Source organism: Nansenia antarctica (genome assembly GCF_963989245.1).
Source record: "Nansenia antarctica genome assembly, chromosome: 5".
In the NCBI taxonomy this organism is placed as follows: domain Eukaryota; kingdom Metazoa; phylum Chordata; class Actinopteri; order Argentiniformes; family Microstomatidae; genus Nansenia; species Nansenia antarctica.
The window spans coordinates 65,475,942-65,548,030 of record NC_137690.1 but is presented as its reverse complement, the minus strand read 5'-3'; the positions used below and the strand labels follow the sequence as shown (position 1 = coordinate 65,548,030).

General features: G+C 42.8%; 1 protein-coding gene across 2 annotated transcripts; it reads left to right on the top strand.

Moving 5' to 3' along the window:
• Positions 1 to 30,543: 30,543 nt before the first annotated feature.
• On the top strand, positions 30,544 to 49,508 carry LOC308157537 (E3 ubiquitin-protein ligase Midline-1-like; the record flags this gene model as incomplete). 2 transcript variants are annotated; one of them, XM_080531117.1, is made up of 9 exons in its annotated part: positions 30,544 to 31,122; positions 38,428 to 38,523; positions 42,840 to 42,947; positions 44,043 to 44,191; positions 44,287 to 44,414; positions 45,149 to 45,292; positions 48,415 to 48,576; positions 48,707 to 48,914; positions 49,160 to 49,508. In XM_080531117.1, the coding sequence occupies 9 exons, from the start codon at positions 30,544 to 30,546 to the stop codon at positions 49,506 to 49,508; spliced, it is 1,923 nt and encodes a 640-aa protein (XP_080387243.1). The 2 variants fall into 2 exon arrangements, with proteins under 2 accessions (XP_080387243.1, XP_080387242.1); XM_080531116.1 differs by having other exon boundaries at positions 30,544 to 31,236.
• Between the last annotated feature and the right edge of the window lie 22,581 nt (positions 49,509 to 72,089).

Below are 72,089 nucleotides of genomic sequence, written 5' to 3'. Positions count from 1 at the left end.
TGACAGAACAGCAAAGTGGAGTTAAGCATGCTGGCCAGGATATATAATAACATAACATAACATAACAACAATCTGACTCTAGCCATATGAATGTTTGTTCTGTATTTGTTTCTGAGCAAAATGACAAATATTGAGAACAAGCATTATGAAGGAGATCATAATGAAAAGCATTGCATACAAATTAACCCATTCATTCTCAACCCCCCCCAAAAAAACTTTCCATTGAATCTATACTATTATATTGACATGTTCCAACATGTTTAAAGGTTCTTGAATGGTTAGTATACACCAGCCATGGCATTAAAATGCTGCAATTTCATACAGGACACCCTCGAAAATGAGATGATGCTTCTCGAGGGATTTATTTCTGTAGAGAAGAGGGCATGGCTGAGGTGGCTCTAATGATGTTGCTGTCCTGCAACTGCAACGAGGCCCGCCTTGTCATGTTAGGACATTATATGAAACACATGTTGGTTGATCTAACATAATACATTTTTGGGCTTTATTTTATCTTATGGTAAACCCACCAGTGAATGCAAGGTGTGTCTTCAAAAGGAGGAGATTCAAAATCCCTTTCTTTTTAGTAAAACGTACTTTTCGCTTGTTACCCTTTCAAAATGTTGTAACAAACATAACCTCACCTTTACGTAGGCATTGTGACAGGACTCCTTAAACTAAAATGATACACTCAACAACAGCTTGCCACAGACTGACAAAAGGAGACAGTGTATTTAAGGACAAAAATGTAACTTCCAGAAGGCCTCTAGTTATGAAATTGTGGTGGAGTTAAAACAGAACACATGCTGTCATTCCTCCCTGCAATGACTTCCAGAATGATGAATTTCACAAGGAAAAGTGGCATACTGTTTTCTTGCACAAACACCACACCTATCTTCAAGTTTCTTATAAATTCTACAGCTCTATACAACACATCGAAAACGTTACAGGTAACGACAAGACACTATAATATGTGACCTTTCCAACACACACTGTAGATGGATGGTCATCGGACATCATCAACAACTAATATAAATGTGAAAAGGGTTGCAGGGTTTGTAGTGTTCCTTGCTTCTGAGAACTGAGGACCAATATCCATGGTCATTAGTTGACAGATGTTTGGTTTCCCCCCAAACAGATTTGAATATCTATCCCACAATAGTTGATTTACCTCGCTCCAGAGTTAATGGGTCCCAACTGCCAGGGCTGATAACTCTGAGGTGATTTCTTCCAGGAAGGGAGTGCTCTGTAGTCTGTACCATACTGGGGCAGGGCTGCAATGCCTCTAGCAAGTGTATTTCTCAAGGGCAAACAGTGAACTTCCAAGAATGCCTCTAGTTACGAGATTGTGGTGGAGTTAAAAAATAACACATGCTGTCATTCCCCCTCTGCAGTGACTTTCATAATGATTTCCACAGGGAAAAGTGGCGTACATTACATAATGTTTTTTTCTGCAAAAATACCACACCTATCTACAGGATTCTTATAGGTTCTATAGCTCTATTCAACACTGTTACACATGTTTTGTTTGTGTCTTGTGTTCTGTTATGTTTCCATCCCTCTACCTATCTAAACCCTTCTCAGGCATTCTGGCAATCAGGTCAGTTCAGCTTCACCTCAATCCTCATCACCTCTATAGCCAGAGAGGACGGCCCGACGTATTTAAACCCTGCACCCCCCCCAACCCCCCACCCCAATGAGATCCTTTTGTTTCTGTCTGTCTGTTCAGAGTGTATGTGTGTGTAAATGCATTGTGAATATCTGTTCAGACCTCATTCCTTCATAATTCATCCATTGTATTTTCATTCCAGTTAGAGGAGATACGTGATATAGGTGAGAGCAGCACATGGGTATATTATACCTTGGATATATGTGACAGCAGCAGGTGAAACCGGGAACAAGTCGGCAGCCGATCAAATGTTCAGACTTTTATTCAGAAAAATTTAAATACATTTCAACTTTGTTGAAAATCAATGACACACTCACTAGTCAACTAACGCAGCTTGTTTTGTGAGCCTGTTAATGTAAAGTAGTATTATAGTTAACTAGGTAGTAGTGGGGTTTACTCACCGAATCCATTGCATTGAAATATTTTGGCTTGACCACTGGTTATAAATAAATATTATTTTCCCATTGACAAATAAACCCAATTATAAACCCATTACAATGGGTACCTTAATGTAAAGTGTTACCAGTTGGTCTTTATTATCATCATCTACACTCTTCCTCCTCACTCTGATACAGGAACAAAAGATATGTTATGCACCATTTTAGATGAATAGTAGGTTCAACCTAAGATAACCAAACAACATTGTATTACCCACCGCCAATTTTACAGTTGTTGACACACATGCCATTACCACCGTGGGAACAAGAGTAGAACAAGACAAATAAAAGAAACATTACACATGAAAAGTGTTCATCCCTCTGTAAAACCTCGTTCTCAGAGTTGGCTCTCCTCACTAAATGAAAATGTGTTTGAGAAGTGTTTAAGATTTCATGTGGCTCTGAAAGCATTTCATTCTCCTCAAAGCGTGATTGTTCAGATTCCTCTGGCAGTGCAAGGTTCTAATGCTTCCTAAGAGCCAAAGCCACATTGTTCAGGGACCCACTTGGCCAAATAAGAATATATATTTATATATAAAATCGAAAGAAAAAAAAACCATTAAATATGTATAGAGAAAAGTGGATGCAGTGGTTTCCCCCCTTTTACCTGAAAAGGCCTCAACATGATCTCCTTTGGGGAATTACAGGCAGCTGATACAGAACATATAGAAATGCTCTTTACCAGAGAATTACAAACTACACGGCACTGCCAACCTTTGTCTATTTATTCTCCCTTCTGAAATAGTTCCAGAATTCAGTAACAGTGAGTTAAATACCCATTAATGAACGCAAACACATTGCTATAACATCATACAAGTGGCAAGTGTCTGTTATTTATGTCATCAGCAACCGTCATTCCACAGCACACCGTGCGTGTCAGCGCGTGCTATGGCCAACTGCTTTTCCACAGTCACTACCGGGTTTACTCCAGGCCCATCCGTTGCTTAAAACTCAGGCTTCTAGCCTCCTCTAGACGGAGCGGTTTAGAGCGAGGGTGGGATATTCCTATCATACAAGTGCTTTAGCTGGTTAGCAAACTTGGTCGGTGGCAAGCATAATCCAAGTTAGCTCGCTATAACTACACAATCAAATGGATTTGAATTAACTTTGTACAAATACAATTGTTGTAAACCAGAAATATATAAGAAATATATGTTTTTGTTGTATATTATCCCTGTCAAATGAACGTAATACATTGGATAGCAACACAACTGAGTTGGATGTACATAAGTCACGCACATTGTCATTGTGACAATCATTTATAATGATTCATTCTCAATCCAATACTGTTTGAATAACAGTAAATTCAGTACATCTGTAAAAAATAAAATAATAATCATTACATGGGGCAACTGTCTGAAATTGAATTATGTAGATCCAATGTTTTATTTTAACTTTTTCTCAGGAGCAGCTGTTGTTATTAAGTTGAGAGCACATTACCCTCTATTTTATAAAGAGTCTCTCTCACTCTCTTTGTTTCTGTCTCTTTCTCTGCAGAACCAGCCACCAATTCAGGACGACCATATTTTGATACCATTCCAAATTCCATTCCATTCCATGTATTACAATGAGCCTTGTACTCCAATTTCTACCTCCACCAGCCTCCCCTTCTACAGTGCTAGTCCCACATCAAGATCTGGGTTGCCCAGCCATCATAATTATATATTTAAAGTTGACCTTGTGGACCGTCATCCCAGGACATCGTCTGCCTGGGGAGATTATCCCGCAAGTGACATTTCCGAAGGATGGGGAACAATGTTACGTCAGTCCGCCAAGAGGACCGCCATGATTACAGTCCAGTGGTTAGGTAAATGTTTCCTCAGGAGCCATTACTAATGCTGTAGATCACCACTGGGAGACAAACTCTCTGAGACCTTATTATTTCGCTGCCTGCATCTAATCTCCCTTGTGTTTTTGAAGTGTGATCTACAATATACATGTATGTTATAATAGCAAGTTAAATATTGTCTGTTTGCTAGTGAAACAGTGCAGGAGACTTGAGTGGGCTAGTGAATGTGCCTTGATATGAAATTGTCCTCATTTTAAATTGTCCTTAAATTTCATCTCAATAACGGTTGAACTCAACCTGGTGAGACCAGCAAAATGTGTACACACAATAACCCATGTATGATGCACACATTAAACACATAAAGATGTGGTATTACAAAAATCCACCAGAGATGTAGAGCAAGAGGGGTTAGTAAGTGCATTTCCTAAATGCACCACTGCCCTTGACCACACAGCTGTTTCTGTGTGTGTGTGTGTGTGTGTGTGTGTGTGTGTGTGTGTGTGTGTGTGTGTGTGTGTGTGTGTGTGTGTGTGTGTGTGTGTGTGTGTGTGTGTGTGTGTGTGTGTGTGCGCGTGCATGTCAGGGCTGGAGCCAGAACATAGGCCTACTCAGCAAGGGGGCATGGACATTTTTTAACAAATGATATGACAATATCTATAATTAGATACACTGTAATATGTATGCAACCAATCATCACAAGCATCAGTGCATATGAGTTTAGAAAACAAAATCCACTAGATTTTAGAGGAAATGTATATTCCATTATAGAGACATTTTGTGGGCAGTCAGCCATTGTCTGGAAAAATGTGGGCATAATGACTGATGGAGAACCGTTTTATATTAACCCCCCTGTCAGGATATTGGGATTACTCTGTGTGGGGTGAGTCGGATGAATTACTTTCCAGGGATCAAGTATGGGTATTTATCTGATTGTCATCATAGGCACTAACCCCATCTAACAAACTCATTGCCCACAAGTATGATGAAGCCTATTTTGTTATGACCATTTGAGACTATTGTAAGAAAATAACTTTACAATACATTGCAGAGAGACATGAGACAGTAGGCTTCTACTTTCTAAGACAATACATAAATTAACGTAAGACCGTATGTGTGATTCAATTTGGGATCTTTTAATGTTTAGTGTGTCCTCTTTCTTCCTGTTATCTTTATTTCTACGGTGCTGTCTTACTCTGTTATAGAATAACCTAGATGTATCTATAATGTTAACACACTGATACTGAACATTATCTTCAGAGCATGTGTCACACAGCCATCTCATGTCTGTAGTGTAGGTTTCTCTCTCTAGATCACAGCACTCTCTATACCCCGATGCAGTGAGCGGACCCATGGGAAACAGAGGCCGTCTGCAAATCAGTCAGTCAGAAAAGAATACTGAAATCACAATTGAGCAGCCATTATGGACAACATCATTAGCTATCAGTATAACAGTACATAATGCTATAACCGAAAACCAATGGCATATGTGACACGGTCTGGTGAAAAGGGCTGCATGTCGGCAATTCTCAAGTCACGCAAATGAGCAAAAAGCTTCTTAAAAAAAAGAAGAAGATGTTGAAGAGCCCACTTGATACAACAAGTAACAGTTTTGAATTGAATTGATTGTGAATTGGATTCACTGTCTCGTCTGCCATAGGCTACTGGCAGTGGCGTAGCGGACGGGCCCGCAAGCAACGCACCGCGGGGGGGCCCCAGCCACTAGGGGGCCCCCTAACATTGGTTGCTAGCACCCCCTCTCATTGCTCTCACTTGTTTGTACCTTTTGCTAAATCAAGCATTTAGAATGTAGAGTGCATATCGGACTCTAAAAAACGCACGTTTTTTTTTACCTCCGTTGCGAAAGGGCCCCCGCCGCCACCTTGCGGGGGGGCCTCGGGATTTTGCGGTACGCCACTGGCTACTGGGTAAGTGATACAAGGCTTGTAAACAAACTTACATTTTAGGACATGCAAAGAGCAACTGTGTGATCATCTAATTATGTATAGTTATGTGTTCTTAGCATGTTGATGTTCTATGGGCGTGTTGTGATGTGCTAAACATGCAGTTAGATGTTCGTAGTGATTTTTCGTAGCCTTTTTAGCGCTAGCTATTAACAGCTGTTTTGCATATGTGTTTTGATTCAGAGCGCGTTTCTCCGCTATTTGGTTTGAGGTGTAGGCTACCAACATTCAAATAAGCATATCTTCTACAACCATTTTATGTTTATTTCAATGTATGACACATCATTTGAAATCTGCACTTTCATAATCTGGAAGAAAACAGAAAAAAGACCATGCCCAATCAAAATGTAAGATTATATATTTTTTCTGAATTAGTGATATTTTGTTTTTGTTTTTACTGTGGGTCCATATGCTATGTCTGTTGATCTGACTCGCACCCCCCCGTCGACCACCACCCAAGGTGTTGGTTCTGGCGCCTGGCCAGTGATGAATGAAAATGGGAGTCAATCCTTAACAAATGTTCGATGGATTTCTTTTTACTACTTATCGACAATGATGCCTGTGATGTGAGTACCAAATCCACTCTATAGACATTCACCAAGAAAGCTGTTTACTATCCCTCATACTTAGTATCCACAAACATAATATCTGCTCTTGGGATCAAACAACGTTTGAAGGGCTTATCTAACAATGAAGACATTGTAATAAAACCAGTGGAAAAGGGTGGAGCAGTTTTAATAAGTGGTACTTTACCAATTGAATAATTTAAACTATTATCAACAATTTAAATCGTGTCCACTGAATGCCATGGACAATGATTTTACAAGTCTCTTAGACAAAGCCAAAGATGAGCAATTAATACAGACAAGGAATCAACCCGCTACTGCTGCTGGGTTTGCCATGCTCCCCAAAGTACTCAAGGAGCTAAAAGACAACTCCCCCTGGGAGACCCATTATATCGGCTAATGATACACTCACTGAACCAGCTTCTAAGAGAATTTGTGAATACAATTTTATTGAGCAAAATCATTCATCACAAATCATTACAGACAGGTTTGCTGAATGGGCATACAGGCCAGAGGTAACATACAATCTCACATATGCGCCCCAAAGCACACTCATTCAGTAGCTCTAAGACACCTTTTTGGTCTGCACCTTTTTGGTGAACGAAAATCCTCATGCATCTTTTTTTGTGACACAATACAGTACTCAATCGTGACAAATCAAACAAATAATAACATCTAATTGGTGCATTATCCAAAAATGTCCAGACTCTAAGGTAAATTGTTCTTGAACCATTTTCTCAAAGTGCTGGCATTTGAAAAGAAACAGCAAACAAACATTTATAAATACAAACAGCAAACAGGAACAGGAACTTTTTTGAGTCAGACAGTCTCACACATATTTCTTTAGAGACAGGGGGGAGAGACAGCAAAGTAAGTAGGAGAGGGCATGTCAGCAGGGCATAGGCCGGATTTAAACCCATGCTGACATGGGCATACATGTGCACTGTAGGCCATGTTGCTAGACTACTGAACCACCCCAGGCCACATTCCCCCATTTTTTAATATTCATATGGAAATGCTGCTAAAATAACATGATTGTCCATACATACACCCTATTCAAAGAGCACATGTACACCTCTATCTCCCTATCTCCATAGCTATACATTCTTTACCCAGTTGAGCACAGCAGCTTTTTACTTCAACCCAAAAGACCTTGGCTGTAGCCTAAGGCATAATATGCAAATGACTTTTGTTCTGTATAACTGAAGAGGAAATTGATTTGACTTTTCTAAATATGAATCATTTTGGGCTTAGGGGAGTAGCCTACTGAGCCAGCTGAATCTAGAAGCAGCGAAGGTCAGAGGATTCACTCTTTAATTGTGTTGGTTTTGCAGTTGACTTTTGGAACAGTGAATTTGATTAAATTGCCGTGCCCCCCAAAGAACAACATTGTAGAAAATAGCACACAAAACACAGTAAGCCATTTAAACTAGATAAATGAAGCTGCACTTTAAGGGTGCTTTAGAATCTTCTGAATACTAAGATTGAATTATAATATTGGGGTTGTGAAAAAAGAAAGACAATAGTATATACTGTAAAGCGTGTATAATCGGAAACAATTGCAACGTGTAGCCGGCTGGTTGTTGGTTTAGTGCATGGTGTTTATGACAAGTCGACTGAGTGCGAGGCCTGACGGCTAACGTTTCCACCCCCTACTGCTAACCCTGGTCTTCTGCCCTCCAACCCAGCAGGGGGGCTGAGCATAGGAATTATTTTTCCAGGTCACTTCATCACTCATACTTACTCCTTGCAGCTGACTTGGCCCTACTGTTAGCACAAGTTATTTTGTCGAATTATGAAGCAGTCCAGGGTCACAGGAATTAATGTTGTGTCGAGAAGCAAAGGCATGAGGCTAGTCATGACATGTTTCCCTAACCCTGACACTGAGGGCCCGAGGCATCGCCTGGGGGTGAAGAGGCGTGTAGGAGATGCAGACGTAGGACAGAAGCGCTGTAAAGCTTTACTGCATTGGCAGGGGCTAGCTTCCATCTGAGCACTTAGCTGCGTTGGCCATGTCTTGCTGTACAGTACCTACTTTACACAGCCATTGTTGGTTGACACTGTACTATGATCTTGAAATGTGTCACTACATGTGTGAAATCATTGATGTTTCTTCAGTTCACCTTCAACAAAAACACCATTTGTTATCGGGTCAAAATAAAGCTGTGAACTCCCAGCCTGTGAATGCATGTGATTTCCAACATCCTACTTGATACCGGCGTTAACAATTGAACTCATCAAACACAAATAAAATAATTGAAAATGTACTCAATAGTGACTGTATATTCAGTACCGGTACATTTAAACTATTTCCTTTTAATGAGCGAATGAAATATACAGTTCAGTAAATTGATCATTTTTGTATAGCATTCGTCGTATACTCTTTACTATGGGCCAGAGGCAGATTCCATTGGTGCTAACTTAATGAAGATGAATCCACAAAGACAGAGTTTGGTTGGATGGATGTGTGTATGTGTCCCCTAGGCAAGACACTCCATTGTAGAAAGCACTTTTTCCTGGACCAAAACAGTATTTGTAAATGTATCTTTCAAGGGATCTCAGTCCCTGATTACTAACGATTAAATATAGTCATTACACCCATTAGAAAGCTTTTAAAAAAACTTGAAAGTTACATACTGGAACTTTAAGGCTAATTAAATGTATTTTCTTTTTGCAGTCTTTCATTGTTCCTTAGTGTTATGTAAGAGCCATCTATGAAGGAGGAGGATGGCCATGATGGTCCAATGGCTTCGCATTTAGAGAGGCTTGTGTTGCTCCACTTGCAGGGATCATCCTGTCTTAGTTCTTCAGCTGAGTAATTACTGATATGGCCAATCTGAAGATGTTGTTTGGCTTCAAGGCCAGACTGCCCAATGTACACAATTCACTCTATCACCCTGCAACATGGCTTTGATCCTGTGCTATAGTTATATGTTTCATGCTGACACACACAGCTTATCTTGGCGGGTGGTGCTCTTTTTCCATGTGTACAGCCTGGTCTTTCATAGGATGTGCGTCGCTGCAGATGGTAGTAGCTTATTGGTAAACCCTATGCATTCCCAAATTAGGAAATGGCATCCCTGGCAGGGTTTGCAAAGACGCTTTAAAGCAGGTCTCAAACAGCCGGCCCACGGGCCATTTACGGCCCCCCCTCCCCCTTCCAGCGCCCTGCAACATGATATCAGAAGTATAATATTATCAGACGCAAATGTTTTCATTTTTATTTCATTATTCTTTCTAGTTGTTTTATACCTATTTAAACTATCCCTTCATACACAATTGAAATACAATTTATTTTGGTTGGCATGAAAGGACTATGTTTGAGACCCCTGCTTTAAAGATTTGTATTAATTGTTATTCCATCAGTGTTATAACACAAGCATATTTTATTTTTATTTTTTTGGAGGGGGGGGGGGGTTAGTGCCTGCAACACACTGTTTGTTAGCCCACATATTTAAAAAGAAAAAAATCTGTGTGCCTCTCCCAATAGAAATGCTATGCATAGTGTATCAGAACTCCGGAGGCGAATGATCCACCAGAGTATGGATTCCGGAACAGGACTGCCTCAATGAAGACTAAATACAGCAGAGCAACAACGACCCCCGCAGACTTGGCCTCATGCCTCCTGTCCCACCACCAACCGCTCCAGGCACATCTAAGCAGAGGGATTGGCAGGTATTTTGTGTATTCAAACAGAATGATAGACATGACTAAATTAACAAAACTATATATTTTTTTGAGAATGAGTGAGAATGAAATACTTTGATGACTTGGTTTAGAATTTGGCATTTGACAGTAGTGCTAATAACTCATAACAATGCACTCAAGTGATTATTTTTTTCCTGCTTCTACTCAATTGGTCATCAAACCAAATTGTTCTCAGTCCTTTTCCTCACCTTTGGTGGTCGAGCACCATTGATTTGCTTCCAACAACCAACAAAGTCACTTGTTCTGCAGTAGACATTCGGGAACTTTGTGAATGGCTATGCAAGGTCTACGGTCTGAAACAAGTTTGCTACCCAAGCTTCTTGTGTCTGCTGTGTTTACACGTCACAGCAGCTGAAACTAAATTCTCCTCATGCTCTACATCCTGAGTGAGCAGGCTTTTGTGTGAAGACATAACAAGGCCCAGCTCTCATGTTTTGCTTTGAATTGGTTGTTTCCATTGCAACACACAAGTAGGTTGGCGACCACTGGAGCTGCAGCGATTGCAATTTGACAGCGATTTGACATTTAAAGGGACTTCAATTCAATTCAATTCAACTTTATTCGCCATGTGCAGTGCACTAGGAACATGATTTGGTATTCAACCACACTAAACAAGCCACAGTACATACAACAACAAGACGACAACACGACAATACTCAAGACAAAAAATACAGTACCAATATGAGTGGATATTATAAATAAATACTGTACAACTAAGTGCAAGAACATGTAAAGTGCAAGGTACAATGATCAGTATAGAACTTTTCAGATAAGGAAGGTGACATCGATGGACACTTTCACCCTATCCTATCCTAAGAGTCTGAGATCATGAATCATTGATCCATCGATCATACACCTAATGAGAAGGGCTACATTTGGGTTCAGCCAGAGGATGAAATGTGTTTGAAATGTATTTTATCATATCAGTTTTTAAACATATTTTTTATTGAATTCCCATGTTTTTCTTAATCCAATATATCCAAGTCCTACACTGCTCTTTCCTAACGGAGCAAAACCATGCAAACAATACAACAAGCTCTCGTCTAATCAGAAGCAGCTGTGTCTTCTTAGCCGGCATGGCTTTCAAACTGATCCAGATATCAGTGTCTTTATTCCCTAACTTGCATCCCCCCCCCCAGTAATGCCCACAGTGAAAAAAGACGTTTATGTTGGGTGGGCCTATTTGGTTAGCTTTTGTTGGGATAAGATTAGACCAATCACAATCTAGGTGTGCACATTGTTGGATTATCTCTCCCTATATGTGCGTGTGTGGGTGGAGGGAAGGGGAAATAGGTTGCATGTCCTGTCTAGTCATAGGGGCAGCTTCTGCTGTCTGCTGCAGCTTGGCTTTGCTGCTGGTCTTTTCGTATAGGCGGGGTTAGGGTAGCAGCAGACACAGCTTAGGTCATTTAAATCCCCGGCCAGAGTCAGCAGGGGTGTCCAAAATGTTATTGCCTTTCCTAGACGTTTCTGATCCTACCATATGGCTCTTGCTGCAAGCCAGTTAAACACTACAGGCATGCTGAGGTGGAGTGCACTTCAAACTGATTTAAAATCTGTTTTAGTCAACAGTCATTATTCTTACGGGACACCAGGGGAGACTGTTGTCTGTCAAAACATTGACCTCATTTGACAATGTGGAGTTCGCTTGGAGAAAATAATAATGGCTAACACCCGACAGAATGGGATGGAATCCGCGTTGATTCGTGTTCAAAGAGAGACAGATGGATAAACAAAGCTATTTCAAACAAAGCTATTTCACCCATGTTTTCTCTCTGGGCTGGTTTCTCTGATTATTGTGTGTTGGTTACATACTGTAGGTAACAGTCTGTTGTAACAAATGATTCCAAAGACATCAGTCGCCTATGTAGGAAACACAACTGAACACTGTCTGTCTCCACTACAGCTATGAGTGAAAGAGTGATGGAGGAGACTACCATTGGCACCAAGGCACCATGTAAAAACACAACCTGGCTATCTGTAGCATTCCCCCCAACCCCTGAGGTTTCCCGCTCTTTTGTCCCAGACTGAAGTCTGAAGTAGAGGACAGGACTGAGCTCAACCTTCTGCATAATGGGAGTGAGGTCCCCACCTCTGGATAAAGCACTCGGAACGCCGGTCTCCCCCAGCCTGCTTCATGCTTGCCTGAACATTCGACAACTACGAGTCAGGGGTAGGGGGAGGGCGGAATGTGTTGAGGCGCGTGAGATGTGTGGAGGCGTCTCTCTCTCTCTCTCTCTCTCTCTCTCTCTCTCTCTCTCTCTCTCTCTCTCTCTCTCTCTCTCTCTCTCTCTCTCTCTCTCTCTCTCTCTCTCTCTCTCTCTCTCTCTCTCTCTCTCTCTCTCTCTCTACCTCTCTCTCTCTCTACCTCTCAGGCTTGTTTTTTATTGACTTCTCAGGATGGTCATTGTATGCTTCTCTCTCCCAGTTGAAGAGCCATGTAAGTACTGCTTTAAAAAAAAGAAATGAAAAAATCTATTCTCATTGATGGGAAATGCTTGTAGACAATTGGAGTGTGTTTTGTCAGTGGAAAATGTTACACATAGGGCGATGTGTTTGGGGGGCTTGCCCCATGTGCTTGGAACTGCCTGCACGTGTGAGCTGTTGTCATTCTGTCTGTGGTTTTTACTCTTTAGATTTAACTTTGTCATAGATTTGTAGAACCTTGCAATAGGATTAAATGTATGTTTGACATTGATACTGTTACATTTGTATTACATTTAACTCATTTTGAAATAAACCGCTATGACATAGCCTACTGTAGTTGTATGTGAATCTTTGAAAGTTATTGATTAGACATTATTCATTGAAAAGAGGGAACACAAATACTATGTACTCAATAATATCACTATTATATTGGTAATTAGCTTTACAACTAAAGGACATGGTTGCATGTTTGTTTAGCTGAAAAGAGGTTTACCCTGTTTTGTATGCTACAACAAAGGCTTAAACAGTACTCAGGAGCATCCTAAAAATGGAATATTAAGAGTAAAAGCAGGACCTTTAAAGGGGCTTGGACGTGAGCGATGCAGGATCAGTTAATAACATGACTCCCATCCTACATCATCCAAGCATCATGGCAGATGTAAACAGAGAAGTGATCAGATAAGGAACATCTTGAAACAGTCGTTGAAAAAAGAAGAACATTTGAAAAGTATGAATTGCAGTTCAAACTCATGAGTCTTCAACTGTCTCTAGTAGTTAATAGGGGCTCATTTTTGTCAGATCAAAAGACCTTATGTTTGATTGATGACCTTCCATATCAAAGTTTAATTCTGCAGTGTTTTAATGTGAGTGTGCACGTCCATTATTGTTTGATATGATATGAATGATTAAAGGATAAGGTTTCATAGATTAAACTTGTAGTAGTTCAAGTAGAATCAAGTTTCAAGCAAGAGCACACACACACACACACACACACACACACACACACACACACACACACACACACACACACACACACACACACACACACACACAATTAGCCTGAGATAAGGGAATATGGGGTCAGAGAAGATCTGATATTTAACAAAAAACAAATAAATTATAATAATTAACTATTAAATCAACTCTGACGGTGTATCCAAACCTTGTTTTGGTACAAACCAAAATGATTTCCAAATACACTAATAGATGTAGATAAGGGAATAGGGGGTAGAGAAGCTCTGAGATTACTGTACTGCTATGGGAGTGAACCGTCATACCGTGTCCAACCCTTTTTTTGGTTACAAGAGAAAAACATTTTTATTCTTGGGTCCCAGGAAGAGTAGCTGCTAAACAGGTCATGGCTGCTGAACAGCTAATGACGATCCTAATAAAATAAATTAAACTAAAATGTTAAAAGAAACAGGCAAAATATTCAGTGTTTTTAGCTCAAGGGAGACCTCCACTCACAAATCATGCAGTCTAGATCCTTATCAGCACATTACAGGGCAATACAACTGCAGGCTGCATCACTCCTTATTCTCCTAGTCTCTCTCTCTCTTTACATAATACATGCATATTATGCAGTCTCAATGTGAGTCTCAGTTCAAACTTCAACGCATTGAATAAATGTTGCAAATGTTGACTTAGAGGAATCGATTCCTTCAAAAAATACCAAATGATTCCGCGCAACAAACACTTTGGGTTGTGTTATGTAATCCTGGTTCTCTGAAGCGGATGATAACTTTAGAGGGGTTAAGTTGGTAATCCAAAAAAGTTGGCCATCAAAAAAAAAGGGTGACATAAAAATGCTTCCAGAGTTAATTTATTATAAAGTGTCACATCATGCCCCGTGGACCACCGCTGGGACAACCAATGTTAAATGACTTTACAGGCCACGCTATGCAACATAGTTTTGTGATTACCATATGAGTCTATTATGGTGAGCTTTCTCTGATCAGATTCTTTTGTAATTTAAATACGATGATTGCATAGATCTCTGACTCCCTTGTTGCCATGGTGGTACCCTTTTAGCGGGCCTTGGCAGGAGCAACAGGCAGTGTCTCAGATCCATTCAGACCCCGGCCAGTCCTCGACATTCCAATTGACAATCTCCTCTCTCCCCCTGCTGTGGCTTCCAATGCCTGGCATCCATTCCCTGGCACTATTCTCTGGCACCCCCACATCACAGCATTCTTTGTCTGAGTAAAGAATGCTGATGTTTTTAATAGAAGGAAAAGTAGTTGGTTTATGAGGGCCTTTTTCTCCACTGTGGGGTTACTGGACTGTGAGTAAGGAGGTTTGTGTTCCGTATGAACTGACATGGCACTTGAACATACCTCTTAGAAAAAGGGTTAGGCTTAAGAGCAGCATTCAACATTTACGGTAGTGGTGGGAAATGATTACGTTAATGTACTCCATTCTTCCGCCCATTCTGTTGGCTCTAGTTCATAGGGTTTACATATAAAGTGTGTGCCCACCATTTCCCCTGCTCTGTACCATGGACAACAGCAGAGGACACTGTATGGCTGCCTTAGGCATATAATCTTATATATCAGATACCAAGTTACCATTGCCATCATACAGTTTAACTTAAAATATCAACCAAATCATGAGTTCATTTATTGTATCTGAGTAGAATAGAAAATGATCAGGTACTGTAAACTAGTGATCATCTACCTGTGTCTTTAGCTCACACACTGTGTGTTTGATTAACATTGTTTACACCTCCAACCCGCTCTACCCATCATTACCCAAAACCTTCTCCAACCCAACCCAACCCCCCCCCCCCCCCCTCTAGCATTACCCAATCAACCCCCCCCCCCCCCCCCCCCACACACACACACACACACACACACACACACACACACACACACACACACACACACACCCTCCCGTGTTCCCCACAACCTTGGTCTTACACTTACAAACAAAACAAAACATCGAATACAAGAATAAAACAAATAAACCACAGATAAAAACTGAACAAACAATTACATATTCAGTGAATGTACAGCTCAGCCTACAGAAGAATGACAGATTGCACAGGTACACTTGTAGGCCCACCAACACACACACACACACACACACGCACACACACACACACACACACACACACACACACACACGCACGCACGCACGCACGCACACTGTCATACATAAACATAGCTGTATGAACAACATACTGTACATTAGCCGACATACTGATAAGTGTATTCTTAACAAAACTCAGGCATAGACACATTGTGGTGATTCCCCGCTCAACAGTGATAATGTACTGCCAATCAAAGCCACCTTTTGTCCAGGGAGACTGCCTTTATCAGGCCCATCTTTCCACACTATTGACTTTGGATGTGTTATCTGTACAGCTCGATGAAGCTGCTGTTTGCTATTGTTTTCTGTTCGATCCATTGTGTCTAATTTGATCTCCGTTCCATACAAGAGCACATATATTAAAAAGAAGCGCCAGGATTGCACTTTCAATCACCATAGCTCATTCTTAGTAAGCAGATAATATGTTCTGAGACAACAAACCATAGTTTTGCCAGGGGGAGTAATGTAAAATCAATGTGTGGCCTAGGAATTCTGTAATACATTTTTTGAACAAATGCCCCATATTCTGTAGTTTAAGAGTAAAACATGGACAAAGGCTATACTGTGGGTGGTTATTGATCGTGTTCAGACTACGAAGGTGAAGGTTAAAATAAATAAAAGGTTAACATAGAGAAAACAAAGCATACCATGGATCATTGTGTTCTCGAGTGATGTCTCATGTACTGTCGGCTATGACTATTGTCTAAGGACAATTTCAGCAATCAAACAGAAAGTACAGTGCTTAGAAACTACAGTACATGTCCTTGTTCCACTCAGTTCGAAGGGGACATCATGAATGGGTAGAAATGAAAAAACGTCAATTAGATGATTCAGACTTTACTATAAGGTTCTTGAGAATGAGTAGCGGGCATGCTTTTGTGACAAAAGGGTTCTAACAATACTGAGCCTTTTTAGATCTACTAGAACCAGGCCTGAGTCTGAGGGCTTATTAATGGGTCATGTGACCTGATGCTTGCCCATAACTCATCTATTCTATCACTCATTCTATTACTTATTCAAGCCTCTGTCATAGCTACTCGTATCCACCCATGTAAAATGCATGACTGTGATGGATATTCCGACGCCTTCCATCTCCTATCCCCTCCATTGTGGATATTTCGCTGCCTCTTTGATGGCTAAAGATGATACATAACTTTCGTATTAGCACCGAGCAAAGTAAGATGTTCCAGTCCTGAGAGCCGAGATTAGAGCCCTGAACTCCCTATTTTGGCTGAGGCATGAATCAAGTTGGGTTCCTGGCAGACCAGTACAATACATTACCCATTGCATTAACCTCGCTGTGGGGTTAGGATGACTGACGTTTACTGACTTATTCATCACTTTGCTTTATACACCTGAGTATTTTGAAGTTGAGATCTAGTGGGTGCCTACAAGATAAACAGTATAGCTTGTCTTGAATCATGGTCCAAGGCATCCTATTGTATACCATGTTGGTCTTTTCAAAAAAGGGGTTTCTGATAGTCTGAAGTAAAAACAGGTACACAGCAAGCTAAGAAATGCAAAGCAACAAGGTTTGGGCCATGTAAGATGAACTCTTCACCAACCTACATGTCTAGCACCTATGCATTTGCTAGTAAGGCCATATAAACTTGATTCATTGTTTAACGAATGACCCGATTCATGTTTTTTTCACACATACAAGGTAACATCTATATATATTTATATTATTTATAAAGATAAATTATTTAATATGGTTAATGAGTTTTCTGATCTGAACTGCCCAAAGCATGCAGTTAAGCATTTCCAAACCACAAGAGTTTAATTGACATCCAATGTAAACTCAGTCACCCATTCTGATAGGTGACTGAGTTTACATTGGATGAAAATACACTCATATAACCCATACAGCTTAACATGGACACTTGACATTAAACATGGTGCCTATTCAATGGGATTAGCTGTCATGAGATTGCTATATCATGGTTATGCTTACATAACATGTATTAGTGTCACTAAAGCTATATAGTAGGATTAGATGACAGCATAGAGAGAGTCCAAACCTTTTTTCGCTCACACAGAATATGCATAGGTCCTTGTAACTGGGGTCAGTGATGATGCGGATGGTGTGTATGCATGCATGTGTGTGCGTGTGTGTGTGTGTATGTGTATGTCCGTGGGTATTCTATCTGCCTGATGTACTGAATTTCGATTGTATGACAGAATGACCTTGAGCTTCTGCTCTGGGTAAATCAGTTCACTTCAGTGGAGGGGGAAGGATGTGGATCTGTGTATGCCTGCAAACACTTCCAGCATCACCAATTCTTTTTTGCTGAGCAGTGCTCTACCTACTGCTGGATTTCATCTGCCCGTACTTACAATTGTAAGCCTCAACAATGGCCCCCACAATACAATGGGAGAGGCTTTGTGTAGACTGTGCCTTGCCACTTGTCAGGGTTCCCAAAGCAGACAAACAATTGATCACAAACCCCACAGAGAGCACACTTGACAGAGGGTGTTCATACGCTCCTATTCTGGAGAGGAAAAAGGTGGGGAATGTAAATGGGGCAGTACTGCAGCATTTCTGCAGCAAGCCATGGAGATTACTTTAGGAACGAATGCTGCGTTAGGGCATAATGCAACCTTAGTTTCACTAGGGGCAAACTCAGTGCATGTAGAATGGACCGACAGCACATGCAATACACTCAAATGCTTGGCCTAGCCAGGGCGAGTAACAGTGCAACCTGAAAAGAGCATCTTTACACACCAAGAGTGGTTTGAAGTGGTCACTAGCTCCTCAAGAACCAAAGATAGTAAGTAGGAGAGAATCCCTGAGAGAGGACTTTCAAATGGCACAAAGTTGTGGCTCTCACACCACACCTTAAACAGCCTCCACTTCAAGTCCTCAATGCCTCTGGAGGACGGTTGCCCTAGCACTCGGAATCATGGCAATTACTTTCGGAGGCAGGCCGCCTTCTGAGATTTGGTTGGATCTTTCATGGGGCCAAACCCACAAATCTATGAGCTCAGGATGAGGGTGGAACAATTGGCCCTGCGTTTAGCAAAATCAATCCCTAAGCAGGAGCTGCCAAGGGGGGGGGGCTGGAGTAGCTGAGCTATCTACAGCATCCAAGATCTTTTGGGCCAATTCGAGGCTATCAGGAGGAGGGACAAAACGTTCCTTCTCACTCTATTGTGTTTTAGTTAGGGATTAGTTCCACAGGGAATGCATACAGGAGTGCATGTGGCCACTAGTGGGCAAGAGTGTCTGTGCCTAGTGAAGTGCGGTGATCTGTGATTGCGAAGAATAACAGACATTGCATGGTTTTTCTGCGATGCGAACAGATCTACAGTTGTAAACCGTGGTGTCACCAAACCTCTTGGATGACCTGTGGGTGTCATGTGATCACCATTGTGGAAATGAGCACTCAGCGTTATCAATGACGAGACTTCTCCACCCAGGTCGTGATCCTGAGACCTCCTCTTCTGCACTTCAATATCCTGCAGCAACAATGTCCTTGGAGTGTTCTTGGGGTGTAGTCTCTTGGATCTGGATGAAACCGGTAGCTAGCCAACAGCCCCACTGATTAGCTCACATTAGGGACCTAGGTTTGTTACACTTACTATCTTGGAATACTAGTAAGAATTACTAGTAAGTGCTCAAGTAGTCTCAAGTAACTACAAACGTGAACTAGACAATTCTCCAAGTGCTAGCCATAGCCTACACAAGGGACCTAGCAAGTTATAAGCCTATAACTTGAGGAATTATCGTTGAGCTAGCAGGGGTTCAAACAATTCATAAGAAATGTGAGCACACATGCTAGTTACAGACCTTCTTTTGTTAGCCTGCTAGCTCAGAGAGAGAGAGTTAACAGGTGCTCACAATGTGAAAAACTCTGAACTTGGCTGACCAAATTCTTCGATAAGCTTCTTTAGAATGTCAAGCTAAACCACAGGATTCCAGTAAAGACAACCCCAGGAGAATCATAGGATTTCCAGTAAGTTTCAACTTTCAAGTTCAAGTTCAAGTTTCAAGTTTATTGTTACATCCCATTATACAAGTAAGACAGTTAAGTTAAGTTGTAGCTAGATACAAGAATACACTACAGAATACAGTCAGTGAGTGAAGAGTGGAATGGATGAGATTTTTTGGGACGGGTTATAGATGGGGATATCTCCTTGCAAGCTTCACAGGCCTGTACCCAGGTGAATAGGGGCATTCAGTGGACACAAGAGTGTGTGTCCAATAGTAAGGGTTCGTCGAACCAAGTCGAGTGAAAGAGAACTGTGTTTTCTAGTGATTAGATCAAAAACAGAGGGTCATCCCAGGAAGCAGGACCTCTGTGTCTGTACCAACTGCCAAAGAAAGCCATATATCTCCCCTAGATGAGTAAAAACAGCTCATTAAAGGCACATGTGAACTCACTTAAAAGGGCAAAGGTCAACCAAGTGAAGAAATATGTTTGGGATTTGCCCAAATGCCATGACGGCTCACAGCATGGTAGAATGATGCTCATAAGGTACACAGAATATTGCTATATGTCTAGAGTTACCTATTTTCTGTGTCTACTTTGCGAACATACCTACAGAATTGTCAAGATTGTTCAATAAAGGCTTTAGGAGGCCTTTCACTTTCAGACATTTCAGGAGGGGTCAGGATATGGGAGTCGTAGAGATGCTGTGTGCGCACATGCGTCTGTGCATGCGTGCATGTGTGCGTGTGTGGCACAGGTAGAATGTGCAGGCTACCTATGGTGCTTTGTGTCTTCTAAGCGATCAGGCCATAACCCTGGCCTGGCTTAGCCCTTGAACGGGCTCGGTGAGAAAACAAGAGACAATCTCCGGAACATTCCAAGCATTCCAGCAAGGTTAAAGTAAGGCTCCGAGAATTCAACATAAATGGTGGGAGACCCAAAAGAACAGCTAGGGGTATTAAAGATTACATTTCAAATAGACTAAGAGACACAACTGCAATTTGTACAAACAATGACTTTTTAAATTGTTGTACGATGCTCACATCCGATCGCTATAGGCTACATACATTGACATCTGAATTGTATGTGTTCGATTTTTCACAATTACATTTGATACAAAAAAAGCTTAACAAAACGCCACTCGCATTGAAAGCTCAAAGAAAAACCTTGCGTAAACCACCACCTTCTTGACTTGCATGTGAGTGCTGAGGCCTCTAGAGAATGTTCAGCTGTGTGTAGGGGCAGGCGTCATTGCGCTATAAAGGTGACGTCTGCATTTCTGTGCCAGGCTTTGTTACTGGGGGTCTATTGTGGGTTTAATTAAAGATGGAGTCTTGGCTGTGGTATTCATGTGGATTCTGAAGAGCCCTATACTCTAAACAGCGTGTCGCAAAGTAGCTATCAGTGGTTCAAAAAGAGGGCTTTTATTTGACTTTCTGACAACTGAGGATCTTGCCAATTGGGTCACTGTGCAGATGGACACTTATTTACAGAGGAAATCCTTACAGTGACTTAGCCTTTAGTACATATACCATGTACCATGTTTAACAAAATCTGCTTTATTGATGTATTAATTATCTATAGGACAATTGGTTGTTGGATGATATATATGCCTTTAGCTTTTTGTTTTTGAGTGGTGAGGAGTAAACAGTCCAGCTCTTGCCTGAAACTGACATTAGATGGAAATTCGTTCCTTTCCCCCCCCCAAAAGTAAATTCTTTAGCTGTGCCTCACTCACATCCCATTCCAACTCTAAAAATAAGTCAGAATCAGCATCGCTGCCATGGTCAGGGTACTTAACTAGCCAAGTGCCCCGATTCAGTCAAGCAGCTGTCTTCAACTCTCCCTGCCTAAGGAGTTTACAGTCCTCCATTTTAACCAAACTATTTCACTCAGAAATAAGTAGAAACTGAGAGTTTTTAAGGAGAAAATGGCAGCCCTGATAGACATTAAAAGTGATTCATTTGTTTGTCAGAGTAAGGGTAAACCTCTGGTCTTTAACTCCTTGAGTACTCCAAGACAGGGGTCAATTCCCTCTATGCCCCGCTGAAAACCTCAGAACCTCTTGTTTATTATCTACTCACCATCCCTTAAGTAAAACACTAATGGATAACCAATATTGTAAGCAAAGAGCAGGGAAATTCATGAAGGATCTCTCGTAAATCAGGAATCACAACTGTTCCTCAGTTGGAGAGAATGGTAGCTTTTCTCTGCTCATTTCAGTGAGGGGGGGGGGGGGCAGAAAATGACAGAGAGAACTCTCTCAGTGAGTCACTTGATACATATGTTTTGGAGATTTTCATCAAAGGGTTTCTATAAGGCAGAAGGCACGGTGGAGTGCAGGAGTAAATTACTGGGCTGTAAACTTACAGATTTATCTAAGCTTCTTTCCTTTGGAGAGTATTATGAACAGCATATTTCAATTCAAGTGTGAGTGACATTAAGAGCTGTCTGTGTGTGTGTGTGTGTGTGTGTGTGTGTGTGTGTGTGTGTGTGTGTGTGTGTGTGTGTGTGTGTGTGTGTGTGTGTGTGTGTGTGTGTGTGTGTGTGAATGAAATGAAATGGTAGAACGAAATTTACTGAGGATGCTAAAGGTTAGTAGACAGCACACATTTAAAATTCTGAATCTTTAATCCCACATCAGACATACCCACAGAGACAACACTGCATGGGTATTCAGTCTCCACCCTGCTGCTGTGTGATTGGTCCAGCAGGGTAAAGCAGGGCAGCCCACTAGGCAAATTTTGAATGCACAGTTGGAGGGGAGGAGAAGGGAAGGGGGAGAAGGGGCGGTGTGCTATTTTTCCCCTCCTGTGTGTTCTCACTGGGCTGGGAGGAACGGCTTAAGGGGTGCGAGGAAATATGCCACGAGAGGCGATGTCACAGCCAGAGAGCCAGAGACAGACAGCCCACTGACACAAAGTTCTAGAGGGCTGCAGCCATTCTGTTACACTTGTGAAGGGGGGATCCTCTGACCAGGTGACAGCTCTCCCCTCCGTTTCTTTCTCTCTTTTTCACTCTATTTGTGGATGATGGGATTTTAACCATGTGGCAGGTAAGGAGGACTGTGATGTGCTTGTAGAGATGGACTGCTGTCCTGTCCTGAAGGGTTCTTCACTTCATGCTTCCTTAGTTGAGTTCTCTGAGGCATTTTAATTTCTACTGTATCGCTTGCTTCACAGAGAGGGATGAGATCAGAATTATAGAGTTACAGTACAAGCTTGAAGAATTATCTCATGTTCCAGATGCAGATACTACTGCAAACTCTTTGGAAACTCAGTTACCAATGGAGAATTTGATCATGATGCACTAGTACTTCCAAACTGGATTTTTTTTTGCAATTGTGACCTAACTACTGAGCAGTGATGAGACTGGTGTGGGACTGCTATTTGAGAATAAAAAATAGGTGGATGTCATTTTCAGATTTGGTGTAGCAGCGTTATGCTGAATGAATATGAGATAGGATACAGTGTGACAGTCTAAGGGTGTTTGATTTGATGGTATCAGGGCAGGGGGGTGACGCGTCTCACTCCAGAGTTGTGTTCATGTGACCCAATTTTGAGCTTTCTCCTGCCATTCAGACTTTAAATGAGAGGGGGGTGGGGGGGACGGCCCCTGAGGGCATCTCAAAATGTGTGGGATGTGAGAAACTTGACTTGTTGGGTTTTATTTAGATTAAGACAAAGAGTTTGAAACACTGGCTGTGAGAGGTGTGTGTGTGGGTGGGTGGGTGGGTGAGGGAGGGGGTGCAGGGGCATTTCCGGTAATGGTACCAGCTCAACTAAAACATGTATGTTGTGTGTGCATGTGTGCATGTGTGCGTGCGTGTGTGTGTGCGTGGGTGTCCATTATTTTATTTTATTTTTGGGTGTGTGTGCATTTTCTTAGTTATCCAAAAACCTTTCAGCGCATTCCTCTCAACGTATGGTATGACACAGAGGAGGTGCCAAATGACAGAGGTCACATCTGCCATTCACCAACATCTCCTCTCCTGTCAAGCATGCCTTTAACATCTGTCTGCGGACGTCTCCAAAGGCACAGACCTATCATGGACACTTAGTTCGCTGTAATATTGGTCAAATGGACAAAAAATGGTCACGTTGGACGCATCTCTATTCTATGACAACCTTGAAACCAAAGATGTGTCCTGTAGGTTTGTGTTGTCCTGTTATTAACAAGTCTACAATAGACCTGGTCAATGTAGAGAAGCGCTCGCATGATAATAGCATGATAACCCCTCTCTGTGCTACTCCTGTGACCTGTGTCACAGGACAGACCGTGGGAACCAGTCTCTGTTGTGGCTTGGTCTTGTCACTAAGCACAAATATAGCAACACAAGCATTGTCACCGCTTTCCTGTTTCTTTGATCCACGCTGTAGGCCCACAGTCTGTTGTGTTTGCAGAATTAGATGGATGGGAACTGTGCTGTTATCTCTTCGTTAGTTTCGTTAAAAAAAAATTACGTCTGAGGATAAGCAACTAAAGCTGCTCTGTTCTGAGGCTAAACGAGTTATCTGCTAATTGCAATCTGGACTTCTCCCAAAAGGAAATGTGTCATAAACCTTGTTGTTTTTATTTCGGAACAATGCAATAGATATCTGCATAACATTGGCATGGTAACCGTAGGCCCTGACAATGAGATATGTGTGATGACAATGGGATTTTGTGTTCAATCAGGATGGTTGTGTGGAGAGGAATGCAGTTTTCTTTTCTTTTTTCTTTATACAGCCAAACAGCAACTCAGAATGGGTACTCAAGGTACTCAACGAGAAACGTGTCATTTTAGATTGGTAATTTCACTTTTGGTGCATTTTATGTGTGTCCAGGTACATGATAATGAAAGCCATTTTTCATATTCCTGACAAGAAGATGCAAAGATTAGAACAGAATTTCGGCCTATGCATGGCAGCATTTCTACCACTAGAGAGCGTTCTTGAAACTTTTTACAAAGTAACAGGATATATTTCGATATCCTATAGATATTTTGATATCCTATATTTCTATATCCTATTCAATTTCAAATATGTATATTGTAATATCAATTTCAAATGTATACAAAGGCATATTTATCTTCCACTACTGGAAAAGAGTGTACATACTCTTGATGGTATGTGTGTGAGAGAGCATTTTCTCTGTGACACATTTTCTTTTATTTCTACAATGAAAGATTTTAGTTCATTACTTTGGGAAAATATGACATCTTCTGTCCTGTCTCCAAACACATACCCTCAGTGAAATTCAAGAGACGCAGGCACGCACACCTTTTCATTTTACCTATAGGACAGTACATTTTAGTCACTCGGGACTGCATGCTCCCTCATCCCATATAACATTCCTCAGATCCCAGGTAACTTTTTCCCCCTCTCTGCTTAGACTCCAGCATCATCTCTGCCAGAACAGGCCTAATGAGCGGAGAGGCATATGGCACCCCTGACCCCATTCTGCTCCCCAGTGAACAGTCTCTCTCTCTCTCTCTCTCTCTCTCTCTCTCTCTCTCTCTCTCTCTCTCTCTCTCTCTCTCTCTCTCTCTCTCTCTCTCTCTCTCTCTCTCTCTCTCTCTCTCTCTCTCTCTCTCTCTCTCTCTCTCTCTCTCTCTCTCTCTCTCTCTCTCTCACACACACACACACACACACACACACCTTTCATACTGCATGTGTCCCATCTGATGGGTCAGGGCTATTCTCACCCCTCATCTTCCCACAATCGACTCCCCAAACTACAATCATTTCTCATATCTGGGTCAGGAGTGGGTGGGGAGTGAAATGGGGATCACTGCCATAACCCCCTGAGTCAGATCCGCTAGATTAGGCTCCCCCCCCCCCGTCCAAACTGCTTGCTTTAGACCCCAGCCTCCAACCAGCACCCAATCCTGTTAGGCATGACAGACTCAATCTCGACATGAAAGACACTGAATGGTCGCAGACACACTGTCTGTCAGGAGAGGATTATGGTTAAACGGCCGGGGTGTCTGGGGTCAGACAAAGAGAGGTAGGGTCGAGTGTTAGGGGGGCGAGAGGCTAAATGTGTAACACTAATGAGGCGGACGTGGGGTCTGTGGGTGGCCATCATTAGGGATGAATATGGGAGGCTGCACGTGAAGAGAGAACGGGAGCGAAGAGAACCATAGGGTAACATCATGTATCTTAACTGATCTCAGAGGAGGATTCTGATGCTGTCAATTATGATAACGATAAAATAGCTTTCGGAATTGAGATATTCCCCCCACTAATTGACAAAAGGTCAATGCTGATCTGAAATCACATTGAGACATCAACAAGTACGTGCAGTCTGTCAGTATACTTACGTGGTTAAAATTGGTGATGACATGAAGAGCGCAGAAACATACTGCATCACTTCCATACAGTATTTTTGAGTTATCCATCATATTTGTGTTTCAGAGAACAGTAACTTGAGGTAAACAAAGATGACTGACCTGTCTGTCTGAGGGGCAGAGATTAGCCACACGATTCTATGAAAACAAGCCCCGTTTCTGTGCTACCCTAAAGGGTCAAGGGTTAATCTCTGATGCCACAACGTTATGTGTCTGACAGAGATTAGGATTATGCTTAACTGCCAATCCTGTAATCTGGAGTAAGGTTCCGAGAGAACAAAACAGCACAAAAGCATAACAATATTTCTTGCCACAGTTGTGTTTGGAAAATATTGCAATTCAAAAGCCACATGTAATGGATGGATACGACATCTTACATATATTTAATCACTTCCATCTCCTCAGTTTTGGAAACATTGCACACATTTTTTAGAAGTTAATTTCTTTTTGTTGATAGTGACTGAACTGCTTAAAAGGTCACCATTGTATCACATCTAACAACATAGGACAGGACGATACAACAGGGTCTTATCATGTTTGTTTTAAAAATACAAATGGTTATTTCTCTAGGGCCCACATTTTTTTGGGGTCCGTCTCAGTTCATATGGAAATGAAACTGCATACACATACGCACACTGATTATGTTAGCTAGGTCAATGCCTTTGACCTACTTTGAGTGTTGTGCTCCGCGGGATGCCACAGTCACTCATGTCAAACCACCGGATGGGCAATTTCCCCTCCATTTTGTAAGAGCAGCTTTTCGCTGGTTATTTCTTTATTTATTTTTCTTTCTTTTTTCTATTTTGAGTGTCCTCTGTTCTGGTATAACAAACTTGGATTATATAAGATACTGTTCACAGTACTAGATTTAGCTTGTTCAACCCTTCTAATCTAGGGAATCTAACAATTCCCAGATAAGTTTGACCAGGCTGAGATATTTATTGCACAAAATAAGAAGATACTCAGCTTGTATTTGATGTAACCTTTTATGTTAATAGGGAGTCAGTCACAGCCTACTACTGGATTTGGGGTATAATAAACCCCAGTTCTATGCAATATTATACCCCATTCTATTATACCCCAATATCATACCCCATTGTATGTAATATTATTACATAGAATAGAAAAAAGGCCACATGTAAAGCCACTTCCATGAAGCTTAAATGAGATAAACAAGGTAGAATAACCATTCCTGCTTTTCATCTTGGAGCACCAGTACTCAGCATTGATATACTGTACAATGCCTTATTCTTTCATTTTTAATATACTCTTCAGAGAGTAGCTCTTTTTAGAAAATGGAGAGAAAGAGGTCAGATTAAACATTTAAGTGACAACAAGTGAAGAAAAAAAAAACACAACCTCGACTGACTGTGTTTGATTAAAGATGTATCCAGTACCACCACAGCTGTGATACCCAGAGAAGAGGATGGGTACATTTATAACACCGAATGTTAACTGATATAGAGGCTGGCTTACTTCATTCAGACAACCAATGCGATTTTAACAGGTTCTTGCTTCAATGGGCGTATCGACAAAGAAACCCACCTGTATTGTGCTTTTATTGACCAGAGAGCAGTTCAGAGTCATTCAGTCATTGCACCCTGTGTAAGACATTTGAAAGGTATAAGAGGCAGTATATCTTGGTAGAAAGTCAATGGGGAAGAGAGTAAGCAATAATAATTAATAGGGCTCATATGTTTCAGAGAACAACACGCCTATAAACTGTACCAGAGCATCTAACATCTACTTCATAATTGTACATTGGGTAAAACCTTGCCTTTCATTCACAGTCTGGTATGTAGATTTGCGCTTTAATATAGTACTAAATGGCCATGGTAAACTGGCAGCAATCATGGAATGACATCACATGATAAAGAACTTTCTTATTGAGAGCGCTGTTTTGGTCCAAACAAAGTGCTTTGTAAAAGCTATAAAGGTAGAGCCTTTACGTACCTATTTTACATTGTGTTTGTTTACAAAGATATGCACACATTTGCACTATTAGAAAACAAAGCATATGTACGTTTTACATTTCTTTTGTGGCCAAAGAGGGCAGCAAAACACAAAACTACACACTTCACCTATAACAAACTACAATACATTATTTGTATGTTGTGTACTCACTATGAAATATGTATTACAGCTGATGTTTCATTGATTTTGTATCTTTTCTCTGTAATCTTTAAACTACAGTATGTTTATTGAATGTCTGACGTACAGTGATAGAGCTGCATCACGAACAATGTGAAGGGATGATGTTGTTCAATCAAAAGATATGTTGGTAGTACTATAGTATAAATACTGATCATTCAATTAGTTACTGTCTTCAAAAACAATAGTAAGAGCTCATAGAGTGCTGTGTGTGTCTGTATGTGTGTGTGTGTGTGTGTGTGTGTGTGTGTGTGCGCATGGTAGAGAGAGAGAGAGAGAGAGAGAGAGAGAGAGAGACAGCACATTTCTATGGGTACAATAACCTGTCATTCGCCTCCTCCCTCCTTCCCTCCCTCGCTCCCTCACCTCCACTGTGATGTCCCTCTGAGTGTGGTGTCACCACCAGAAGTGTTTCCTCAGAGGCGTCACACTTTTGTGCCACCCGAGTGTGTGTGTGTGTGTGTGTGTGTGTGTGTGTGTGAAGTGGGCTTGTCTTCACCCCCCCCCCCCATTGCCCGGGGTCCCCTACAGAGCTGACACTACTCTGGTGAAGCTCGCTAACTTTCCTGGAATTGTCGGGGCAGCAGCTTTTTCCTGTTGTGCTTTGTACCTCCTGTGAAATGCCGGTCAGGCACTACTGCTAGACGCCTCTCCATTTGAGTGTGTGTGGCGGAGAGAGGCAGAGCGATGCCGGCTGGGGTCCAGTGTTCCGTACGGCTACTTTTCCATCCTAAGGACCCTGTCCTCTGAGTCTTTGCCTCTGTGTTTGTGGTTTGGGTCGTCGGCATCCTCCTCAGCAGAGATGTCTGTGAAGAGTGCACTGGATCAGAATCCATCGGTGGGTACAGGGGAATCTTGGGCTAGGGAAGGATCTGTCAGAGCTCAGTGATTATAGTCAACCTTTCTTTGCACAGGACATTTAGCAGAGGAATCATTGTATAATGTGTTAGTTATCTGGTGTGACTCTCTAAGGTTGTAGACAAACTGAACAGTCTCATAATGTAATAGCTCACATAGAAAATAAGAGACCTAGGGAACACATTCAGTTGTCATTGTAATTGCAGAGTTGTTATGATGATAGTATGAATATGCTTTAATTGATGCTTTAATTTAGGGTTTCATATCATATCCTATGATGTACTGTATGTGTGTGTACTGTTATATATGTTAATGTCTCCTGAGACTTCTGAAGGTTCTGCCTAAAGGTTCTACTGTTCTGTAGTGGACTTGAAGTGAACCAACATACTGTATATATCCTTGATGAGAGAAATACCAATAGGGGTTACATATAAGATAGGATTGTCTGTGTCACCCTTCCAGAGGGTAGAGGAGTGGCATCTGCATCTAAGCCATTGAGAAGTAGGTCAATGAGACGTATTAGTTGGACACTAGATTACAGTAAACTGTGACATCCACTGACAAGTTTTCATTCTGAGTCTTTACTTTACTGAAGTAGGGCTGAATCACGGCCAACCTGCGTTGTTATCTAGGGATGTTTGGACGAGTTTGATCTTGGTAAAACCAAAGACGAAGAGAACAGGTTTAGCATGTGTGACTGTATCACGTTTCTTGATAAAGCGAAATGACGATGTATGCGGAATGAAAATACAATTCATGATAATTGCAAAACTGTTGAATTCAACAGCATAAGCTCTCTCTTCAAGAGCTTTCGAGCAAAATGCTAGACAATAACATGTTGTATGTTTGTTGAAGTAAGTGTAGTAATCCACTGTGCAATAGACTCACGCACTACCTAATCATTTTATTGACCATCATTTGGTCTTTTTGTGTTTAGCGGGTATAGGTTATGGTATTGGTGCCCCTAGACAAAGGCATCAGTGTTTCGCTGACCTTGTTTAGACTGAGTGGAAAGGAAGCAAGATTGATATGTCTGTTCTGCTGTGTGATCATTTGCATATGATACCAATCAGGGAAGTGCCGACACACCTGAAATCCAATTATTTGACTCATGCTTCAGAAACATTTGATATATTGTTTCAGAAAAACTATATTTAGAATGTGAAGCATAAAGAAACATGACTGTGTGCTAATGCAAACAGAAGAATATAAGCATTTTTCAATTTTACACAGTATTATCTTATTTTTGAAGATATGTTCTATTTCTGTGTTGTGTTTATTATCAACAATTTTCTAAGATAAATGAATACTGGGAACAGAACTAACTAATGAGTTACATGCTAGATAGTTATTTCTCTGTTTGCACATTTTCAAGAACTAAATCATTGTGATCAATGACTAATGTAATTGAAAAACCTAACCTGATGACAATTTAATGAACCCGTTTACATTAATTTATGTCTATTATCTATTCACCTGTGCATTTTTATAATGTGTTCAGTTCAAAACCCTCTCTCAAGAGTAAGCACTCTTTTCACTTCATTTCTCCCTGTGTTTCTCCGGCAGACAGCTGAGCAGCTTCCCTGGATTTTGCTGACACCGCACCCGCTTGGTTCTGCCTGAGAGGATGGACACGTTGGAGTCAGAGCTGACTTGCCCAATCTGCCTCGAGCTCTTTGAGGATCCACTCCTCCTGCCCTGTGCCCACAGCTTGTGTTTTGGCTGCGCCCATCGCATCCTGGTCTCCCATTGCGCCTCCAAAGAGCCTGTCCAGTCCATCGGAGCCTTCCAGTGTCCAACCTGCCGCTATGTCATCTCTCTCAGTCCACAGCGTGGCCTAGAAGGACTGAAACGAAACGTCACTCTGCAGAACATCATCGACCGCGTCCAAAGGGCCGCGTCCTCCGGTCCCCTGCAACCCAACTCTCAACTCAACTCCCCCAGTGAGGAGGGGTGTCTCGCCTTGGTCCCCACCGCCATGAGCAGCCCCGGGACCCCACCCGAGCCTGTGCAGTGCCAGTTCTGCGAGCAGGACCCGCCTCAGGATGCCGTGAAGACGTGCGTGACCTGTGAGGTGTCGTACTGTGACGACTGCCTGCGCACCACACACCCCAACAAGAAGCCCTTCACAGGCCACCGCCTGATCGAGCCCATGCCGGACACCCACCTGCGTGGGCTGCAGTGCCTGGAGCACGAGGAGGAGAAGGTGAACATGTACTGCGTCACCGACGACCAGCTCATCTGCTCACTCTGCAAGCTAGTCGGGCGACACCGAGACCACCAGGTGGCAGCCTTGAGCGACCGCTATGAGAAACTCAAGGTAAGTGATGGAGTTTCAGGGTGTCGGCGTGCACCTGGAAGCTTTCAACTGCTGGCGGATTGAAAGCAGAATTGCCAGCACTGTTCATGGTTTCCATCAGAAGCAAACATAAGTGAAAATAGGAGATATTAATTTGCTTACTTGTGGTGTTAGGTGTTATTTTGTGGTGATAGACTTTAATGCATGAGTTTTTGTGTAACTCAATTTGTTCCAAACAAATGCAGTTTTAGTTCTTTAGATTTTTCATCTATTCATATAAATAATATGCATTATGATTATCTTGACTGAGCACTCTAATCATGCGCCTCCCAGATTACAGAGAGGGTCTTACCCCGTCGCTCCTGTGCACACAGTGTGAAAATGCAGTCTCATTAGTGATGTTGATGATGGCTCCTTCCAGAGGCAGGTTAAGCAGTGCTAATTGCTTGCTGGCTAGGTGTTTGTCTAATTGAGCGTAGTAGTCGGGAATGTGTTAGAGAAGGCCCACTGGGAGTGTGGACCTAGTATTACCCCCTCTGTCTCACACCAAAAGCCCAAACAGGGGGGTGGCAGGGGTGGATTGTTCCCAGGTAATTTGGGCAATTTCCATGTTCCCATATACACTGGAAAGGATGCATTAAGTCCAGCAACACTAATGGCAGGGTTTGAAATTGCATCTTTTTTTGTAGCTGATTGATTGATTGGTTGATTGATTGATTGAATGATTGATTGATTGATTGATTGATATCAATCTATGGACGAAACATTATTTTGCAAGTATGTTCATCTTTCTCTGCCTGTGGTTTAGATCATTTAATTGAAATAGATACGATCCTATGGTTAATTGAAAAGATAGAGAGGACACAACATATTGCACTGCTTTGAAGATTCCCCTTTGTTGTTTATTAAAGCCTAATGATAATGATTTCATTCCAGTTTCTATATTTTACTATCTACTAGGACTGCCTTCAAATAAAGTTTTTTTTATAGCCATAGGACATAGGAATTCCTCAGACAAATCTATCTTCAATTGAACTCATAGAAGATTTCTCTTGGCCACCAGAGGGGTGGGATTTTGAGGGAGAGGGTGGGATTTTCCAAGTGTGTAAAGTCTGGAACGTTTATGTGGCAAGATACACGTTTTCAAAAAGGGAATATCAAAATGTGTGTGTGGAGCCAGAAGTACCTAAAAGGCATGGAGCGCAAGGAAAACAGAATAGAACCAACATTGGGAGCTTGCAATCAGGAGCCAGTTATTAACCCTTTATAAATGCACTTATACATGTTTTGAAAACGAACCCTGATGTGAAATCATGCAACATTATTTGCAGTGGTTACACAGTAGTTGCACAGTTGGGAAATGTCCTGACTTGTGAGGATGATTTGGCTGGCACCAAACCGATTCCAGAAATGTTTACATACAATGTGAAGGTTTCCCAAAGTACAATACAACTATTACCATGTTGTTTGCCTCATCACCAATACTTGAAATCCTGATGTCATTGTCTTTATTTTAATGGAAGATGTTTATATGTCCACCATGCAGGTTCCCAGATTCTATATATCTATAGTATCCACTACTTACCCCTTCTCTGTGTTCACTGATATGCGGTTGGTGCACTGAGCTGGTTTGGGTTAATCAATGAATAGACAACATTGATAATTATGTCATGTGACTACTATTACATTTATTAAGAGTTACCAACATATAACATTATTACTGAAGAAATGTTTTGTAACACTTGACACCGTGTTTAATGTTAAGTGTATGTTTTCATGGAGATAACACATTTAGAAAATGTAGAAAGAAAAAAACACTTTGCGGGTTATACAATAATAGTATGACGCATATGTAACACTAGTGGTTTCAACAGAGTGTCTGTTATCTATGGCTCTATGCTTGCTCAAAATATGTGGCTACTCTATGGGTGCATACTCAAGACTTGCTATGAAACTTTAGCTTTTTGACTGAGCTAGTTCCTGTTGCAGTGAGAGTAAAAATGTGTGCACTTCGCTTACTGGATAGTAGCTTTCTTGCTTTAAAGAGTAGATACAGGAATAATTGCAGTGAGATAGATCGTTGTATATGTTATGTAGTATACCTACATTAGTATTTAAAGAAATGTTGATGGTTAAGTTAAAAGCATGATGAAATCAGAGTGACTTATGGTGAAGACATTCTATCTATCCCCTTGATTATCTCATTGGAATAAAGAACTGCAGTATGCCAGGTGTAGCTTAGAGTATAGTGATTAATCAGTCTCCTTGACATACCTGGAATGAAGTGTCTTGTCTTTCTTTTAAGCCAACCTCTCCACTTCACCTTTTGAAAGATTTAAAGAAGCATGGGGGTGAAGCTGCTGACACCTTAATTAGTCATGGAAACTCTCCTTGCACCACACTGTGTATAATTCATGGAGCAGATTTCACTTTGAATCATCACTCATGAAAGACAACATTAAAGAGCATTAAACATTTAGTGATGTGACACACTCTCTAATATAAGCATACCTAATTTGCTCAGGAAAATATCAAACGATTTACATTTTCATTTGAAACAGTATTGCATCTGATAAGATGCTGGGTCATTGTGTGACACTTCCCTTTGAGTATATAATTACCCTTTATGAGGAAATGGATAGTGAGGGGGAAATGGTAGAAAATAGCCTCAGAGGTTCCATGGGTCTGGGTTAGAGAGGAAGCTCTGATTTAACTTCTCAAAATAAGAAGAAAACTTGCAAAGATCTTTGCCTGTCCCCTGCCTTCCTTCCCAATGCCACAGCTACTCGTGACGTTAGAATTATAAGGTTCTATCTCCATTTTTGTCATTATTTTTTTTTACATAATCTGATCCATTAGGTGTTTATTAATGTCTGTGTGGTGTTATTTTGAAAATGTTGACATTTTTGAGTTAGTAATTAATAAAATACAAAGGTTCCATCTCACAAAACATAATGGAATGTAAAAACTTTCAAAAACGCTCAATATCTCTGAACTACCCTAAACGGAGATAGAACCTTATCATTCTAACGTCACGTACTGGCTGGGCAGCTCTTCACCTAAGTTAGCCGACCCAATCACACCAGCTCAGACCAGTTTCCTCAGTCATTCAGTCATAGTAGAGTGGTCATGACCCTTTGTCTTGGAGCAATGTGTTCTCTTAGGTCAAGGCTAGGGCAGCAGACAGTACCCACATTGAATGTATTGTAAACAAGGTGATAATAAAGGTGTTGTACTGTATGCAGGATGAAGCGCTGCATCTGCATATTAATCATACTAGTTTTAGAACCAATATTGGTTGATACTGTAACGAGACCATTGGGGATAGTCAAGTAGTTTATATATAGGAAAATATTCAAGAAGTTTCCCATGGTAGATCTCAAAGCCTAGAGTCCATTAGCAGACATACAGTAGTACCTCTCTCTCTCCCTCTGTCTCTGGGCTATTTGAGTCAGATCCACTGCTTCTACAGAAAGCTTAACGCTGCTTGCTTCTCTCCATGAATACAATCACAGTGTTTATATCTGACAGAAGCAGCTGGGGAGAGTTAAACAGGATGGAAGGAAGGTAGAACAGACAACAATGGCAATTAGCAAACACATAGGTATTAGGAGAATACTGAGACATAGGGAGGTAATAGATAGAAGGGTAGAGAAAAAAGTAAAAGAGGCACATAAATACAAAGGTACAGTATACAGAGGATGTAAAGGCAGCCGATACAAATTGTATCACAAAAAAGCGCTCACTCTTACACTCTGTCAGATAAGTCTCCCTATTTCTATTTCCTACAGAGGGTGCTTCGTAAATTCGCTCTGAGAGCGCCGGAGTGCACATTGGGTTCAACACCATATGGCATAGAGCGACCAAGTAATTTGAGCGAACGCAGCAGCCTATGTTGTAATTATGACATCACGCACTGGACATATTATAGCTCTGACCTTGTATACATTGTCATGGGAGAGTCCTGAGGCAGCATGCATGTTATTCATCCTCTTTAATCAGAGGTGTGAAGAGGGTCAGTATGATGTATGCACCTGAAGGATGGTCACTTTAGGAATTCAGCGAAGACAATACATACTTTAAAACTTCCTAATCGACAATGAATGTATCGTTTAGGAGTCCAAAATATGAATTCTAGATTGCATTTGACATGTACAGTAAATGTATTCAAATTGAAATACAGAAACACCCCGTGTAGACCCTTTGCTATGACACTCTTAAAATTAGCTAAAATGCTAAAATATCACCAACAAATCACTCAATAAGTTGAATTGAGTCCATCTTAATGCAAGTATAATAGTTTATGTCATTTTGGAATTAATATCTTTGTTTTTATAAGGTTTCTGACTTGATAGGAATCAATTACTTTTTGTTGTCGTCCAAGATTTGTTACGAAAGTTTATCTAGTTAGAAGTTAGCAATGGAGATGTCTAACAGTCAACAACCTTGTTTGATGTCTTTTTTATTATTATTACCAAACAGGATGTCCTTGCTTGTATCTGTTGGTGCTGTGTGTGTGGAGCACTCTGAGTCTGTCTTTGAGAGACTATTTAACATGTATTAATGCAGTAGTTAACATCCATCCATCATAATCCATTTACATGGCATAACTCATTCTAATATACAGTATGTTTAGTACACTATTAACAAAGACACTTATAAACAACTGATATTACTATTTGTTGATATGAATAAAGAAAGGTGAACTAGTATTCAGATTTAAACTGAATTATTCTCTAATGTGTGCTTGATTGATTAATGGTTTATGGAGATGCTTGTTGATGGTTTTAAAGGGGTTACATATGAATATTGTTCAAATTACATATTTACCGACATGTAATAACCTCATAGTGTATAGAAAGCAGTCTTGAGGTCAGCAATCCTAGATTTGGTTTTAGTTTTTTAGTTATCTACAAATATTTTTTTCAACATAGCATGACTGCTTAGTAATGGAAGGCCAGCAAGTCAGCATGCTCTAAATAATTAAATCAACATGAAGCAGGCTATAGCAATAGACTACATTCAGTAGAGTTGTGTGCATGGATACAATTGCCAGAAATGTGCCACAATTTATTTTTACTCCATGCTGCCAATAATCAGTTAACTGTCACATAATACATATACGATGACTTGCTAATTGATGTCAAACATTACTTAATGTTAATAATGTATTAGTTCATCCATTTTGTGGACTCTTTTGCCAGACTTTTTTTCACTGGGACATGTGAGCATGTGGCTACTGATACATTGCAATCGTGGGAAATTGCGTATTTGGTGTGCTTGAGTAATTAGATAAACGGTTATGTCCATCACGGTATCATTGAACATGTCTTTGGTAGGCAATGTAAACAAAGAAAAAGTGTCAGCAAAGATTTACATGGCGGTAAGGCAGTTATAGGCATTTATGGTTAGGGTTAGGGTTAGGAATAGCTTCAGGTGGTTAGTGTTAGGGTTAGGAATAGCTTCAGGTGGTTAGGGTTAGGGTTAGGAATAGCTTCAGGTGGTTAGTGTTAGGGTTAGGAATAGCTTCAGGTGGTTAGGGTTAGGGTTAGGAATAGCTTCAGGTGGTTAGGGTTAGGGTTAGGAATAGCTTCAGGTGGTTAGGGTAAGGGTTAGTTGTTAGGATAAGTTATCAGTATGATACAGTAATTATGTCTTGTAATATGATGAATATGATTATTCCTTTTGTATCAAGCTATGATAATTATGTTTTGTTATATGATGAATATGATTATTCCTTTTGTATCATGGCTATGATAATTATGTTTTGTAATATGATGAATATGATTATTCCTTTTGTATCATAGCTATGAGAATTACAGAAGTACATCCCTCCATGAGCTGCTACTTAGATGATTTACCTCTCAGTTGCCTTAATTTAATGTATCAACACAATCTCTCACAGCATGCTTTTGCTACTTAATCATCAACTTAATCATAGATAATGCATTTTCTGAAAGCTCCAGGAGACAACAAATAAATCAATTTCCATATTAATAATTCTCTTGTTAAGAGGGGAATCAGAGAATCCCGTTTAAATATTCTCCTTAATCCAGAGCTTGCTTTACTGTAAACACAAAGTTGAAAGTTAGAACCCCATACAGGCAAATCCTCTGAACCACAGGCCAGTAAATGAGTCCAGACAGTGGGCTAGCTACCAATCTAGGAGACCGAGAGTTATTTCCCCTGACCTTAATACGAATGTGCGACAGGGACTTTGAATAAATCCTCTGATGGCCAGGGTAACAGTTTCCATGGGTAATATCAAAAAGCCAATAGATTGAACGAACGATTGTGTTAAAACGATGACCTCCAGTATCAGGAATATCCACTCTTATTTAACCCAAAGTGGTTAACCATCCTCCTCTTGGACTCCTTACGTTATTGTTGGCTTCTTCCATGGGGTAGGTTATTTTTAGAGCCCTTGATGATGCCATCCTCCATGGACCGCAATATTGTTGGTCTGTTATTGTCGTATTAAGGCCATCCATTAGGGCCCCCACCCCCACCCTGGGTAAGTCCCCACCCATACCCCCCCCTTCATTCGTCTGCTATATACACTGTTTACCCCATAGGGCAACTGCATTTAATCCCTGCTGAACATTACGTTGTGGCTTATACTTTGGTTGGTTGGGCAATAATATGATAGAATGTGAAATAAAGAAGACAGCTTGTTTCCAGGCAGAAAGAAAAAAAAAAGAATGGGGAGAGAGCGCTTACATAAAGACACTCCGTTGATAGGTAGATGTGCTGTCAGAGGAGCTTTTGACGCTTAATTTGCCGGTCGGCTGGGTTTATGCATGGGTTAGTTTTCCCAGAGTGTGTCTCTTAGGCTTCCTGTTCTGAGACTCTGGAGGTTGGGATGAGGCGGTATCGGGAAGAGGGGCAGCGCCCGGAGGTTAGTGGACAAATACCCAAAAGCGAATGTGACAACTGGGGATGAGTGCAGAAAAGGAGGAGGAGGAGGCATCTCTATTTTGTATCTTTATCCATTTGCTCTCTCTGAAATAGCAATGTAGGGTGTCTGTGATCTTTTTAGCGGCTTGCATTTTGGTTTATTTTCTCCTGAAGTATGGTAGGTTGCTTTTCAGAGCTTTGATATAGCTCACAACCAACTTTTCCTGTTTCTTTCCCATGGAAAGAACATGGGGAAAATGCTGTTGCTGTCCCTCATATCTTAAATGGCATTTTTTTCTCTCTCTTTTTTTGCAGCAAGCATTGGATTCCAACCTGGCTAGTTTGATAAAGAGGAACAATGAGCTGGAATCTCTGATGGGAAAGTTGATCCAGACATGCCAACATGTAGAGGTGAGTCTTATACTGTATGTCACTGATGATTCAGAATCCTTAGGTGTATGCACATGCAATACTACATGCTGTAGTTATTGCATACTGTATGCAGCACCAATGTGTCATACGCTGTTCATCTCGGGGTAAAACTCTTATGTATGCTTTTTAAAATCGTTATGAAAATGTTAGCTTTACAGGAAGGGGATATATGAAGTATTTCATGTTGTTTCTTTGACATGCTAAGCTAATGTTGTCATCTTGATGATGATCTGTCACTCACACATTAATTTCCGTAGCAACAGATGTTCCTGTCTCAACTTGAGTTTGGTCTTGCACCATACATTCATAAATTATACTACTGTACAATAGAAATGCAAAATACTATAGAGATATTACCTTTAAATACAGTAGAAATATGGATTTGGGGATATGCATGTCACTGGTGAACAGTAACGGTCACATCCAATTTTTCAAAAGTGTGTGTGGCTGATTTAATGGAGGGCGCTCAGGACTACGCCTGACCGTCCATACTAACTTGTCCTCTGTGATGATTCCAAAATAGAACCCTAATGAGTCAAGGGGGAGGCTAGTTATTCTGCCTAAGACAAGAATGTCAAACACAGAGAAACATATAGATATTCATAGAATATTCATTTTAACCTCCACTTGGGGGGCGAGGATCCATACCCAGACCAAAAAAATACTTTTTGGAGACCATACATCTGGCCTTTTCAAAATTCCCTTATTTTGAATAATGCAATAGGAAATAATAAATAAAAAATCTTTTTTATGGTGCATTTAGGTCACAGGATGTGTACATGGTTTTTAAACACACTCCACCCCTTTAACCTACGCAACAGAGTATGTGTGTGTGTGTGTGTGTGTGTGTGTGTGTGTGTGTGTGTGTGTGTGTGTGTGTGTGTGTGCGTGTGTGTGTGTGTGTGTGTGTGTGTGTGTGTGTGTGTGTGTGTGCGCGCATGTGCATGTGCATGTGTGCACATTGTGCTCAGTGAATCCTTTGCAAAAGTTATCTGCATGATTAATTGACGATCGTGGAGTGAAGAGAGAATTATTGTGCAGCTCACGAAATTGCTTAATTAAATCTGTTGATGTGCATGTCGACTTTAGCTCACCAAATCAACCCCAGGGACTCCTATTAGAGGGGGAAGACGGGTCTTCACAGGGCATAGAGGTGGAAAGAGATAGCACTTAAAAAGAGTACACAGGAAATGCAGTTAGGAGAGGTCTTTAAATATTTTAGAGCAATGCAAAGCAAATCTACCCCCACTTTTTCTGGGATATTTGGACGTGCTGGATCTCCTCAGGGTTAAATGAATCACTTATGTCCTTGCCAAAGACTGATCTGTCATGTTCTTCACAGGCTCCCCTGCCTGCCCTATAGGTTGAGCCCAGAGCTAAAGGAGGATTCACATCTCTGTACATGACAATCATGACAGCAGTGATGCGTGTATCAGTGTTTGTGGTTGTGTGTGTATGTGTGTGTGTGTGTGTGTGTGTGTGTGTGTGTGTGTGTGTGTGTGTGTGTGTGTGTGTGTGTGTGTGAGAGAGAGAGAGAGAGAGAGAGAGAGAGAGAGAGAGAGAGAGAGAGAGAGAGAGAGAGAGAGAGAGAGAGAGAGAGAGACAGTCAGACAGGCAGGCAGGCAGACAGACAGACAGACAGACAGACATACAGACAGACAGACAGACAGGCAGGCAGGCAGGCAGGCAGGCAGACAGACAGAGGTTAGTATGTGCAGTATGTCCTCTTTGCAAGTTGAGAACTCAAGTAACATCCATTTTATGTTGTATCCATGAGAATCGCAACTCTAGATGGCTCATTACAATTGAAATCCACAAATCTTCCAAGCAGATGGGAAACAGAAGGATGGTCGCATCATCATCCATTAAACGTTGAGAAACACGCTCACAGGTCGAGGGAGTTAATTAGTGGTGGTGAAAAGACAGATCTGTGAGTGTTTAAATGAGTGATAAAAATGAAAGTGGTCATAACACACCTCGTTGGTCTGGCAACGCTCAAAATAAACCTCTCTTTCATGACTCCCCTATTTCACCTCACTTCAGGAGAAAACGTGGTGGAAGGTGTCACTAGGAAATAAAAAAACAGGCAGAAAAGGGGCCTTTTAAAGGCCTTTGGCCAATAAAGTGGACATGAGTGTGATGAGTAGAACGTTTTCAAAGTTGAAAGATTATCTGCAAATTGATCCAAATGCTAGACAGAATTGAGTACCGGTAATCTATTTCTTATCATTGAGTAATCTATTATCCACTTCTACTTACAGCAACATTACATACAACATAACATACAACATTATATATCTGTCTATAGTTCCTTAATATGGCTTGTAATTACTTACAATACAAATGCATATTTTAAAGTTGAATTGAATTGTCAAACTTAAAATATGACAAAGTGGATACATTTTGAAATGACCCCATTCAGAGCGAATGGCTATAGTAGTGAATAGAATTTCAGGCAAATTCGAGTTCAGCTCAAAATGTGTAAATGGTACGAAAATTATGTTGAAAGTTTCAAGCAACTCAAGTTACACAAGTCTGTTTTTAGGCTGTGATCGTTGGCAGTATAGCTATGGATAAGATGTTATGCAAATTCAAGTAAAGCTCAAAAAGTATAAAAACATCAAACTTGAAATTTGAATGGAAGTTCTTTAAGTGGAGTCAGTCTACACTGACAGATAGGTCTGTGGAAATGTGGCATTGAGTGTATAGGCTACCGTTATATCAAGTATTGCAATAATATGAGGCGCACTGCGCAGTGCACAGCAGTGGACATTAGTTTAGTTTTACTAACAAATGTATTATATTTTACGGCCCATAACAAGTTTGACACCCCTTCCATAGAGTGTATATATATATATATATATATATATATATATATATATATATATATATATATATATATATATATATATATATATACTATAGAGTATGTATATATCAGGCACGTGCCGTGAGCTTTTAGATTGGGTAAGCATAAGATATAGAAATACACATAATTACACATACACGCTATCAGTGAACGCAGTTTCAAGGAAATGCAATTTTGATGCCCTAGAACCCGCTAATAAACTGTAGTGTCACTATGTGATCAGATTACCAGAAACAAAAAAAACAGTTGCCAGTTTCGACTATATCAGGGGTGCTCATTGTTCAATCTTTTTTGAACCAAGATCTTTTCAAGTAGCCAGCCTGCTGAAATCTACAAGTCCAGTTTCAACATCGCAAACGCACACATGCACAACACAGACACACACCGTTTCCATCCTCCATAGTAAACTCACAACACACTTTCTTTTCACACTTTGTCACACAGGCACTTGACATCACATCACAAACCCTCCCTCTCTATCTCTCTCAAACACTTTTGGTCCAGAACCACTGGCACGGACAGCGACATTAGGCCTATCTCAGCGATTGATTAAGCAGCTCTCTCTCCAAACACAATGGCACAGGCCTATTCAAAGGTAAAAGCAGAGGAAGTCTTAAATAAGAAGCCATAACCAGCAGCACAGCAGTACTCAAACCATATAAACAAGCACAGATCGCCACCAGCCTCGCGAATCATATAAATCATATAAACCGCTCATACCAGGCTTGCTGGAACCCCCTAGCGACTCTCCCTTTCTGGGTGTGAAGATCGGTGAGCGGTGGCTTCGGGCGGCATTTAGCCAGTAGTTCTGTTTTTCCAGTCCAGTCCAGTCTACGAAATCCCTTTAGGTCGCTGACAGTAATGTCCATATTCACAAAATCAAGCAAGTTATCCTTATTGATTATTATTATTTAGATCGTTTGAGCTAGGTAGCATAAGCTATTCTGCCGGGCGAGAGGTGAAATGTTAAGTGAACTTGAAAGTGATAAGAGCCAATCAGTAGCTCTTATCGGAATTAAAGAACTACTGATTGGCTGGTAAGCATGCTTACCCTGGCCACATTAAACAGCGGGCTGAGGCATCGAAAAAAAATAAAAAAGACATTTTCATGCATTCGAATGTACGCGAGGGAAAGCAGAGAGAGAAGTGCTTATAATGCAACGCAATGCAAGCAGGCAGAGTAGGAAGTGCTTACTCCTGCAGGTGGCGCTAAAAATGCAACGTCAAAATGAATGACTCCTGCTGCCCTGGGACCTAAAATACGACTCTTAATGAAAACAAACAAACGGTTACATGCACTTTTATTTAAATATTTTCACTGTCCTTTTTTTTTTCTTTCCGTTGGGTAAGCACTGCTTACTATGCTTATATGGACGACACGTCCTTGGTATATATACTGTATATGTAGTAATGATGCCTTTCTCAGGTCAACGCATCAAGACAGGAGGGGAAGCTGATGGAGGAATGTGACCTCCTAATAGACATCATCCAGCAGAGGAGACAGATCATTGGGACCAAAATCAAGGAAGGCAAGGTAGGCATACGGTACATGTGATAGCATAACTACCTTGTGTATTATCACCATCTGTTCTATACGATATATGACATGGCATATGTCACAAACTGTAGAATGTTAACAAAATGGGAGACACTCGTCATTTTTGGAGACAGGGGTTAGCACTAATTAAAGTAACATTTCAGTTAAATTACTCAATTTAGGTTTGTTAAAAACTGCTCAGATTAACTTTTGCTACAATTGTAATCATAACGGTGACATCTCTCTCCAAAAAAGTTACAGTAGGTTTACATTCTGCAGTTAAAACTAATATTTGCTTAAAGCAAATCATATTTTTATCCAGCACCATACCAGTATGGAGATGAAGAGTTTCCTTCCAATGCTATATCAATTTGCAACATTTCAGGACTTAACAAAGCAACTGTCATTTCAAATGTATCACAAGCATTTGTTATGGCATGAGAGCATTTTATAGAACTTAAAGTATATTTTAGAAAATGCATGATATAGCATTTTGCAATGAATTTCTTTATATGAAAACAATAGGTGATTGTTCTGTAGACAAAAAGAGATGAAACGGTCCTTAGGAAATTACCCCCAATGAAATCATAGGGGGTAATTTCCTTTTTTCTTATATATCTTTGACTATCTAGAAAATTGTCCCTTTAAGCTCATCAGGGAAATTGGACCATGGCTGACCTACATGTCAATTAATTACTTTAACTGACTGGCTAAGTAACTGACTTGCTAACCATGTGTAATTGTTAAACCTATTCCTGGACCAACAACATGTTCTAGAGGATCTCCATTGAAGGTACTTCTTGTTCCAGGATTAGAATGAATCTTGGTCCATAATGACAGGGAGTCAGTATTGACCAACTGTAGAATATGTATGAATGATGAAATTCATATGAATGAATGAAACAATTGAAATCAAAATGACTCTAATCCAACGATTAGGTCAAATTGAATATTATGATCAGAAGCATCATAGGATCTAAGATAACCCATATAACATGAATCTTGCATTACTGATATTGATGTCAGTTAATCACCTTTAAAACCCTTTCTATCTATCTTTCCCCAATTCCCCTTGTCTAATCCTCTGTACAGGTGGTCAGGATGCGGAAGCTGGCCCAGCAGATCTCTAACTGTAAGCAGTGCATCGAGAGGTCCTCTTCCCTCATCACCCAGGCTGATCTGACGCTGAAGGAGACGGACCACGCCCGTTTCCTCCAAACAGCCAAGACCATCACAGAGAGGTGAGACAGGCCACACATTCAGTATTATTCATATTCATAATAATCAAAGTGAACAAACAACATGTAATACCTGATCGTTGTTTTTTGGGATTAAGGGTCTCCATGGCGACGGCCTCCTCTCAGGTCCTGATTCCGGAGATTAACCTGACGGACACATTTGACACGTTTGCCCTGGATTTCACCAGAGAGAAGAAGCTGCTGGAGACTCTGGATTACCTCACAGGTAGAGCCTAACCAAGCCAGGTCGACCACTTTGTGTTGCACTTTAACCTTTTCTTATGGCCCAATACATAATGTATGTACACCTATAAAACACTGTTCATCCAATGAAAGGACATCATTTTCATATATATATATGTTTTAAATACTACAAGCAGGAGCATCATTTATTTAAGAATGATAGAATAATAATAAATAAATGATGCACTCATAAAATGTTTACATGTAGAAGTGTTCAAACTAGTCATCAAACTATATCATTACACTGCAGCTGGGTCAAGACAAATTAAAAACGTAAAGTTTGCGAACATGGTTGTTGTTTTATCTTTATGATGGCAGAGGGCTTAGCTTGAGGGCCAGCTCACTAAATGAATCACTTTGAGTCATACTCCAATGTGCAGTGACCGAGTGAGAGAGCGAGAGAAAGAGAGAGAGAGAGAGAGAGAGAGAGAGAGAGAGAGAGAGAGAGAGAGAGAGAGAGAGAGAGAGAGAGAGAGAGAGAGAGAGAGAGAGAGAGAGAGATCCACCAACTCCTCTCAAATAGCCTGGGCTATGAGGGACTGTTAGTTACGTAAGGTTTGTAATTAATTGTGGCCTTCAGCCTCTCTCATAGAGCTTTTTTTATTTAAGATAATGTTTCCTCCTCAGAGGCCTCAGTCAGAGCCGTTATTATATAATAGTTTCAACAGAGCGTAACACTTCCCTTTCTTACCCTCTTTTCTAATCACCCGTTTCCAGCACCAAACCCTCCAGGCATCAGGGAGGAGCTTTGCACAGCGTCGTACGACACCATAACAGTCCACTGGACCTCAGAGGATGAGTTCTGTGTGGTTTCCTATGAGCTCCAGTATGCCATCTTCACAGGGCAGGCCAACGTTATCAGTAAGTAGTTAAGTGTATGACAATAGCCTCACACACACACACACACACACCAGAAACATCAACACACCCATATTGTAAACACACCCTTAGGAGAACACTGTCTTCTAATCACTTAGAACTTTATTTCTTTGCCGCCTTTTCACAAGAAAGACAGTTCATAACTTCATTGTTCATCGCTCGATAAATCTGCCGGAGCTGTGAGTGAAAGCCGCAAACAGCTTGAGACGTCCAGTATTGAAGAATCCAAAACGAATCGGCCGGGTATTCTCCCCTGAACCTGTCAACAGGGCTAATATGGGTGAACAGCTTCAAATCTCAGTCTGAGTAACCACAATCACAGAGTCAACAGGGGACGAAAACCTACTGTAGGGGTAGACTGACGGCGGATTACAGTCATAACACGAATCAGTGGTCGTACCGTCTCTGTGGCTCACACATCTCCCCCGGCATCGAGTGCATACTTCACTGAGCAAGACCCTGTATATCAGATGCTCAGTCAGGGCCTGGAGAATCTCGATTTTCTGCTTCTCAAACAAATCAATGGGGTCTTAGGGTTTCACAAAAATAGACAGCAAATTAATACAGTGAAGAGATTTTTTTCCGTGAAAAGAATAAGGATATCATGAACGATTGAATATCTGCAATTATAAAACGTTGTTTTTGCATAACACAATCTGATTGGTTGACAGCTTTTGTTATGCGTAACCCCCCGTCCTCTGATTTGTAATGGAATGAAGAATGGTATCAAACATGCATTACAATGAGCCTGTGATTCATGACATACCCACGGCAAATGCCTCCTTATCATCCCATATGAATGATCACTGCACTCATTAAGAATAATCATTCCCTTCCGCAGAAATAAAAACAAAATGTTTACTTTGCTTGATCCATCAGCAAAGTACTGTGATGGATTACCATCATCATCAATATAGTCACTGAACCAGCGGCACCATTCACATCCACTGATGTTCCTAACGTTAGCAGACATTTTGCTTGGAGAACTTCACTTGTTTCTAGGACTATACAGTATACAAACTGACACGCTGACACTATACACCCTTAGCTCTGCTAGCTGGAGACACAGGACAGAAATGTTCAGCTAACTATCATGATAGATAAGCGTACAGAATATGATTGACTGTATATTGATATTTCTCTGCTTCACAGTATGCCTAACGACACCCTTTAGCTGTGGTAGATTCATGACATACTGGAGCCTCTTGTGCCTTACTTCTTCTTAAGTATAAACCCCCAGGACTCAAGTTGCTTCAAGCAATGCTGACATTCATAATTGATGACTTGAATGCATAATAGAAGTTAATTACTAATTTACTAATTCATCCATGAACGCTCATCTAACATAAAAAAAATTGTGACAGCCACTGTCTTTGGAACCCCATTTTTACAGTCTACCAACATCAGCATTTTTTGTGAATGCCGGTGTAAACCCATTGTAATTTGTGACACTTGTTTCTATTATTATCTCATCTCCCCATCCTCCCCTGAACACACTATATTTTCTTCATGCTCTAGTTCTCACATCTAATTAGCATGTCAGAGCTCTGGACTGAGGTGTTGCCACTGGCCTTTGTGTCATGTCTCAAGAATGTACCAGAAAGCATGATGTTTGAGGGAGAGTGGCCAACCCTCCTCCCCACCCTCCACCAACAATTCAGGTTGAAGAGCAATCCACTTATGTGTATGGCAAACACTGTTGGCTGCCATTTACGAAGTGGGAATCGAAAGGGCTTTAAGTGAAGTGCACTAGCCTCCATAGAAATAGTCATCCACAAACACCATCATAATGTATGTTTACACCACACACATTTAAAGCACAGCAGCCCCCAGTGTGTGCAAATGCAGACATTTTGAGACAGACATATTGTGACATGTTAGGACTTAGGGAGGGAGAATACACTGTGTACTCTATTCGTGATGGCAGCTCTGATAGAGGGTGAAGCCTGAGGACACAATGTGGCACAGCAAAGCTAGGTGTGTCACACAGAGTCGACCCAGCCCAGTGGAGCGGTGCAGCTAGTGAGGTGTGAATGACCTTCTCTCTTCACGCCCATAGTTACCTCAGAAAGGGGAGCAAGAGCAGCCAGAAAAATAAAGGCAGAGGGGATTGGATTAAACTCATTATTAGTCACCCAAACCAAATCTCTATCTCTTCCTTGCAACACCAAGGGCATTTGGACCAGGGCTGAGCATCATCTAAAAGTGTCAATGTTGATATACAGTATATTTCCACCCCCCTCTCCCACTTGAGGAATAGAGGCAGTATCTTGAGGAAATGACTGACCTCTAACTCTGCTCTGGTCTACGTGAATCGAATTAAACCGTTTCCTCCCCTCACAAAAACAAACAGACTACGCAACTCAGACCTCCCCTATGTAGCTAGACTGACTATGTGTTCTGAAAAAAGCAAAACTGTATCTTGCGGAAATGTGGGATCAATTAAGCGATTTTGATATTTGGTCCAAGTATACTGACCTTGACAGAGAAATTCCATCTTTGCATCAGGCAAAGTAAGTTCATGAGACAATGAACTTATGTCATGGAAATGTACCTTACAGCAGTTTTGGAATGACCTAATTAATGGAAGATGTTTTGAAAGTTTTTTCTAGTACAGAAATAAATAATGTGTACAAGTGCAGTCTTTTGGGAGTTTTTTTTCCATCATTCTTTGTCTCATTAAGTCTAACTTTATAATATTCCCTTTATTTACATTTATTACGTTTGGTCACAGCATTTCTTAGTTTACAGTAGCTATGTCTATCAGATAAAATACCAGTTCTATCTGCAACTTTGGCATCATTGCGCTGGCCCATCAAGTTCCTCAGTTCATCATCTATCCATGGTGCACCATTTCACCTGGCAGTCCATTTTCTCATTGGGGCATGTTTGTCTATAATACCCATATATAGTTTCATAAACAAACTCAGTGCTTTCTCCGGATCTTCTTCTCTACAAAAATTGCACTTAATCTCCTCTTCAAATAACTCCTGATTGAACCCCTTTATAAGACCTTCTATACTTCATGCTGTGCCAGTGTGTGGGTGAGCATGTACAGTATGCTTGAGTGCACTCTAACTCTCTGTCTGTATCCCCATCCCCAGGCCTGTGTAACTCTTTGGACAGCTGGATGATCGTTCCCAACATTAAGCAGAACCACTACACTGTGCATGGCCTGCAGAGTGGCACTAAATACATCTTCATTGTCAAGGCCATTAACCAGGCAGGCAGCCGCAGCAGCGAACCAGGGACACTCAAAACCAACAGTAAGTCCTCTACAGCAGGAGAAAACGTATGCTTTATGAAATTATGTTCCCTGAAAGCACCTCACATGTATGCTGGCAATATTGGTCACTATCAATGCCCAGATAACGTTGTTATCTCCCCTTCATCCAGGCCAACCCTTCAAGCTGGACCCCAAGTCTGCCCACAGGAAGCTGAAAGTCTCCCACGACAACCTGACAGTGGAGCGTGATGAGACGACTTCGAAGAAGAGCCATGGTCAGGAGCGCTTCTCCAGCCAGAGCAGCTACGGCGTCATTGGCAATGTCTACATTGACAGCGGACGACACTACTGGGAAGCCCTCATTGGTGGAAGCACATGGTGAGTTAGACAAACTTGTCTGTTAGATAATAATTGTATAATAATTTAGTTGTCTTTTAGAAGATGTACTGTATAATTCGTCAATGTCTGTTCTGAACCACCCGTTGTTTGATTAGAAGGATGACATAAACACTTTATTTCAACAGATCATAATGCTATTGTTTCCTGTTTTTATGCCATTTTCCTTTTTCCTTTGTACTTTTCACTTCATTTTACAAGTAACAGAGCGTCCTCCTTTATTGCAGGTATGCAGTTGGTATCGCCTACAAGTCTGCCCCCAAGCACGAGTGGATCGGAAAGAACTCGGCCTCCTGGGTCCTCTGCCGCTGCAACAACTCCTGGGTGGTACGTCACAACAGTAAGGAGCTGGCTATCGAGCCCTCGCCCCACCTACGCCGTGTGGGGGTCCTGCTCGACTATGACGTAGGCACGATAGCCTTCTACGACACTGTGAGCTCTCACCACCTCCACACCTTCCATGTGTCCTTCGCCCAGCCAGTGTGTCCCGTCTTCAATGTGTGGAACAAGTGTCTGACTGTCCTCACAGGCCTGCCCATTCCAGACCACCTGGAGGGGGTGGAGCCCGAAGATTGAGCCCCAAGGAGAAATCGTGGCCCTAAACTAGGCTGTGTTTGGCCACATCAAGGCACTTTGGGCCACCATGGACGAGCCAAGGCCAAATAAACTCTGAACGCTTTATACTACCACTTCATCCAATTCTAGGCACCTTGGACCACCATAGGCCAGAGTAAATCACGCAGACCCACCTTTACTTAAACCACAGGCCTCTGTCTGTCGGTTCGGAGAGGAATGAACAATGTGACGGAATGAACAATGTGACTGTACACAAGTGAAATATAGTTTATCCCAACTCCCAACTCCGATAAATCTGGAACCAAAGTAGCCATGAGTCTAAATGTTTTTCTTTTCTTCTTGTGCTTATATAATCAATATGCATTATGTAAGTGCAAGAGTTAAGTTACTTAAGTTACTTTGATTTCAAACTTGTAGGTTTTTTCCTTGCTTTTGCACAGTGTTTATATTTAATTTATAGTCTGTTGTTTGAGGAAAATGGGGTACAAACTCTTGGGAAATTATTTTGGTGCAATTATATAGTGATATGATATTCCTTAATCGAGGGGAAAGTATTTTGTTCCATTCAATTTGTTCAACTATTACACATGTTCTTAATAACTTCCTGATTCCTTACATCTTGTACCTGCAACAGCAGTGTTGCAATTACCGTAGTTAGCCTGTGTGATGTTATGTCATGAATGACAATCAGGGATACAGTTCAATGTCTGTCTTCCATTTTAGTCACCTTGTGCCCACTTTTCAATAAGATGGTTGTTCAGTCATGCATGTTTGTGTGGCTTCCTCAGGTCTGTCCCAAACCCTGTATCCATCCATAGTCTCCTGACAGTTTTGTATTCAAACACAAGTTCACATTAGTAGCTCATTATAATGTAACCTGAACTGGTTAATACCGGTAATAAATAATTTGACAAAAACACAGTTAGGGACAAGTACGTATAAATTAAATTCAGGTCCAATATCCCCCTATGAGGGGAATTCATCCAGCAGTTACTATTTATTTCTCATTCATATATCATATAGTGATGCGTGCCACATTTCCAGCCTCAGGCATTATCTCACAAAGTTCAAAGCCCCGCCAGTTACTGCTAGATATGTAAATATGTTCCTTTTTATCTGAATGGTATCTGAATATCTGTATCTCGCGTCCGAATTAGCTGGTAAAGTGATTGCATAATAACCATGTCAATGAAAATATAACGGTCTGGAGACCAGCATTTTATAGCTATTTTAGCAAATTTGTTGAGCGTGATCATATTTGATTTGATATCAGCGAGGCATGTACTGGTAAAGTAACATGTTTAACGTGACCAGTCGCTTATATAGTTGAAAACTGATTTTTGAAAATAAATATTTTCTGGGATGATGAGGAAAGCGAAAATATGTCATTATTATTTTTAAATTGTATTAGAATGGGAAAAAGTTTGGCAGCCAAATAGACCAATTTATGTCAGTGTGACAGTGCTGCACGCTTGTTTGTGTGTCTCCAAAACAGTGAGTGATGTACTACTTTACCCTGTATTAGGAACACCTTGGTATTTTTGTTTTGCTGTGAAAGGAACAGATACAATATGACAAATGTACAGTATCCACAGACATGCTACTTTGGAATGATTTGAACTATACATGCATTTCTTTGTTATGAATCCAGAGATGGTATATTCTTGAGTGTAACCAGAAGAACTGTGGTCATTATGTTGTATGTTTGAATCCTGTGGACAATATTTAGGAAAGAGGATCCACATGCTTGTGTCACCATGAATTCTTCAGTAGCATTTGTCTAAGGTTAAATAAAGAGATACATTTGAACTTATGGAATGCCAGCTATGTATATTATACATATTGCCGTAATTCATAACCAGGAAGAGGCCCTGTTGTCTACAGGAAGGGGGTTGTTAACATCCCAATTAAGCAATACACAACGGGTCTTTGACCGTCTTTGCTTTTCCTTATTTTCCTCTGTCTTCCCATCATAAACCATCTCCAGCAGGGATATGCTCCTAAGTTTAGCCCGCAAGCTGTTGGATTTATCCGGAGAACTTCCTGCAGACAACAGGGCCTCTTCCTGGTTCGACGGGGGCTTTTGTTTTGGTTCACACGGGCAGTTGTGTGAATGGGCAATATTGGCTTACCCACCGGTGCTCAGCCAAAGCAACAATGAACAGAATACAAAAGGAAAACACAGGAGTCCTTCCTTTCCTACAAATACAAGGAAAATACATGCATGTGTTTGTATGTGTGCATGTGCATGTGAATTCATGCACACTTTGTTTCCTTCTCTGGAGATGACTAATAAACACATCCATAAGCACTAAATAAACATAAGTGACAAGGAGATGCTTAAGATATTAGGCATTCTATTGTGTGTGTGTGTGTGTGTGTGTGTGTGTGTGTGTGTGTGTGTGTGTGTGTGTGTGTGTGTGTGTGCATGCATGAACTTGCCTTAACCATCAAATACTGCTCAGTGTTGACCTTGACCTTAAGCACATTGGCATTTCCCTCATGTTTGGCCAACACAGCTTCCTACCTGTGGGAGAACTGAAGAATCAAATTCTTGAAACGCACATTCTGCCGGTATGGGCGGGTTGGTGCATTTCTGATTGACAGTTTTGATTGAACAGTCTTGTGAATAGTGATGAGAAGTTCGCCTCTTTTTACTGAGTCAGGTCTTTTCAAGTCTTTCAGTCAAAAGCACAAATCATTAATTTGTCATTAATTTGATTCAGTTGTGCCCAGCGCACACAGGGCCGCCTACCAACGAACGATGCTCTGAAAACTCAAAAAGGTAATGATTCTACAACCTCTTGTTCACCATAGGGGGCACCCAGGTTTATTAATTTAGAGCTAGCCAGGTTAAAGGTCAAGCCCAGGCCAAGGCCAGCCTGCTGCAGGTGGAGCAGCGGAGCACTGAGGCTGAGGAGAGGAGCAGGGCAGAGGTGGACTCACTGAAGAGAGACCTGGTCACCCGTCGCCATCAGCAGTGGCTCTCCGAGACCAAGCTGCAGCAGCTGGAGTTCCAGTGGAAGGAGCAGGTGGACGGTCTGGAGTGGCAGATGGAGGTCCAGAGGAAGGAGCAGGTGGACGGTCTGGAGTGGCAGATGGAGGTCCAGTGGAAGGAGCAGGTGGACGGTCTGGAGTGGCAGATGGAGGTCCAGAGGAAGGAAGAAGAGAAGAAGTCATGTACTACTTTAAACACTACATTTTGAAAACAAGTGTTTGACTTACTGACACACACACACACACACACACACACACACACACACACACACACACACACACACACACACACACACACACACACATTCTAGACGTTTTGTACTTTCTGACGATGTGATCTATAGAGAGCCAACAGTACTGGCTGAGGGTCTGAAGCTACAGTTGAGTCTCTTTCTAAATTCAGACCAGGTTAATAAAGCAAATAGCCTAAAGTGCCTGGAAGTAAAAAATGATAGGTCAAAAAGTGTTTTATCTTGTTTGATTCCTATGCAAATCAGAGACCCTATAAAAACAAAGATATTGATTCCAAAATGACATTAACTTGTCTATTATCCTTGCATTAAGATCAATTCAACTTATTGAGTGATTTTGTTGATGACATTTTTGCTTTCTTACGCGATTTGAAATGTACACGCACAGATTTGATAGGGGCGGAGAATCACGTGTTTGCACCACGTGTTTGGAAAGGTCAGGGGTGACGCACACACTCACAGGCTTTGATTCCGTCCAACTTTATTTGATCGTCAACGAACAAGGTGCAGCAGCACTTTTGCAGCGAGGAAGAGACCTCAGTCTTCCTTCAAATTATGAAGGAATACATATTAAAATATAATGGAATACGTCGATGGAAGACGTCGTCGAAATAACGACATATTTAAAAAATGTGTGTGACAAACTTCAGGAGGCAGGATTTGACGGAACAGTCGACAGGCGAGGTGCCGGTGGAAGACCCCCCAGGCGGCCTTATTCACAGGCTCAAAGACAGAATAGCACCAGCGGCTCGAATCCTTCAAACTTTGATTAATTTCGCCGCTATGGATGAAACACTGGCACGGAGACGGAGACCACACAAGTTGAAGGGGAGTGGATGTCGTCTCTGAGACCATCCACGACGACACCGGTGAGTTGAGCTCACTAGCGACTCTGACCTCTGAAGCTAAGCTAAGCTAGCACAGACACGTGCTACAGGGTTAACTAACAATGATCACCTATGTTAGGCAGCCATCTACTTAAGCTAAGCTAAGCTAGCACACACGTGCTGCGACTACACTCCTCATACACAATTATCGTTGATCGCATACAGTTGTTATTAAGACATACAATTGTAATAGAAAAGTGAAATGTTTTTGGATCTTGCTCTACACTCAACCAAGTAGCAACAACAATAATTCAATAAGAAGTAATACTTAGTGACAAATTGCAATACTTTCTGACTATCACCAATGTGCCAGAGGGTAGATGCAGTACATGGTAGCATGGCATATGCCCTCACTCAATCCCCCTTCATAAACATTGGATAAGTGATGAGTATAAAATAAACACAAATAGACTGTCAAATACATGTACTCCTTTATTGACAGCATCACTATGACAAAGTGCATTAGATGGACAGTAAACTGGAAATATGTGGTGTTGCTTTGTACATTTCAGATCCTGGGGCCAGACTTTTTTTTTTTTTTACACGAGGCAGGAGTTTGAGGTTTTGGTAGATGAAGTTATTTAACAATATATATATATATATTATTGTTGGGGAAATTGGACAATGTATCGGTGACGGCGGACAACAAAAAGAGGGGGTGGGAAAGAGTTGTCAGGACGGTCTCCGCAGTGGGAGTGCGGGGGGCGAATTTGCGAAACCTAGGATGGTAGGGGAAGGCAGGACAATACCGCTACCTGATTGGTTGGCGAAACCAGAAACACTCATTCTGCAAAACGTCGAATTCCGACGTGACATTGCGGTAGCTCGTTCTCTGTTATGTGCGCCTGTCGGGGCTTCTCTCGGGATTATTCCATTTTGAATTGCACTTGCATTAATTAGTTAGGCCACATTTAGGGTTGGGGTTAGGGTTAAGGTTAGGGTTAAGGTTATGGTTAGGGTTAAGGTTAGGGTTAGGGTTAGACTGTCCCTGTAATCTCTGTGTGATGTGTGAGACCAGGCTGTTTATTCTTCAAAATAGCTTTATATTAGCTTATCCTGATGTAATTTTGAAAATGTAAGGATACTGGGTGGTAGAACGAACATATCTAGGAAAAGTCATGAAAGGAGGGTCCTGAAATGTTATTGAGTGCAAAGATATAATATTTTTACTAATATATCTTTACTCAAATGACCCCTCATGGCTGTTCTAGTGTTAATTTATTCATTTATTTAATAATTGTTACAGGCCTAGTTGTTCCGCCTCTGACCACTGCCCTGTTCTGTCCTGTTCTGCCCACCCAGGAGGCCAGCAGCAACAACCGCTCCCTGATGTGCCTGGGTCAGGTGATCATGGCTTTTGGTGGACGTGTCCAATGGGAAGCGCTGACACATCTGCTACAGGGATTCCAAACTCACCTTCCTGCTTCGAGTGAGTCCCACTCTTTTGTGTCACACAGAATCTCACCACCCCAACCAAGTTCTACAACCTGCGGACCCGCATGGTTCCTCTCTCCAGCCCGGGCCCCCTGGGAGGGGGGGGGTGCATACGGGGACCTGGAGGCTGAGCTGCCCCCCCCAGAGATGACGGAGTTGACCTGCCAGGCGCTGACGTTAAGGTGCAGCCTGAAGAGGTGGGGGGGGGGGGGGGTCTTCAGTCTACGGCAGAAGACAGGAAGTTATTCTGCAGTCGTGACAGCGGTGGGGAGCGGTTAGCGGTTGCGTAGCAGCCATGCAGCCATAGTTCTATTGGTTGTCTCTGAGCTCTCCTCCTCCCTCCTCCAGGAGCACGCGGCATCCTCCGTATCGGGGGCATTGGGTGTGAAATTGCTTAGTTTCTTAAACGGTGCGTCTCCTCGTCCTATCGCAAGTGAGGGAGGCCGTAGACCACAGGCGCAGCTCCTGTGATGTATTTGAGTTGGGTGGCCTGGCGGGAGGAGTCCATGTGGTCCAGGAGAGCGGCCCCAGGGCCTGCAGACATCCGTGATTCTGCAGTCGTGACAGCGGTGGGGAGCGGTTAGCGGTTGCGTAGCAGCCATGCAGCCATAGTTCTATTGGTTGTCTCTGAGCTCTCCTCCTCCCTCCTCCAGGGGCACGCGGGGGCCGTACAGGCCCAGCTGGACCAGGAGCAGCTGAAGAGCAGGAAGCTGCAGCAGCAGATCACCAGGTGGCACTCGACACATTGTGCATCCTTCCAGTGGAGGGCATGAAGAGGAGGAAATAGACAGACATTATGATGCGTCTGGAACTAGAGTGTGGAACTAGAGTGTGCGTCTGGAACTAGAGTGTGCGTCTGGAACTAGAGTGTGCGTCTGGAACTAGAGTGTGCGTCTGGAACTAGAGTGTGCGTCTGGAACTAGAGTGTGCATCTGGAACTAGAGTGTGCATCTGGAACTAGAGTCTGGAACTAGAGTCTGGAACTAGAGTGTGCATCTGGAACTAGAGTGTGCATCTGGAACTAGAGTGTGCATCTGGAACTAGAGTGTGCATCTGGAACTAGAGTCTGGAACTAGAGTGTGCATCTGGAACGAGTGTGCATCTGGAACTAGAGTGTGCATCTGGAACTAGAGTCTGGAACTAGAGTGTGCATCTGGAACTAGAGTGTGCATCTGGAACTAGAGTGTGCATCTGGAACTAGAGTGTTCAGTAAAATGAGTACAACCTTTTTGTAAGGAGATTCTTTGGAGTGAAATACATTGTTTACGGGACATGGGTGTACGTACGTGCTGTGTTGGGTTTTTCCGTACAGGATCAAACTGAGGACTCCCTAGGCCTAGAGGATAGTCTACTTTCCACAGACCACATGCCTCCCTCAGTGACATCTACACATGCCTCCCTCAGTGACACCAGTCCTTGCCTGGTCCCTACAGACCCTACTACTAAGTCTAGTGGCCGGGGGAAAAGGAAGGCCTCTCCTCCAGAACCTCCAAGAGAGCTGACCCCATACCAGGCTCAAATTATACACAGATTAGACCAAGCACAGACCAAATACCCCAAAAATGAACACTACCGCCCCGCGGTGGCGTAGCGGTCTAAGCACTAGCCACTAGTGCCAGGGGTGCAAACTGGTGATGGCCCAAAAAGGTGACAATTTTTTTTTGCGGCTAACCTTAGGGGGGGATAGCGCTAGCACTAATGGTGTTAAATAGATACCGCTAGCACTAACGGTGGTCTAACAATGATGCATGTGTAAGTAGCGGCAGCCCTGACCTTAACACCTGCAGAATTACTTCGAAAACTGTTTACCGTGACTGTGTTCTCGTAGGCCGAACACCCATCTCTGCCATCCAAGTTACATAACAGATATGCCTCAAACAAACATTGTTTGCATGACAATTTTTGCAGGTTTATTATGCTAAAGTTGAGAGAAACTAACATTCACATTAACTAAATGGAAAGTCAAGAAGGCTCAGGTAGAATTCTCTTTTCAAGGCCCAAAAAGGTGACCCTTTTTTTGTGTGGCTAACCTTAGGGGGGGGATACCGCTAGCACTAATGGTGTAATAGATATCGCTAGCACTAACGGTGGTCTAACAATGATGCATGTGTAAGTAGCGGCAGCCCTGACCTTAACACCTGCAGAATTACTTCGAAAAGAGTTCACTGTGACTGTGTTCTCTACAATGCTGTCTGGAATTGTACCTAGCTGCCTGAAGCTAAAAGTTATTTCAACAGCAACAGAGTTCAGCAGACAGGGAGATTAGTTAGCGCGCACATCATGTGACTTGGATGAGACCGCACCCCCAATTTTTTTTTTTCAAATTCAAATGGATTACATATTTTGAGATAAAAACAGCTAATTTAGCAGAAAGGTGACATGTTTGCACCCCTGAGTGCAAGCTGCCCACCGGGGACTGGGATCGAATCCCGGTCTCGCCAGACCCGGATATGGCCAGGGCACACACAGGGAGCGGCATATTGAGCGGCTGCTCCCAAAGGGGGGTATAGGACTATTTCCGGACAAGGATCCGTCGCGCAACACTGCCCCCGGGGTGCCGGAATAACGGTGCTGGGCTCGAGGAGCCAGACAGCTAGTCTGCCTGGCGATCTCCTCTGGGGCTGCCGGCCACGGGGTCGATATATACGTAGTTCATTGCCCATGTTTTGTATATATTTAGGCGATTTGTATGTAGTCCATGTTTTGTATATGTTTTGTATGTATACATGTTTTGTATGTATTGTACATTTGTATATAGTTCATTTGTTCTTTAAATAATAACTCATTCATTGCTCACATAGGTTTTTCATCTGTTGTTTATTATGTTACATGAATCTCCTTGTTACGTCCGTAGTGTGTGGAGTTCTGTGTTTGGTTTGTTTTTTGTGTTCTCTCCCAGGTGATTGTCCTTCCTCCTACCAATTGCCATGGTGACGGTCTGATTGAGCACAGGTGTGCTAACCCATCAATCAAGGGTGGAGGGAGGATAAAAGCCTGGGAGAGACACAGTGACGGTGCCAGTGGGCCAGACTACAACTTGATGCTTGTTTTGTGTTGGTTATTGTTAAGATGCAGCTGTAGTTTTGTATACCTTAGTTTTGTAGTTTGTGTTTATTAGTCTTAGGTTCAGTGTTTAGTCTTATTTGTATTTTGATCAGTTAGAGTAGATCGCCACTAGGCCTATTAAGTTACTTCATTCATTCTTTATTACTATTAATATTATATATTCATTCGCTCTTGTTTTGATAGAGTAGTTTTGAGTTCAGGAGTTTCACGTAAACCAGTTTTTGTGAGTTCCAGTGGAAGGAGCAGGTGGACGGTCTGGAGTGGCAGATGGAGGTCCAGAGGAAGGAGCAGGTGGACGGTCTGGAGTGGCAGATGGAGGTCCAGAGGAAGGAGCAGGTGGACGGTCTGGAGTGGCAGATGGAGGTCCAGAGGAAGGAAGAAGAGAAGAAGTCCTGTACTACTTTAAACACTACATTTTGAAAACAAGTGTTTGACTTACTGACACTGAGATTCACACAGACATACACACACATCTGGACGTTTTGTACACACACACACACACACACACACACACTTGCCAGCATTGCTTTAATAAAAGAATGCAAAATGTGTGAGACTTTGTGATTTAATTACAAATGTTTATAATTAGTAATCTGCAAAAGTATCAGCCGAGAGATCATCTCAGACAAAGCCTAGACAACGAGGTCGAGAGAGAGCCACCCGTCTGGCTGAGGGTCTGAAGCTAAATTCAGACCAGGGCCATATTCCACAAAGCTCGATAAAGTTCTAAGCCTCGGAAATGTTAGCTTGCGTTCGGTGCCATCAATGTGGCTCAAATAATTCGCTGCTTGGTTGAGCTCCTTCTGAGTCAGATATAATTAGCCTGGTCCCGACCAGGCTAAAACACAGGCTATAGTCATCCGTGCGTCAAAAAAGGCTCACAGGCGGAAACTAAACCCTGAACGAAAGTTCCTCATGTGTCTTTTAGGAAATATTAGTTCCCACTTCACATGAGATAGATAGATTAGATAGTTTGACTGTGTGATAGATAGATAATTTGATATTTTGAAAGTGTGATCGATCGATAGATAGTTTGATTGTGTGATAGATAACTTGATATTTTGAAAGTGTGATAGATAGATCGAAAAGAGTGTAAAAAAAAAAAGAAGTAATTGTCTCAACTTGCATTGCCGTCATGACAGCGGTCTCGCTGGCGTAGTGGTTAAGGCTGCGGACTCGAGTTCCAAAGGTTGTGAGTTCGAGACTTGACTAAGTCATTCATTTTTTTTTTTTTACATTTAACCGAAGATTTCATGCAAAGGTTTCAAACACCATTGTAATCGTGTCAGTTCTTGTAAATTAGCCTGCACCATAATTTTATAGCCTACAATACTTTTTTAGATGAGATTTTAGATTAGATTCAGACAACGAAATGCAGTAAAAAGTGCGCCTGAAGAGGGATTTGAACCACCGATATAAAATGACGAATAAATCCTATGGCAGCGGTCGATACCACTAGGCCATTGTGGCGATATGACGGTTTGTAGCCTGCTGCTCATATCACCACAGTAGTAAATATTCATTTATTAAAATATGAACATATAACAATAACTGGGGCTAGTATGACCTACGCATTTAATCGGTCAGCAATTTCTTGCCAAACCATTTCCCTCGCCTTGTTAATTGCGGCAGTATTGCACTATTTTACATCTTATTTTTCCGTCTTCATAAAAAATCAATAATTCGGAATGCTGCGCAAATGTAGTACCCCTGCAGAGTGGAGTATCTTCATTTCGACAGATCGACTCTTCTGGGCTGCGTATGTCTGCGTGCACGCGCCCATATCGAAGATTTGTAAGCCTGTCTTCTGTGAACACTGATGACACAAGGCTGATCCTCATTCGAGGAATCACCTGAGGCTTGAATACCAATCTCGAGGTCCCTGAGCGCCGCATTTAATTCTAGCGCCGCTATATTAAGCCACCGTTAGTGGAATATGGCCCAGGTTAATACAGCAAATAGTCTTAAGTGGCTGTAAATAAAATATTATAGGTCAAAAAGTGTTTTATCTTGTTTGATTCCTATGCAAATCAGAGACCAAATAAAAACAAAGATATTGATTCCAAAATTACATTAACTATTATCCTTGTATTAAGGTGGACTCAATTCACTTATTGAGTGATTCATTTATGACATTCTTGCTTTTTAGCTAATTTTAAAAGTGCAAACTATATGTAGGAGGTCTCGAGACTACCCTGGACACATCTTCCTGGTATTGTAACAACACTGAAATGTTTGTCTGTAGTCTGCTGTCTTGACTGTCATTAGAATGCAGTAAGAGCAGAAAATGGTAATACATCTAGCCTCAAATAATGTTTGTCTCAGGATATGTATTTCTTTGGGCATAACAGATCATAGACATCTTATTTGCATGTACCGTAATACATTTCCAAATTTTTTTGTTGCTGGTTTTGTAAGGGTAGACTAGGATGGGCCGTTGTCTTAATATTATTATTATTATTATTATCAATAATAATGCATTTATTTTGTATAATACTTTTCTCAGTTCTTAGACACTACATTCCATGGAGAGAATGTGGTGGTGACCACCACGTAGGACCAGGTATAACAAGCACAACCAAGGTAGAAACAGACACCGACAACAGGGAGCAGTTCAGCCGCACTGGCACATTTAATCAATAGAAGGTCCCTCAACAAGAGGGTTAAAGTTCCACTGAGGGTTCTCAATAATGTTCCCACGGTTATACTCCAGGTAAGGGCCTCGGCACGCCGTAGGCCTGGCTAGGGGGAGTCGGTAGCGGGGTAGGTCTGTGGTTGCGGGTTGGAGGGACTACAGACTCCCCTGTAACGCTGCTAGCTCACTCCCTCCGCCTATGTCACAGGCTAGGCTGGCGGTAGATAAAACATATGAATACATTTCACTGAGAATTGTTCTGCCGGGATCTGGCTCTCACCCAGCCCATATGCGTCCCCTGTCTGTAGCTCTCCCCCTCATGTGTTAGCTCAACTGCTCTTTATGGGTGCCTCCTGTGAGGGGGCGCAGGTGTGGCACGTTGGTTTAACAAGCCTGTGGTTTTCTTCCCTTGGCACTGGCTGATTGGGGGGGAAGCGGGTCAGCTGTGTGCGGTTATGTTATGTTATGTTATGATGTTTCTGGAGATCAGTCTCTCCTGTGTTCGGAATGGCATACTAGCATACTTCTCATACTAGATATGATGTAGATTTTAGTATGCGAGATCGTTCACACTGTACAGTATGCAAGATTTGAGTATGCGAGAAATCTAGTATGTATACTAGATTTTGGCAAATATTTGAGTACGCCATGACTGGACACTACTGGGGTACTAAATCCCCAAAATGCATTGCGTGTCTCTTCAGTCTCATCAAACTGCGTCATACAAACTTGTCATACAGCTGTTGTTTACATTGTTCGATAGCCTGGAGAGCGAAAGCTTGCAATAAACATAGTTTTTTGCCCAGATTTGAGTGTGCAGATGCAGTTTTTTTGCACTCTATTTGATACTCTTCAGCTGCAGCACCCCAGCTAAGTCTGATCACGGATGAGAATATTATTATTATTATGATATTGGGAATTTACATGGTGAAATGCATTCTTAGACATGAGTACGTCGTCATGATTACAAAGATGCCATTTGAAATGCATGAAATCCAAGTTTATTTGTGTCTTACACACACGTTCGGCTAGTATTTGACTGCCTGTAGCCCAGTCACGAAAGGTCCCAGTATTGTAGCTTCAGACGGAAGAAGTTGGTTGTTATTGTGCTTGCTGTAGCAAGCCCACGATATGTTATTGCTCATATATATTTATTTTAATCCTTTTATTTTACCAACTGCTAAGACAACAATATTGTAAGCTAGTTACTTTAACTAGCTAACGGTATTGGGCCCCTAAATCATTTGACAACTTGTTTAGCTATTAAGTTCTGACGTTTCTGTCAAAGTAGTATCTACAGCTATCTACGCCGGTAACTAAGGTAACGTAGCTAGCGAACAGACGTAAAAACGTTAGATCAGATATATAAACGGGTTATTTTGATCTACTGGACACATTTTTGTTACTTCCGTAAACAGTGTGCTGTGAGTGACGTCCTGACGTCATTGTTAATGTCCTTCTGCGCATGCGGGTCTGTTCAGGGCCGTGGTATGTTCACACAGGAGACAATGTAGGTCAAATATAGGTCACATTTCACAAGTAATGTGAACTGCCAAACAAAAAAATCGGATCTGTGTAAAAAATCAGAATTGAGCATCAAGACCTGCCGTGTGAACGAAGCCTAAGATAACCACAACATCTACCAATAGCACAATAGATTAAGTTAAATTAAACCCGGTACACACATAAAGATAATCTGGCCGAGTTTGGGCCGATTTTCCCCCTTCCGAACAAGGACAGCAAACGCCCGATTATCGGATGGCTCTAAAGATTATCCTACAAGATTATCCTGTGGAAAATGGTTGGGGCCGACAATCGTAAATATTACGCAATGTGTGTGGGCAACTCCCGACTCCCGACAACTCCCGGGCAGGGTTGCCAGATGGGCTAGTTTTTTGGGGTGGAATTAGCGGTTTTAGACTGTGGTTATGATGAAAAATGTCAATCCCATCTGTCAACCCTGCTTGCGAGTCCGATTGTGACGTGGCGCACACCACACACAATACGATCAAGGCTGTTCAATCCAAGATTTTTTATCTTCATGTGTGGGGTCTGTCTCAGATAAAAAATCTGTCAAGACACCTTATGTGTGTACCGGGCTTAAAGTTCACATACTTCACCTAGAAAACAGATGTGTCACCTCACTCAGTCCAAAATGTATTTGACTAGCTAACTAATCTGACCAGTTTAAATAGCTTCTTGTTGCCATGGTGTACAGCTTCTTGATGCCATGGTGGACAGCTTCTTGATGCGTGCCTGCAAATCCAAAAGACTGCATGAAGTCACAGCAGCGGCTTAAATGGAGTTTCCCCTTTAGCGCTGTCATGCAACTGAAATCAAATCAAATTGTATTTGTTGTTTATAGCATACAGTTGTAATAGACATACAATTATAATAGAAAAGTTACATGTTTTTAGATCTTACTCTACACTCAACCAAGTAGCAACAACAATTCATTAAGAAGTAATAAAAGTGATAAAGTGCAATAATGCCCTCACTCAATCCCCCTTCATAAACATTGGATAAGTGATGAGTATGAAATGAACACAAATAAACTGTCAAATACATGTATTATTTTATTCTGACAGCATCACTATGACCAAGTGCATTAGATAGACAGTAAACTGGAAATATGTGGTGTTGCTTTGTACATTGCAGATCCTGATTGTCTTGACCAAGACTCTCACAGTCATCAGTACCCTGAAATGGACTATGCATACAAAGTGTTGTAATTTATGAATGGTGAAACCAATGTGTACACAAATACCATCAAATAAAAGCTGATAATCTGTACTTTAGCCACAAAGCAGTGTTTGATTTCAAATCCAATCTTTTGGAGTGTAGAGACGAGTATGCACGCATGCACACACAAATGTTACGCTTTTAGAAATATGCAACATCTGCTTGCAGTTGGATTGCTTTTGGAATCCTTTAGCAATTATACTTACGTAAGTTAGTGAACAGGCCGTTAGCTGCCTGCATTAAGCTAGAGTTATCACTGTCTGATATTGTTAAATGTACTGTCTCTGTGTTGTGTCTTGTCAATGACCTGTAATGGCTACATCTTTGTAAAACAGACATCAGTAGTGTCCTGGAGACAGGGCCGGTCCTAGGCATAGGCGAACTAGGCGGTCGCCTAGGGCGCCAAATGCCTGGGGGGCGCCAAATGCCCAAAATGTCTCATCAGAGACATCAAAATATGTCTCAGCCTACTGTCTATTTTTGTCTTGAAACCATTGTTGTCCATATTTTTACTGTTGAATGTGTGGGTCGTGATGAGGCAGTACTGGTGGCTTAATGTGGTGGTGGTGGCGCCCCTAAAATGTTGGGGGAGGGGGGGGGGCATCAAATCATACTCTCGCCTAGGGCACCTAAATGCCTAGTACCGGCCCTGCCTGGAGAGAATACCTACATTTTGGTAGTGGTGTGTCCACATACTCTGGTTGTCATAGGAGGATATGAGGTTACCTCATCATGACAGTAAAACATGTTTTTAAACCTCTCTATCAATTGCACTATGGCAGATATTAATTGTGTTAATGTATGGTACGTGTAGATGTGCTTGACATCAAAAGCAACACTTTATTATCCATAAGTCAGTGTTATTAGCACATTCTGCTGTTCGGTAAACAAACAAAAAAAGCCTGGCTCACATCCACAGATGATTGTCCAGTCAACTCCAGCAGAGGTCAGCAGAAGTGCAATTTAAAAAGAATGCATGAACATCATTTGCATAGACTGGATGTTTTTACTAACCGTTGCCAGTTAGTAAAAACAGTTAGAAAAGAGATACAAGAGTGATCTCTAGATGATTCGTTACAGTAAGAGTACAGCTCACACAGTTGTATTAGTGTTTTATGCTTTGTTTTATAAGGTGCTGGTGTTCTTCTCTTCTCTGATCTCTATTGGTCATTTATATGGGCTTTAATAGATATTTGCATATATTATATTAGTAAGCATCCAAGAGTCCATGGTTGGATAAAAGCAACACATAATGTCATAGCAACAGAAAATGTCTAGCAATCAAGCTTCTTTTTATCTACTTGACCAAATATTCGACCCCAATATCCACGACCAGACCTTGGCTACAACCTTGAGGGCTGGAGCTCCGTTATTCTCAAAATAACCACACAATATGCTATATGTATTATTATACATGTATTATTAATAAGTCATTATTAGTCACAATTTACTGGTAGCTACCTCTACGGCTGTCTTCTGCAAGCAATCATAAGGCTGCTGCCTGTCTCTATGTGACAATCCAATATGACTGATGTCTCCGGTTTTGTTAACATTCTGCAGTTTGTGACATATGGGCTGTTAGAGGGAAATAAAAAACAACAACCAAAGGAAAGAAATTGAGATGAATAACTTGTTCAATCAGGTCAATTCCCATCCGGCACTATCTGGTGTCTTCTGACAATGTTCTTCCAGTAATATGACACAAATTGGATTCTAATCAAAAGCTTGCGGTGCCCTTTCATAAAAAGTGCTTCCTGCTGAGAAATAATGTCTTCTGATTAGCTAACGGTGTCACTGATTGATCTGACAAAGGCTGGGAAGCATTTAAAGCAGATGATGGAAGTCCTACAGCCCTGGAAAAAGAGGATCCATTGTACACTGTAGATACGTGGGAAAGGAGGAGCTGTCTGAAAATCAGTGTCAATCCGGCTGCATTGTGACCAAGATGACGAAAATACCTCCTTAATTATTTTGTTTTTACAATCCCACGTAGGTTGTCTTCTCACCTGTTTGTTCAGGCTGCTCCTTTATAGGGACAGAGTAGACACATTGGTTTTGTAACCAGGGAGTAGCTGAAAAGGACTGTATACTTTAGGAAGGGGCTGGTTATCTAACTAAGGGAGCTAAATAGGCAGTATAGGAGGATACAGGCAGGGGGCGACAGCAAACCGTTAGACTAGCAGTTAATGTCGTTAGCATTAGCAAGGGAACTAGCATTAGCATTGGAGCTACAAACAACTAGCATTAGCATTGGAGCTACAAACAACTAGCATTAGCATTGGAGCTACAAACAACTAACACACGGTATTACATATGAACACACATTTATTACACATGACGGTTGTATACATCCCCAAATACACATTCCCTCCCGGCCGGCCACACACACTCTCAATCACTCACTGATAGTCTCTGGCCTGAACAGGCTTATAGTCCAGTGGCGTGGTGCGCGTTGAGGCCTGGTTGAATGGCCTGTGCGTCGATGAAGTGGTCCGCGTCGAAGCTCCGCTGGAGTCTGTGTTCGCTCGTGGAGGCGACGATTAATGTCCAGCTGGCGTCCCGCTTGGTCCAACGTTGAACACAACTAAAACGGGCTACCGTGGTACACTCGATAATCGCTTTCCTGGCGTCTTCAGTTGCTGCACGGGGTGCGCGCTGCTGAATCCGCCATCTTGGATCGGCTTCTCGTTATTCTCTCTCGTTCTGCTTCTCTCTCGTTCTGCTGCTCACCACACACTCTGACTGACTCCGCCCTTCCGTCTCTTATATAGGCCCCACCGAACGTAACATCCGGGTCACAGACACACCCCGGATATACTACGTCATCAACATATACATAAACAGTACAATAATAATACATACACTTCACAAACGTATATGAATTGTATAGAAAATAACAAAGAAATAACTGGGGCAAAATAGGGCTGGTTTGGGGAAACTAAAACTGGCTCTAAAACTGTGGGCCTTCACAACAGCCGCCCCATGAAACCCTCGGTTTCAGTTAACTAAGAAGGCACACTGGCTAGGCTGCTCCAGCAGCGCGAGGTAGGAGGTGATAGTGTCGACCACTCTGCCTGTCTGCCAGGCGGCGCGCGGAAGGGACTGGTCCCTCACCAGTACCACGGCACCTTCGGACATCTTGTCTCTCTCCCTCAGCAGAATCGTCTGCTTCTCCTCCTTCTCCAGGGCGCGGATGTGCTCCTCGAAGCAGATCAGAGCGTCTTCCTGGTCCATGCTCTGCAGCGCCTCGTACTCAGCGAAGGAGGGGTCGTCCAGCAGGTACTGCTGGGCCTCGGACCAGGTGGTGCAGTAGGTGACGTTGGCCATGTTGTCCAGAATGCTCGTCAGCGCATCACAGTTCCTCTTCCTGAGCTGCTTGGCTTGTTCCTTCTCCTTCTTAGCCTTGTAGGCCTTAAACGCTTGCTTCTTCTCACTCAGCTTGGGCAGGGCGCTGTAGCGTGGGTCGTTGATGATCATTCTCATGGTTTGCTCCCATGACGCGTCGGATGAACCACCATCCTCCTCCAGAAGCTCTTTGAAGGCCTGCTTGGCCTCCTCTTCTGGGTTCCACTTTACTCTCTTCTTCGCCAACTTCGGCCTTTCCTCCTTGGAGGCGTCTACAATACTGGCTGAGACTTTCATGGCTGACGTGTACTTGACGGAGTTGACGGGTGCGTCAATGCTGACCTCGGCCACGTGAGGGTGCATGGCCACCTGCAGGTGTTCCTCGGCAACAGCTGTTGCCGCCATGGCACGGTAGCGCCACCACCGGGACTCCTTAGTCTGGGAGTTGTAGTAGTAGGTCTTCCCATCCAGAGACTTATGCTCTGTCCACAGAGACTTCTTCTTTGGTTGGTCATCCTGTGGTGAACCATTTGTGGTACTAACTGTTCCAGGTGCACTGGCAGCAATAGATTCCACTCCAGGCGGTCCGGTTGGTTGGTTTGCTTCTTCTGTTCGGACATGGAGGGATGACGTAGCTCTCCCGTCTCTATCTCTCCCCTCGGTAGCGCCTTGGAGGGCCCACCCAAGCGCAGTCTTAACAGCCATCGGGCAGCCTCGTGGTCCTCTCAGCGGAGGACGGAGCGACACGATCAGGTCAGCGTTGTCCGAGCCGATGAGAAGGGTTGGCTCCGCTCCTTCTATCGGGTGTAGGTCTACTCCCCGTAGGTGGGGATATCTTGCGCGTAACCTCTCCAGGGGGTAGTCGTAGCGGGAGAGCGCTAGCTGGTCGGAGGTGAAGACATTCTGAAGCCGATGTCTATCCGACGGCCGCCCCGCCGGGGAGATAGAGAAGTTGATTCTCGCCCCGGTGACCTCTTTAAGGTCGCGACGTATCGTGCGCAGAGTCAGCTTCTCCGCAGTCCCTTGGAGCCCCAACTGGCGCACTGCCCCCTGGAGAAGGATGGTCCGTTCCGACCCGTCGTCTAGAACGGCGTACGTGTCGTACACAGCGTTGTTGTGGTGAAGTCGGACCTTCACCACCTTCAGTAGAACCTTGGAGCCGCTGCTCTGTGGCGAGTCTAGGTAGTAGACAGGGGTTTCCTCTTCCGGTGCGCGACCGGACCTAGGGCTTCTGTTGCCCTCCGTGGACCTGGCGAGGGAGACCTCGTGTAGGATGTGGAGGTGGACCTCCTCACAGCGGTTGCACTTCCTCCTCAAGGTGCAGTTCTTCGCCAGATGGTCGCGCCCACAGTTCCAGCACCTCTGGTTCTTCTCGAGCCACCTCTGCTTGGCCTCGGTACTCAGGTTGTTGAAGTCACTGCACTCATTGAGCCAGTGCTCGCTGGTGCAGTACGGACATGGCGGTGGACCTCTCCGTCCCTTTGGAGGGGGTTGAGAGGAATCCTTTCCCTCAGGTCGGGTGGTCCTCTCTCTCCGAGGCTCCTCCTCCGTGTGCAGCACTCCTACTGGGCGTCCTCTGTTCGAGCTCGGCCCGTCCCAGCGGTCTCCCTTCTCCCTCTCCTTCTTCGGCTCAGCGTAACCCATGGCGTCTACGTTGGTGTCATGCACTTCCTCCAGTAGGAACTCCGCGAAGGCAGCCATGCTCAGACCCAACTTCTCGGGGTTACGAACGCGCTGCTGTCGCCGGAACCTCTCCTGCCGGAAGCGTGGGATCTTGCGGAGCAGCCGCTCTACGTTGGAGGTGCTGTTGATCTCGCTGGCGCCAGCTGGGCCCTGCGTCTTCAGCATCCCAACCAAGGTGTGCACGCGGAGCGCGAAGTCATCCAGCGCCCGGTCATCCTTGATGGGGGCCTGCTGTTCGAGGGCTTGCAGTTCAGCAAGGGCGTGGTTCCAGGGACGACCGTAGCGGGCATCCAAGTCAGCGAGCGCTCTGGTGTAAGGTGTCGGTGCGGAGGCATGGGCCAGTACCATGTTGTGGGCTCTGGGGTTCCTCACATGCTGAAGGAGAATCGCATATTTGTAGGACTCGGAGCAGGAGTTGTCCAAGAGCGTGTCTAGGCAGATGCGTAGCTCCACATACTGGCTCCTGTCCTCGTCCTTGAAGAAAGGGAACTTGGGTCCCTCCACCTGGGGGAACATCCTGTAGTGGATCATCGGTGCTGGAGTGACGGTCTGGGTGTCCGGCCTGCATGCATTTTGGTGCACTGGAGGACCTAGGGGTGTGCTACGCTCTTGGGGGACGACTCCCCTCCCGGGCAGCGACGCTGGCTCCCTCTGGGCCGCGTAGCGGTCGGGTCCCTGGTCCTCTTCCTTCCAGGTGGTCAGCTGGGCCTGTAGTTGGACAGTCCTGGCGGGGGTCATGGAGCCATCGGCGGGGGGTTCAGGAGATGGCACTCGAGAGGGCCGTGCGGATGATACTCTGGAGCTACAGGCCGACGGAGTTCTGCTGATGCACACGTCGCGCATGGTCTGCATCATTTCCTCCATCTTCTCTGCGTGCAGTTGCTCTCTCACCATCTGCCTTTCCGCCGCGCGTTCCGCCCCCTCCATCTGGAGGCGCTCGCGCTCGTTCTGGAAGCGTTCCCGTTCTAGCGCCTCCTGGCGCTGTCTCTCCGCCTGGAGGCGGTCGCGCTCCATCTGGAAGCGTTCACGTTCTAGCGCCTCCTGGCGCTGTCTCTCCGCCTCGCGTTCCGCTCCGTTCATCTGGAAGCGTTCACGTTCTAGCGCCTCCTGGCGCTGTCTCTCCGCCGCGCGTTCCGCTCCGTCCATCTGGAAGCGTTCACGTTCTAGCGCCTCCTGGCGCTGTCTCCCCGCCGCCTCCATCTGGAGGCGCTCGCGTTCTAGCGCCTCCTGGCGCTGTCTCCCCGCCGCCTCCATCTGGAGGCGCTCGCGCTCGAAATGGATGCGTTCCCTCTCTAACGCCATCTCGGCCTGTTGGCGCTCCCGCTCTAACGCCATCTCGGCCTGTTGGCGCATATATTCTGACAGCGCGGCACTACTCCCTCTGGAGTGCAGGCTATCCGCCCCAGAGGCATAACTGCCCACGGAAGCCCTGGACCGGTAGGAAGCCACTGAGCGGCAGGAGCTAGGTCTCGAGCGCGCCGTACTGGGAGGCAGATCGTTAAGGCTGAGGCCCTCCCTCTTCCGCCCGCAGGCGCTGTCGGACCGGGCCTCTCCTTCCTGTTCTTCCGTTTCCACGGCAAAACCCTGCGGTTCTGCCATCTCATCCTCAGGCTGGTGCTCTTTGAGGGCTGTCTCAGTGCTAGCCACCCGCGCGCCGGCGGACACCTCGGCCTCTCCGACCACTGTATCCCGTGGAGTGCGCTCCTCGCTACCACTCAGTGAGCTTTCGAGCTCAAGCTCATACTCCTGTAACCTCGGAGGCAACCGCGGGACTCTCTGTGGTCGTGGCTCTGGCTCAGGGGGCGGAGAAGGGGGGGTAACTGTCTGGTCTGGTTGGCTGCGCTCAGCCATGCTATCACTACACTACCTATCCGGCTCGAAGGACCAATTGTAACCAGGGAGTAGCTGAAAAGGACTGTATACTTTAGGAAGGGGCTGGTTATCTAACTAAGGGAGCTAAATAGGCAGTATAGGAGGATACAGGCAGGGGGCGACAGCAAACCGTTAGACTAGCAGTTAATGTCGTTAGCATTAGCAAGGGAACTAGCATTAGCATTGGAGCTACAAACAACTAGCATTAGCATTGGAGCTACAAACAACTAGCATTAGCATTGGAGCTACAAACAACTAACACACGGTATTACATATGAACACACATTTATTACACATGACTGTTGTATACATCCCCAAATACACATTCCCTCCCGGCCGGCCACACACTCTCAATCACTCACTGATAGTCTCTGGCCTGAACAGGCTTATAGTCCAGTGGCGTGGTGCGCGTTGAGGCCTGGTTGAATGCCCTGTGCGTCGATGAAGTGGTCCGCGTCGAAGCTCCGCTGGAGTCTGTGTTCGCTCGTGGAGGCGACGATTAATGTCCAGCTGGCGTCCCGCTTGGTCCAACGTTGAACACAACTAAAACGGGCTACCGTGGTACACTCGATAATCGCTTTCCTGGCGTCTTCAGTTGCTGCACGGGGTGCGCGCTGCTGAATCCGCCATCTTGGATCGGCTTCTCGTTATTCTCTCTCGTTCTGCTTCTCTCTCGTTCTGCTGCTCACCACACACTCTGACTGACTCCGCCCTTCCGTCTCTTATATAGGCCCCACCGAACGTAACATCCGGGTCACAGACACACCCCGGATATACTACGTCATCAACATATACATAAACAGTACAATAATAATACATACACTTCACAAACGTATATGAATTGTATAGAAAATAACAAAGAAATAACTGGGGCAAAATAGGGCTGGTTTGGGGAAACTAAAACTGGCTCTAAAACTGTGGGCCTTCACAACAGGTTTACTATCTGTTAGTGGTTGATCTCTGAAGGTCATACCCATTACTGTACATTTCTTTCTTTCTTTCCTTTCTATCATTCATACTGTACACATGCACACCCTATCTTTCTCAATCTTTCTCTCTTTTTCTAACTTTCTGTCTGTATGTCAGTTTTTTTCTTTTTGTCCCTGTTTCCCCCCCAACTCAGTCACTCTCTCTCTCTCACTCACTCCTTTTTTAATAGTTAGCCATTTTGCCCTGACAGCCAGGAGAGAATCCAATTAGTTTGCACCTCTCAATCATAAAAACTTCAATGAGGTTGAAACAAACTTGGACAGGCACCCTTTTACTGCCGCACCACCTAATTAAGTGATGATAATTTACTGCACTTCAAATTTGCAAGGGCTTTTGTGGTTTCAAGTAATTGGAAGAAAAAGAAACGACCAACGAGAATGATAAAGCAATAAAAAGGTTACAGCATCAGCAGTGCATTACCATGGTGTTTCAGTTTTTATCAAAATGTTTGCCTTTGCTAATCTATCGAGTATTGAGACTTTGCCGACTGTAAGCTCTGAGGTGACCCGAGGACATGTTTTATCTGAGAGTTAACATTCCGAGGAGTGGCACACTCTTTCACACACAAGTACGCAGGCCACGTACTTCCTCCCTCGCTGTGAAATAGTTGCTGACACTCAACAGTGGAAAAAGCAGCGGGCCTGTTAGGTCATCTCAGGTTGAAACGGTACACCACCTT